This window comes from Ursus americanus, chromosome X, assembly GCF_024610735.1.
Source record: "Ursus americanus isolate L20-20 chromosome X, mUrsAme1.1.p, whole genome shotgun sequence".
NCBI classification, from domain to species: domain Eukaryota; kingdom Metazoa; phylum Chordata; class Mammalia; order Carnivora; family Ursidae; genus Ursus; species Ursus americanus.
In genome coordinates this window covers 82,204,076-82,265,023 of record NC_142164.1, presented here as the reverse complement: position 1 = coordinate 82,265,023, position 60,948 = coordinate 82,204,076, and the positions used below count along the sequence as shown (strand labels likewise).

Here is a 60,948-nt window from a genome sequence, read left to right as displayed (position 1 = left end):
TTAGACCCTGTTTTCCTTAGTTCCTCAGGTCACGGTGGGGTCCAGCTTGACCTGGGCTTCCTTTTCTCTTCCAACTCACGCTAAACATGCAGTATGTGCCCAATAAATGCCCCCTTTGTAATAATAAACCCTTCATCAGCCTAGGGACAGAGTGGAGTGTCCAGACGCTGCAGAGTAAGGGAGGTAGACACCAGGTGCTGCATAAATCCTCAGTGTTGGTGCAGATGGAACCCAAAAGAAATCATTGTTGGGGGCACGGTACGTGCTTTTTAAACATGCTCCCGGATCGGATCGATGCTCTGTACTAGCCTCCTAGTTCACAGGGAACACTCCCTAGCTGCTGGGGTCACCCTCGGGGCAGGAGTGAGTCCAGTAGGGAGTTATGCAGGCCTATCCGTTCTCAACGACAACCCAAGTGCTCACGAGGAATCCCCAGGGGAAGCAGAGGCGCCTAATTCGTGCTCCTAGGTGACACAGTAATTATGCTTCTGGCCCGTCTCTGGGGGTGGGTAGGGCTGGAGATTCCTTTAGTTCCCTCACCGGATGGGGAAGAAGAGATCTCGATTTATTTTCCCATCTGTGAAACGGGGGGCGGGGGGGGGGGGGGACAAAAGTGGCCAGAAGACTTGCGCGGGTGGGCAGTCTGGCCCTGTCGCGGGAGCGGGCTTTCCTTCTCCCTCCCCCGTCTCTCCCGTCTCAGCTTCTTCAAGGAGTAGGAATTTGACGATTGCCAAGTTTGTTCCCGGGCCGCCAGAAGACCTCCCGACGCGAATCCTCAAGGGGCTGGAACAGCCCCAAGAAGCCGGATAGGTGCGGGCGCGAACGTTCCGCGCGCCGACGTCCTCCCGCGCCCCGCTCCTCTCAACCTCCCGCTCCTCCTTCCCTCGCTCCTCCGGCTCCCCCTCCTCCTCCGTCCCCGCCCCTCTCCTGCCCTCCCATTGGCCGAGCTGCCCGGCCGGGCCTCCCCGGGATTTAAAGGGCCCGCTCTCCGCGCCGCCCAGGGAGCCGCAGCTGGTCCCGGCCTTGCGGCCTGCGGGGGAGGCTGCCCGGAGGAGGCGGCGACGGTGGCGGCGGCGGTGCGTCCCCGGCCCCCAGGACCGCGGCTTCCTTCCTGCCAGGTAAGTCGGCAGCGGTGCGCGTGCGGCTGCCCGGCTCCCATCCTGAGCCGGCCTCCCCGCGCGGGGCTGCAGCGCGTGTCCTGGGGCCCCCTCTCCATCACCTTTCCCTCTGCTCCAATTGCTACATCCCCTACTGCCAACTTCACCTCCCTGCAGCTCCCGAGCCTGGACAGAGCTTTGTTGGCGGCTGCAAGAGGCCAGGTGGGGGTGAGATGGGGCGCGCGGGGGATACAGGACACCCCCCACATCCGTAGAAGAAGAGATGCACACGGCCCCCAAGTGTCACAGGATCTCCCTCTTTGCCCTCCACACAGAGTGACTCTACCTTGGAAACCAGGGGGGCCCCCCCATTTGATATGTGGGCCTAGAATATGCACTGTTCAATTACATCGGACCCGGACTGTTCACAGCATACAAGAGACACGGGTCCTTCATTCTCCACAGGTCATGGGCTGTGTGTGTACACCCAGGACGCCCATTCACACACACAGTTGGTGGCTCAGTCTGATGTACCTGACATTCACACCCTTCCCCAGCCCCTCAGGACCGTGTCTCCACACGGACAGCCCCAAACTGAAATCTGAGTGTTCGAGTCTATCCCTTGAGCACGGTCTGCCCCGTGGACATCCTGGCTCCCTCTCTCCTTACTTTGACAGGTCTCTCCATCTGTCCTTCCATCCGTGGGGGTCCGCAATGGCCACCTTCAGCCGCCAGGAATTTTTCCAGCAACTGCTGCAGGGCTGTCTCCTGCCTACTGCCCAGCAGGGCCTTGACCAGATCTGGCTGCTCCTTGCCATCTGCCTCGCCTGCCGCCTCCTCTGGAGGCTTGGTAAGTGTTTGCCCCGCCAGGTGCCACCCCTCGAGGCCATACCACACATACCGTATTCACCCATCCCGAGCCGCATTTTATCCTGCTACATCTTGCCATGCCAAGCCAGACGCCAATGTGTCTAGCCCACCACATCTCACCAGCCCAGGGACCATTCCATTACACCACGTCCCGCTGTGCCCAGCCACCCCATGCCACACCACACCAAGCCACGTCCTGCCATGGCAAGCCATGTCTTTCAGTATGCCTGAGTTCTGGGATTCTAGAAAGCTGAGTTTCTTGGACCTTCGGATCCTGAAATGTCTCCATCCCAAGGTTACAAGATTCTGGAATGCTGATGTCAGCTATGGAATCCCAAAGTACCGCGTTACAGGATTTGGGCATTCTGACAAATTGAAATTCTCACATTTTAGCCTTCCAAAATGCTGGCATTCTGGATTTCGAGAATCAGAGCATGATGAGATTTCTGGATTGTAGGATTCTGGAATGTTTCCACAGTCGTGGCCAGCCTATATCCAAATGATAAGATTAAAAGTTCCCAAATTTCCTATAGGATGCTGAGAATTTTGGAAATCTGAGATTCAAAGGTTCTATGCTTTCTTTTTCTCTTCTTTTCTTTTTTTTTAAGTTTACTTAAGTATTTTTTTTAGTAATCTCTACACCCAACGTGGGGCTCGCACTCACGACCCAAGATCAAGAGTTGCACTCTCCACGAACTGAGCCAGCCAGGCGCTCCCCCTTTTTTTCTTTTATTTTAAATGGATGTTTTTTCCCCAGGTTCATCATTTTGAGATATTTCGAAGTTACCGAAAAGTTAAGCTGAAAGAATAATGTTATGAGCACCTGTATATGCATTACCAGATTCTCCAACTGTCAACATCTTGACACGTTAGCTCTATCTATCTGTCTACCTACCCACCTATCATCTTCCTGAATCCTGTGAAGAACGTGCTGACACTTCACCCCAAACCCTTCAGTGTGAGCCCTCCCTCCCAAGAACAAGGACATCTTTCCCCAACAAGCACGCCCTCCAACCTCACCCCTCAAGAAATTTAATCTGGGGGCAGTAATAATTATCCAACATAAGTTGATATTCGCACTTCCCCCAGGGTTCCCAAAAATGTCTTTTATAGTTGTTTCTTTTCTTTAAACCCAGGCCCTGCCACCTTTCCGGCTCCCCAACACCCGCTTCGGGACCCCCCCAGCCCCCCCTCCGCTGCAGTCTCACCACATTCCAACCTCTGTTCTGCCCTCTGCCCAGTTGCCCTCCCTTCCTCCCAGCCCAGCCAACTTCCCTTTCTTGTCCTCTCTCTCTCTGTCTGTCTCCCCTCAGGGTTGCCATCCTACCTGAAGCATGCGAGCACCGTGGCAGGTGGGTTCTTCAGCCTCTACCACTTCTTCCAGCTGCACATGGTTTGGGTCGTGCTGCTCAGCCTCCTGTGCTACCTCGTGCTCTTCCTCTGCCGACACTCCTCCCATCGCGGCGTCTTCCTCTCGGTCACCATCCTCATCTACCTACTCATGGGGTATGGGTGTGAGTCCTCTTCCCCGCACCACCCAGGCCACTCCTCGGGAGGCTGTCCGGGAACAAGGAGGGCAGACGGGATTCCCGGAGGAGGGGGATCATCGGGGACACTGGTGCTTTCTGAAGGCTGTACGGGGACAGGCTGGCCTTGGGCTCCCCCTGGAGGAGGGAGTCCTGGAGAATGATTCCTCCGGGAGATGGTGCAGGACAGGGGTGTGGGGGGGGGTATAACCTTCACCTTACCTTGGTTTCCCCCACTTGGTGGTCTCTGAGACCGTGGGAGTCATGGAGCCAAGACCACCTTTTTTCCGTAGTGAAATGCACATGGTGGACACGGTGACGTGGCACAAGATGCGAGGTAGGCAGCCCCGGCCCTGTCGCCCGCCCCGGCCATCCTGCCCCGCTCCACAGCTCCTAATTCCCCCAACCCTGGCTGTCCTTCCCCGCTTTTCTCCCTCATCCGCCCGCCCCAGCGGACACGCGGGCCTCAGACTCCCCTTACATCTGTGTCTCTCTCTCCCATGCCTCCCCCCCCCACCCCGCCCCATCCATCTGTCTGTCCTAGCTCATGTACGCACGCGCCTGACACTTGAGTCAGGGCGTCTGCTGGTCCTGGGCCCGCCTGCTCACCTGCCTGTCTGACACTGTGCCCACCTGTCCACACTTGACCTCCTCTTTTCCTACCACCTCTCACCCGGTGCTCCCCATTCCCCCATGCGGACCTGCTCTTTGCCTGTCCACTTGACCATGGGCACCACACATAGGGGCCCAGATGATCGTGGCCATGAAGGCGGTGTCTCTGGGCTTCGACCTGGACCGGGGCGAGGTGGGTGCAGTGCCCTCGCCCATGGAGTTCATGGGCTACCTCTACTTCGTGGGCACCATCGTCTTTGGGCCCTGGATATCCTTCCACAGCTACCTCCAGGCTGTCCAAGGCCGCCCGCTGGTGAGGTCCTGGGTGGACAGGTGGGCAGGGACTGTGGGAGCCACCGTGGGGCAGTGTTCATGGAGCCTTGATCCCCACAGAGCCGCCGATGGCTGCAGAAGGTAGCCCGGAGCCTGGCGCTGGCCCTGCTGTGCCTTGTGCTCTCCACCTGTGTGGGCCCCTACCTCTTCCCATACTTCATCCCCCTTGATGGTGACCGCCTCCTTCGCAAGTGAGCACAGCCTTCGAGGCCTCTGCCCAACAGTGAGGGGGTTGGGTAGGGACCTGGGGTCTCCCCAGCTCTGAGCCTGTCTCTTAATTCCTCTATCTGTCTTCTGTTACTACAGCAAGAAACGCAAAGCCAGGTAAATGACGGCAGGTGCTAAGGGCGAGTGGGGCTGACTGGGGGTTGGGGGGGCGCAGTCTGTAGCCGGTTTGTTCTGTAAGTCCGAGGCTGTCTGACCATCTGTCCCATGACTAGACAGAGACTGAGTGTCTATGGCTGTTGTCTGACCACGATTGGCTCTGTGACTCCGTACGACTGACACTGTGCCTGGCTATCCATCTGGTCCTCTGTTAGGAACAAGTTACGTGACGACAATGAGGAGTGACAAGTGTGTACTGGTGGGTGATGCTGACCTGCCTGTGACGCTGCCTAGGGGTGTATGTGGGTCGTTTGCCTGTCAGCCACTCACCGTCCTTGTGGGACTGGTGTTCTGGCTGTCTCGCTGTGCCGTTGTCAAGGATGGGATGTGTGCCTGTCGCTGGATAAGATAAAGCTGGGTCGTCTGTGACTCTGGCTGGGAATGGGTCTGACCATACGTAGCCTGTTGTGTGCCTGTCTGTGATGGATTCCACCTGTGAGCCTGCCTTCTCTAGCTGCCTGGTGTTGTCTGGCTGAGGGCTCATGCCCGACCATGTGTCTGTGCCTGTCTGTGGGACCGACCAGCCACCTCTTGGTGTGACTGTAGGATTTCATCCAGCTGTTCATATGACCCAGTACCCCACTCACTGGCCGCTGATGGTGTCTGATGCTGAGTGAGGCTCCCCAAAGGGTGGAGTGACTTGCCCAGTGTCACCCAGCTAAGCAGCAGGGCAGTATGCGCAGGCCTGATTCCAGAACCTACACATTTTCCTGGACGTGGTCTGTTTTCCACCATGTCTGATTGTACAGCTGACAGGATGACTGGGTTGGGTGTAGTATTGTGTACGTGTGCAAAGCAGGGTGCTTGGTGGTGTCCGTGCCTAAGTAAAGGACCCTGGCGTATCTCACAGTCACTGGATCAGACTGGAGAGCTGTGGGGCTGGGAGTCTGATAGTGTTTGTGTCTGGCCACATGTCTGTGTCAGTGTGTGGCATGGTGAGGTCGGGCCTCTGACAGTGGCTGCATCTGGATGTCTGGCCACGTGAGGCTCTAGGACTGTGTCATACTGTAGGGCAGCTCACACTTCTGTTTGAGGTGCGTGAAATTAACTGACGGTGTACGTATGCGTGTGACTCTTTTGCCGCCATGTTTCTGTCTTGTCTTGTCTACAAACAACTCCGGCCAGCCTCCAGGTCCTCTCTGACTCTCTTTCCTTTCTTCTCTGCTGCCCTCCTGACCCCTGGGGGCCCTAGGGGCACCATGGTAAGGTGAGTCTGCAGAGTGGGGCTGGGGATGCGACACATGGCGGGGTGTCATGCCGGGGCCTAGGAGTGATCCCTCTCTCCCCCGCTGCTTTCTCCCCAGGTGGCTGCGAGCCTACGAGAGTGCTGTCTCCTTCCACTTCAGCAACTATTTTGTGGGCTTTCTGTCCGAGGCCACGGCCACGTTGGCAGGGGCCGGCTTCACCGAGGAGAAGGATCACCTGGAATGGTGGGGAGGGCTGGGGGGCCCCCCCTCCCACGGGGTGCTGCCTAGAGGAGCTGCAGGGAGGGGGGAGGGAGTCCCAGGGGAGGGAACAGCCAAGACAAAAGTATGGAGGTTAGATGGATGGGTTGAGACCCCAAATGAATTTGCAGGTCTCTTTTGCCTACAGGGACCTGACGGTATCCAAGCCACTGAACGTGGAGTTGCCCCGGTCCATGGTGGAAGTTGTCACGAGCTGGAACCTACCCATGTCTTATTGGCTAAATAACTGTGAGTCACCAAGTGACCACTTCAAGAGAGTTGGGAGTCCTCAACCCAGGCCCTTTCCCATTCACATAACAAACATTTACTGAGAACCTATTGTGTACTAGGCACTGAAGATACTGCAGGGACCAGAAAAACAAAACAAAACAACAACAACAAAAAACAAAGTCCCTGGCCCCCGTAGAGCTGGCATTTTTGCGGGGAGAGCAGACAGTAAGAGGAAGAAAATACATAATAGTTCAAGTGCTATGGTTAAAAAATGAAGCAGGTAAAGATGATCTGGAAGTGTTCGCAGGAGTGGGGGGAGGAGTGTTGCAATTTTAAATAAATTAGCCAGAGCAAGTCCCACTGAAGAGATGGCATTTGAGCAAAGACCTGAGCAAGGTGAAAGAACAAGCAATGCCAATGTGGGGGGGAGTGTAACAGATGGCAGGAACAGCCGGTGCAAAGGCCCTGAGGCAGCATACTGGGCACGGCTGAGGAACAGGGAGGAGACTGGTGCAGTGGGAGCAGATTGAGCAAGGGGACCAGTGGCAGGAGGTGAGGGCAGAGAGGTGACAGGGGCCTGGAAGGCTTCACTGGCCACAGGGAGGACTTGGGCTTTTTCTCTGAGAAATGGAGCCACAGCACGGGAGTGAGCAGAGGAGGGCTGAGGGCCGACTTGGGTTGTAACAGGGCCCTCTGGCTGCTGTGAGAGCAGACAGGGTGGAGAAGGTGAAGAGGTCACTGCACTAGTCCAAGCGAGCTATGGCGGTAGTGGCAGTGGACATGGACAAAAGAGGTCAGATTCTAGATAAATTCTGAAAGTGGAATTGACAGGATTTGCTGAGAGTTTGGTTGTGGGAATGGGGGGGGGGGCGAGCAAGGGTGAGTCTAGGTTTTTGCCCTGAGGAACTGGAACAGTAGACTTGACATTGGCTGAACTTGGGGACACTATGGGAGGCGCAGTTTGGGAGGGAAGATTGGGAGCTAAGTTCTGGACATGGGACGTTTGGGGCCATTATAAAGAACTTATCCTAGGGGCTGCGACAGGCTGTGGGTTCCTCGCCTTGCCCTCTGGCCTGCCGGGAAGGGCAGAGGGGATCCCAGGAGACTTTTGACCCGCATCTTCCCCTTTCAGATGTTTTCAAGAATGCTCTCCACCTGGGGACCTTCTCAGCCGTGCTGGTCACCTATGCAGCCAGTGCCCTCCTGCACGTGAGCAGGGCAGAGCGGGATGTGGGGTGGGGAGAGCTGGGCAGCAGGGCCTCCTCCTTACTCACCTCATTGCCCCCTGGGCCCTCCAGGGCTTCAGCTTCCATTTGGCTGCGGTGCTGCTGTCCCTGGCGTTTATCACTTACGTGGAACACGGTGAGTGCCAAGCCCAACCCAGCAGGTGGGATGGAAGGTGGGGGCAGGGCTAGAACACTGTCCCCTGAGGCTAACCTGACCCCCTTACCTCCTGGCATCCACCCCAGTCCTCCGGAAGCGCCTGGCTCGGATCCTCAGTGCCTGCGTCTTGTCGAAACGGTGCCCACCAAACTGTTCGCACCAGCATCGCTTGGTGAGGGTTCAACCCGGGCAGCCTCATGCCCAGCACTCCCCCTCAAAAACGTTACTTCTGTCTCCATCCTATATCTGTCTCAGGGTGCCCAGCTTCCTCTTCTGGTGCCTGAGCCATCCCCAGAACCTCACTTCTATTCACTGGCATCCATTTCTCTCACAAACATTTATCAAGCACCTGCTGTATACACACCTGGCATCCGTCCCCCACCCCCAGTGAACATTTATTGAGCACCTGCTGGCATCAGGCACTGTTCTAGGCACTGGAGACACAGCGATGAACAAAACAGACTCAAGTCCCAGCCCTATGGGACAAGCATTTTAAGGGAGGGGGCGGTTAGTGGTTTCAATTTTAAATAAGAAAGTGACTTTTGAGTTCTTTAACTGACGGAGATGAGGAAGAGAAGCATTCCAGGCGAAGAGAGAACAACGGGTGTAAAAGCTCTGAGATGGGAGAGAGCCTGGAATATTTGAGGAACAAGGAGACCAGTGTGGCTTGAGCAGAGCGAGCGAGGGGGGAGACTGGTGGGTCTTGTAGGTCATGGTGGGGATTTGTTTCTGTTTGTTTTTGCATTGTTTGTGATAAGAAATCTGGACCACCTCAGATTCTGATAAACTCGCATCTCCCTCTGGATGCCCTCAGGCTAAAAGTACCCTCATCCTTGGCTACCTCTTGAGTTCCTGTAGGAAGATCCAAACCATCTTATTCCTACCCTGGGGGGTGCCTTGTGCCCTGGACATCCTCATTCCTGGGACCCACTGGGCCTTGTGCATCTCCCTGGGCTCCCCTGCCCAGGTGGGGCTGGGGACAGTGAGTAGATACAGCTGCCAAGCATATCCATCTGTCCCCCACAGGGCCTGGGGGTGCGAGCCTTAAACCTGCTCTTTGGGGCCCTGGCCATCTTCCATCTGGCCTACCTGGGCTCCCTGTTTGATGTCGATGTGGATGACACCACAGAGGAGCAGGTGAGGTGGGGCCCTGGGCTGGAGGTTACTTAGGGATGTGCTCCCTGCTCATGGGAACCATGATAACAAAGGTGAAGAGGCCGAGGCACTGAGGACCTTGTGTCCTGTGTCTATCTAGCTTACGAAGCTAGGGCTCCTCGCTCCTTCTTTCCCGGAGTCCTGGTTGATTCGTCCTGTTGGGGCTCTTATTAGGGTGAAGCATGCAAACTGTGTTTATTTTACTTATAAAATTTATTTCATAGAGAAGGAGTGCAAAATCCAGGTTTTAAAAGATTTTATTTTCTTATTTGAGAGAGAGAGAGAGAGAGAACAGGAGTGGGGAGAGGGGCAGAGGGGGAGGGAGAAACAGTCTCCCTGCCGAGCAAGGAGCCCAATGTGGGGGCTCAATCCCAGGACCCCGGGATCATGACCTGAGCTGAAGGCAGCCTCTTAAACCGACTGAGCCACCCAGGCGCCCCCAGGTTTTACTTTTCAAAAAATTAATTACTTCACCATATTTTTGTTTAGGTAGAATTCGCAAGGTTTCTTTCTTACTTAATTAAAGAAGTATTTTTACTCAGGTTGAATGTGCAAACTCTGGATTCTGTTTTAAAAATGTACATTAAAATGTATGTACTATTTTTATTCATGTGGCGTATGCACATTCCAGATTTTACTCCTTTTTAAATGAAAGACAGTTTTAAAAATACTGTTTCTTCATATGGCTCTTGCAGGATCCAGGTTTTGCTTCTCTTTTAGTTGAATTTTTTTTTTATTTTTAATTGAAAATAAAACTTTTATTTTCTATTTTGTCATTAAAAACAATTTTTAATCTTCATTCAGGTTGAGTGTGCAAAATCTGGGTTTTGTTTTATTTTTAGTAAAACGTTTAAAAATAGTTAATGCATGTATCACAAGGTTCAAAAACAAAACAGTATGCAAGATGTTCAGGGAAAAGTCTTGCTCCTACTGTCTACTTCCTCCCCTCTTGCAGGTAATTACTTTTATTCATTTTATTAAAATGAATTAAAAGAATCCTTCTAAAATATAAGCACAATAGTATATTTTAATTCCCTCCCCCACTCTAGGTTTTACCCTAAAATAACTCATGAATGATACTGTTCTGCATGTAGCTGTTTTCACATAATAGTTCTTGAAAATCTTCCGCATAAGTACATGGAATGTCCTCATTCGTTTTCCGATGCAAGGATACAACAGTATGACAGTGTCGTTTGTCCCTTATCAGTGAACACCCAGGCGATTTCCAGCTCTTTCTTACTGCAAATCGTGCTGCAGCAAGTAATAATACCCTCGTAGCCGTGCGGATTCACACAGGTGTGGACAAAACTATAGGATCTAGCCTTGATAGTTACAATGAAGTTACTTTTTTGCCTTCCCCCAGCAGTGTGTGACCATATCTGCCGCCCTACCAACAGAGTACCTCTCAGACTTCCTGGATAGGTTTGCCGTTTTGAGAGGAGGAAGATTATGAGTGAAGCTGAGTATCTTTTCATAAAGAGCCACTGGGATTTTTCCTTCGTGAGAATGGCATACTCCCCTCCTTTGCCAGTTTTTTTCTTTTCAAAAAATCGATTTCTAGCAGTTCCTTCTATATTAGGGAGAGTACGGATCAGAGAATGGAATGGCCCTGTTTTGTTTTTAAAAATAGTTTTTAAAGGAGAAAACATGAAAGAGAAAAAAAAACTACCTAAATCTGCTTGCCTTTTATATGTACCCAGTCTCTGGGGCCTCACCTGGGGTTACCATGGAGTCACAGAAATGTCCTTGAACAAAGGATGGGCTTTCCTGAGACCTTTTTTTGTTCTTGCCTAGTGGGACTGTCACCTCTTTCTCTCCCACAGGGCTACGGCATGGCATACACTGTCCACAAGTGGTCAGAGCTCAGCTGGGCCAGTCACTGGGTCACTTTTGGATGTTGGATCTTCTATCGTCTCATAGGCTGAGGCACATCTGTGGACCCTCATAGCTCCCTCAAGACCCCTCCTCAGGGTGCCAGCTCTGATGGGGGATGAGGGAAGGCCCTATCTCTAATTCTGACCCCTCTCCATTCTTGACCCCCCCCAACACTCCTACACACACACACACACACACACACACACACACACACACACACACAAACGCGATTTCCATGCCTGTCGATCCCCACTCCACCACAAGGCGGGAAGAGGGTGGTCCCTGACTGGGGCCTAGGGGTGGAGGATGCTTGGGGAAGCAGAGAGGGGGAGATCCAGGGCCTCCCCGCCTTCCTTCTCCCTTTTTATATACAGTTTGTTATTGTCAAATAAAAGTAGGAAAGATACAAAAGGCTCTTTCTTCACTGCCCAGTGGGGAATAGAATTGAGTGAGGAATGGGCACAGCACAGAGAAAGGTTTGGAAGCTGGAAATCATGAAGAGGGAGCAGGTTGTGATCGGTTCATGGTTAATTTATTATTGTTCAGGGTTGGCTGAAGAGCTGGAGGGCTGTACAGCTTGATTTGAGTGGAGCCAGGATAGACTGGATAGTTGGATGTGGAGGGGGGGACCTGATACTAGCTGGCTGCAAAACTGACTGGTTTTCTGATTGGTTATTCTGACTAGGACAGAGAGGGGGAAAGCAAGACAGATGAAGAGTTCGTGCTTATTGGTCCTTAGGACTGAAGCTTGTGGGTTCTAATTGGATAGGAAGGTCTGGGATAAGTCTGGGTTCTGACTGACTGCGCGGCCTGGGGCGCCTGCTGGCTTAGAGTTACGGAATTCGGGTTGGCTCTTTAGAGTTGGCACAGGGAGACTAAGGGTCTTGGTGCCAATTGGCCAGCAAGGCGGAAGAGCCTGGGTTTTGACTAGTTCTTCTGACTTTAAGTCGGGAGAGGTGGAGATGACCGCTGAGGAGTTCTGGGCGCCGAGGGAGAGGGCAGACGCACAGTGTGCAAGATGTGATCTGCCTGTCGTATTTAGTTTCCTTGCGGGTTCGGGCATTAGGATTGAAGACTGGTCCGGGAACTCACTAATTGCCTAAAAAACGAGAGCAAAGGTGAGCGAACACAGAGCAATGCCAACTGGACAGCAGATAAGGAAGATAAACAGCCGGTTTCCAATACGACTGACTGACAATGGGACAGGGAAATTGAAGCCAGCAATCGCTGCGTACGGGGTGCAGCCCCAAACCGCCCACCAACCTTGGCGGGTCCCTGCCTTCCCGCAGCTCCTGACTGGGTCTCAACCAACAGCGAAAATGGCACCACGCATGGGGGCGGGGCCGGCGGCACACAGAGAGCTGCTATTGGTTAGGAGCAGCACTGTGGCCGCCTTCCCAGCCCCCCCATTGGCCCGCTCCATAAGGTGAGGAACCTGAGGGGTAAGTCGCAACGAAGGTTTTTCCTCAGCCCGCGAGCTAGCCTAGGGAGATCCCGGAGTCTGTGAGCGACGCCGCCGCGATCACGCCGCTGGTAAGTGTCCTCCACCCAGCCTGCCACTCCATCCCCTAGCTCTCAACTGCTAAACAGCTGGCCCTCGACGCCGGCGCTAGATCCTTCCTCCCCCCGCCCCACGCGCGCGCGCGCGCACACACACACACACACACACACACACACACACACACACACACACACACACACACACACATACATACCCCCACCCACGCCCACCGCTCACCCTGCGCGCCTGCGCGAGACCCCCTGCTACCGTGCGGTTGTCCGGACGACAGAAGATCTGCCTTCTCATTGGGCAGCTGGCCCAGAGGCCTCTAATTCTAATTGGTGGTCTCTGTATTTGACCCTCGTTTTCCTGTTTAGAACTGCGTGCAAGAGCACTGCCTTCCGCTTTCTTCTTTTTCTCGCAGGTTGGTGGCCTTATGCGATTTCAGGAAGGGTCTGGCTTTCCACACGCTGAACCTGAGGGCTGTAGTTCTGATTAGTTTTCTGTCTTTTGTCCTGCAGTTTCCAGGACTACGAGGGAGGGAATAGCTTTCTGTTGAAAAATGCTAGACCCTGACCCCTGCAGTGGAACCCAGCCTGGTCGCTGTGTCTCCCCCAGCCGACTTTGGCCCCTGAGGGCGGGGACCACGCCTGGCCTCTGTATGTCCCCTACCAGGGCATGACCAATGAGAGCTGGGACCTAGTCTGGTTCTTGTGTCTGCCCACCAGACTGTGACCAATAAGGGCTAGAACCTGGCCTGGTTCCTGTGTCTTCCATATCATAGGACTCTTGGAGGACTGGAACAGACTTACAGTCATTATTTTAAAACAGTGTATAATTAGATTATTTTTAATCCAGTCTATTAACTGATAATTTTAGTCCATTTACATTTCTTGTGATAATTATTTGGATTTGATTTTATGATCTCATTCTGTGTTTTCTATTTGCTCACGTTTTTCTCTTTTTTTTCCTTTCTCCTTATCCACACACAGCCATCAGCCTACAAAGACATGACCACCAACGCCAGCCCCTTGCACCCGTACTGGCCTCGGCACCTGAGGCTGGACAACTTTGTGCCTAATGACTTCCCCACTTGGCATCTCCTGGCCGGCCTCTTCTCTGTGTCTGGGGTCTTGGTTGTGACCACATGGCTGTTGTCAAGTCGTGCTGCGGTCGTCCCCCTGGGGACTTGGCGGCGACTGTCCCTGTGCTGGTTTGCAGTGTGTGGGTTCATTCACATGGTGATTGAGGGCTGGTTCAGCCTCTACCACGAAGACCTACTTGGAGACCAAGCTTTCTTGTCCCAACTCTGTGAGTCCTGAGTTCTTTGATTTGCTGTGGGAGGGAATTTTCTGGGCAGGGATTGGCTTAGATGTTTGTCCACCCACCAACTCTAACATTAATTTATTTTAAAAATTTATTCAACTTTTTTATTGGATATATATTCATATGGGTCAAAAAAACCATTTAAAGAGGTGTGCAGTGAAAATCTACCTTCTGTCCACCGAGTTTCTCTGGTTATTAACCAATGTTAATAATTTTATATGTTTTTTTCCAGGGTTTATTTACATAAAATTACACAGATAAGCCTCAGTTTGCTATTTGTAAAAGAGGGATAATGGTAATACCCAAATATATGTAAGTCACTTAGAGCAGTGTTGGCAGTGGCGCCTGGGTGGCACAGACGGTTAAGCGTCTGACTCTTGGTTTTGGCTCAGGTCATGATCTTGGGGTCATGAGATCGAGCCCTGTATCACGTTCTGAGCCCAGCATGGAGTCCACTTGAGATTCCCTCTGCTCCTCCCCCTCATGCTCTCTCTCTCTATCTCAAATAAATAAATAAATCTTTAAAAAGACTTTAAGAACAGTGTTGGCAGACAGTAGATGCCATAACTGTTTATCATTATCATCATCATCATCATCATCATCATTGTTTTTTTTCCCCTTCTGTGCAAACAAATGATAATATGGTATATATACCAATGAACTTTGCTTTTTTCCAACGTGGTCACTCCTCATCGGTTCATAAAAAGCTTTCAAAGCATAGATGTTATAGAATTATTTGACTTGTCCAGTATTTTTGGGTATTTCCCTCCGATCCTTTTTTTTTAAGATTTTATTATTTATTTGAGAGAGAAAGAGAGAGAGAACAAGCATAGGGAGAGGGAGAAGCAGACTCCCCGCTGAGCAGGGAGCCTGACACAGGGCTTGATCCCGGGACTCTGGGATCATGACCTGAGCCGAAGGCAGACGCTCAGCCAACTGAGCCACCTAGGCACCCCCAATCTTTTGCTATTATAAATAATATTCCTTTTGGCCTCATGAATAAATTCTTTTTCTGCTATTCTTTTTTTCCCAAAGATTTTATTTATTTATTTGAGAGAGAGCGCACGAGTGCATGAGAAGGGTGGAGGGGCAGGGGGAGAGGGAGAAAGAAGCAGACTGTCCACTGAGCGGGGAGCCAGACGCAGGACTCGATCCCAGGACTCCGGGATCATGACCCGAGCCGAAGGCAAATGCTTAACCAACCAAGCCACCCAGGCGCCCATAAAACTGCTATTCTTATATAACACTTTGATCTGACACAAGTCTGTGTGGAAATCTGCTTTCATTTCTCTTGGGTAAATATGGAGGAGAAGAATGGTAGATGTGTGTTTAACTTTATAAAAAACTGCCAAACTGTTTTTTAAAATGGCTGCACCATTTTATTTTCCCACCAGCAGTATATGGGAGTTCTAGTTCCTCCACATCCTCGCCAACACTTGGTATGGTCAGGTGTTTCTTCAATTTTAGTCGTAGTGGATGCAAGTGCTATCTCATTATGGTTTTAATTTGCTTTTTCTTAATACCTCATGAAAGTTTGAGCATGTTTCATATGTTTATTGACCATTTTGGAATCCTCTTTCGTGAAGAACCTCTTCTTGTCTCCTCCCTATTTTTATATTGAGTGGTCTCTCTTTCTTATTAATTCTCTGCTCATCCTTTCATTCACTCATCTGTTCATCTTTGTGCTTGCTTGCTCGCTGGCTTGTGCGCTCTCTCTCTCTCTCTCTCACACACACTCAGTCACTCACTGGCTACTTCACTCACCCCATCACCTACACTTAACCTTCTTTTATTCCACAATTATTGAATATCAGACAATCACAGCATTACTTACTGTTCTGTGTCAGGTCTGCACACATTATCTTGTATACATATGTTCACTCTAGAATCCAGACAGCTACCCCATTTCTCAGATGAGGAAACTGAGGCATGGAGAGGTTATGAAGCCATCTTACATGGGCCCTCGGCTCTCACACATCTGAGTTCCTTTTCTTGCCTTTATTCTTTATGTATGTCTCTTACCTTCTTCAGGGAAAGAGTATGCCAAGGGAGACAGCCGATACATCCTGTAAGTGTTTGCCTCCATCAGGGGAGACCTACATTGATTTCGGGGTGGTGGTGAGTTGGGGAGCACTAATGGTGTGCCCTGTGGGTAGATCACAGTAATGCCACTGTTCCCTAATCCTTTCTCCCCCTCCCACAGGAGTGACAACTTCACAATATGCATGGAGACCATCACAGCTTGCCTTTGGGGACCACTCAGCCTATGGGTGGTGATCGCCTTTCTCCGCCAGCAGCCCCTCCGCTTTGTCTTACAGCTCGTGGTCTCTGTAGGTGAGGAGAGGGCCCACGCTGGGTGCTGGAGGGGTTGATGGGGTATCCACAGGCACAGGGGTATCCCTGCAGGGAGCCTGTCTCAATTGTGCCAATCGAGGGCTGATTCAGGCTGAATGGCATCCTCCTGAGTTTCTGGAATAGCCATGACCCTCTCAGTCTGTGTTCTCAAGTGGGAAAGGTTCATTTCCCCTTCTTCTCCTTCATCACAGCGTCTCCTGTGAAGGTTACATGAGGTGGCGGGAAGCCCCTGGATCCTCCAGGATTAGGATTCTGAGCTCCCTTCATCTGACATTCAGTCCTCTTGTGTTCTTACATTGCTGGCTTTCTTTCGTTCTGGAATCCTGAGCGGTCTTGAATTAAAGGATTTTGAGCTTCCTTAAATTCTGGAGATAAGAACTCTCCTGAGTTGAGAATTCTTACTTTTCTAATGCCTTAAATTTTCCGCTCTATGATTTCAGAATTCTTAGCTCTCTAAATTTGGGAATCCTGAACTCTGAGACCTTGAATGATGACTTAGAAAATGCCTTGGAATAGCTTTTCCTTCTCACTGGGTTTCCCCTTCCCTTTCTGCCTCCCACAGGTCAGATCTATGGGGATGTGCTCTATTTCCTAACAGAGCACCGGGACGGATTCCAGCATGGGGAGCTGGGCCACCCACTCTACTTCTGGTTTTACTTTGTCTTCATGAACGGCCTGTGGCTGGTGCTGCCTGGAATCCTTGTGCTTGATTCTGTAAAGCAGCTCACTCATGCCCAGAGCATGCTGGACACCAAAACCACAAAAGCCAAGAGCAAGCTGAACTAAGAAGTAGTAGGCTGGGCTTGAACACTGGCCAATGAGGAACCCTCCACCAGGAAGAAGAGGCCAGTCCCACAGTTTGGAGTGACAAAGCAAATTGATCTGTCAAACTCAGGTTGATGGGTAAGCACCAGAAGGGCCAGAGGCAGGGTCAAGAAAGAAGCTGTGTGGAGCTACGGCCGGGAGCCACTGGGACAAAGGTATAGAAGAAACTAGAAGGGCCATGATGGTGGTAGTTTTCAAAATCAGGAAATAAAAGATCTTGACCCTAACACTGAGAGATCTTTAATTACTAACTCCAGAGTTGCCCTATGACTGACCCCACAAACCCTCCCTCACTCACTCATTTCACAGAGCACCGTTCTCTCAGCCATAGGCCCCCCATTATCATCACTTAGACCTCTAATCTATAAGCTCACAAACCCCCTATCACTGACCCCACAGAGTCCCATGATGACTAATTAGATCCATGAGACACCTATTATCTCTCTTAAGAAGTGATCATCCACTCACACTTTTGGTGTTCTCTCCAGAACACACTTTTGTCATTTTTTGTAATATGGACAGGCTGAGAACTTTCCAAATCTGTAAGTTCTTCAGTTTACTCAACCTCTTGTCTCCTGATCAGGTGCTCCACAGACACCCCATCAAAAACTCCACAGATCTTTCCTCACCTCAGACTCCCCCATTACTCCAAAGACGTCCACCATCACTCACCCCATAGACATCCATCACTACCCTAAAGATCCCCATCACTCATCCCAGACACCCCACAAAACTCACACAAGACCCATCACTCACTTCACATATCCTATAACTTACCCCATCAGACCTCCAGTCATATACCCTACAACCCCATGACTCACCCCATAGCCCCCCCCCCATCATGTATAGCACAGACCCTCTCAGTCTCCCCACAAATCCCCTATCATTTACCCCATAGGCTATCATTACTTACCCTACAAACCCCCATAACTCACCTTGCAGAATTTGTCACCTCATACCCCACAGGTCCCCAATTACCCCACAGATCTTTCATCACTCACCCAACATCCTATCATCCTGCAGACCACCTATCATGTATCCACAGATTCCCATCATTTACCGCACAGATACCCTCACTCTGTAGACCCACCCCCATCACTCCTCCCATAGTCTCTGTGTCATTAACCTCATAGACCTTGAGTCATAAAACAAATGGGTACTTGAGGAATTTTGAGGAGATGACAAAGAATGAAAAAACTCAGATACCTGTGGACTGGCTCCTGGTGACCTGTGCAGAGCAGGACTTCAGTTCAAATCCTGGTTCTAATCAAGCCTACAGTATAGCTTTTGAGAAATGCCTCATTGTTAAAGCCAAAGCCAGGCACAGCCACCTTCTGTCCATTGCACTTAATTTCTGTGCCACTTACTATCCCTTTGACCTCGAGCCTGTTTCTCCCTGACCTTCAGTGCTCTCATGTAAAATTCTAATAAAAGTACCTACCTCATTGGATTTTTATGCAGATTAAATGAATTAATATATGTAGACCACCTGGCATACACTTTGTATTTGTTGAATGGAAGAATTTAAAAAAATGATAGAGAAAGTTCTCCCCAGAACTATGACAAGGACCTCCTTTTTTATCTCCTTGCTTCCAGTAAGTCTCTCCATCCAAGGCCCTCTCCACAACCAAGACGGGCATCCGACCCCATTATACCCCCATTTAAAACCTGTGCTCCAGTGCCATCAGGATTGAACTCCAGAATCCAGGCTAGTGTTTCGCTCATCCCACCCTATGCTGATTGTAATGAGAGGCAGACTCTCAAATTCCTAATTTCATTCAGAAAATCCAGCAGACTCATAAGAAGTGTTGTTTACTCAAGCACATGGGTCAGAAGAAATGTGCCAAAAACCCTGCTCTGGCTTTCAAAAAAAAATTCTCCATTGTTTATACCTTCTAGAAAATTGACATCTAATATTAATACCAAGGAAACAAATTATTTAAAAAGATACCAAAACGGGTGCCTGGGTGGCTCAGGTGGTTAAGTGTCTGCTGGGATTGTGATCCTGGGGTTCTGGGGTCAAATCCCAAGTTGGGCTTCCTGCTCAGCAGGGAGTCTGCTTCTCCCTCTCCCTCTGCCCCTCCACCCCACTTGTGCTTTCTCTATTGCTCGCTCACTCTCCCTCTCTCAAATAAATAAAATCTTTTTAAAAAAGATACGAAAATAGAATTGCAGACTTCTCTAAAAAGTTAATGTTAAGTGTAGCATTCATACAACACTGCAACAATAACTGAACTCCAGGCATCTTACAGGATTCCTTTGTTAGAAATTACACTTGTAAGGGCAGTCTGTATTTTGTCCCAAACTAGATGGATGTGCAATGAAGTGAGAAGAATGCCTTCATGCATTTTGTCATTTGTGGAGTCTAAAATATGTTCTGCCATTCAGCTGGTATTTAGTGGACATACACTATTTAATAACATGACTGACCTCAACCTGTTGCAAGGATTAAATAAAATGAAGGCAAACTTAAGCTGGGAACGCCAGAGATCATAAAAATAGCTTTTTTGGTAAGTTATTTATTGAAATATATCATGCAGGGGCGCCTGGGTGGCTCAGTCAGTTAAGCACCTGCCTTCAGCTCAGGTCATGATCCCGGGGTCCTAGGATCAAGCCCCGTGTAGGGCTTCCTGCTCCACCGGGAGTCCACTTCTCCCTCTTCCTCTGCCCCTTCCTCTGGCTTGTGCTCTCTCTCTCTCTTGCAAATAAATAAAATCTTTTTTAAAAAAAGAAATATGCAGACAGAAACAGCAAAAGTCATAAATGTACAGCTCCATGAATTTTCACAAAGTGGAAACTTTTTAAAAGATTCTGGAAAAAGGATTATTTTTCCATTCAGCAGACTCATTTGAAGCGAGGGCCACAGGCTTTTGAAATAGATGACATCATCTGTTAAGCCGAGGCACGGGGCAAGTCGGGGCGGGATGTGGGGCTTGACGTCATCGCACAGCAGGTTCCTTTCCCCGCCCACTTCTCTCGCCTGAGTATGTCGTCACTGTAAACGAAGGTGAATCCGGAAGTAAGCTGCCCAGGCAACCAAACCGCAGGCGGGGGGAGGTGGGACCTCATTAGGCGCCTGCGCACTGTTGGAAGTGAGGCACAAAGCACCTCTTTTGGGGGCGGGACACCTGGCAACAGCATCTTAGGCGCGTGCGCAGAGGCCATCTCCACCCTGTGCCTGGTGGGAGGGGCAGTGGGGGGGGCAGGGTCGCACAGCGCCCTCTGCGCCTGCGCTGGGGCGCAAGGTGGGGCCGCGGGCACTCGCACTCTAGAGTGCGCATAGAGGTGGGGGGCAACGGTCAACCGTCGCCCTGAGGCGGGTGGCGGCGGGATGGCGTCGGCCTCTGGATCCTCGGATTTGGCCGGCTCTGGAGCGCCCCCACCTGGTGGGGGAGCCCAGGCGGCGGCGGCTGAGGAGGAGGAGCGAGAGGTGGTACGGGTCCGAGTCAAGGTGAGGCTGACAACTGGTCGGCCTGCCCTCCTGGGGTGCCCAGGGGAGGGGAGGGCGGTGATTCTCCCAGGTTGGAGGGCGGGACCCGAGATTTGGGGTGTTAACCTGAGGGGCGAGGCTTGAGGGCAGAGTGATAGTGATGGGGACTGGGCGGGGGTGGGGGGAGGCTGGACCTGGAAATGCTGGGCAGGGCCTGAGGACGTAAGGACTGAAAATGGAGGGGGTAGGGGCCTAAGGAATGGATAGGTGGAGATTATGGGTAAAGAGGAGGGGCCGTAGGGCTGGAGGAGGGGCCTTAAATAGTTGAGGAGTGAGGGGGGCTGCTGGTGTCTGAAAAGGAGGTGCTGAAGTCAATTAACATGTATGTTGAGACTGCACTTGTGTGCAGATTTACAATCTCACCCGGGATGAGCTGACGTGCTTGTCGGGAAGACAGCTAAATAAATGAGATGCTTTGGACACTGGTGAATGTTGTGAAGAGATAACGAGAAAGCTTCTGAACTGGGGAGTTACTTTAGCCAAGGTTGTAGCGGGGAGGTCCCTAGAGAGGTATTGAAGGAGCAGAGACCCAAATAAAAAAGGAATCAGCCATGTGCATGTCGGAGGCAGAGTGGAAGCAGAGAGAACACCAAGGGCAAAGGCTGGGAGGTGGGGATGAGCTTGGCATGTTCCCTTAGGTTCCCATATTGCTGGAGGGAGAGAGCAAGGGCAGGAGTGGGTAGGGGGTAAAAGAATGAGGTAAAAGAGGGGCACATTGTGAAGGGCCTTTGGCATGTATTCTGAGTAAGAAAGCTGTTGCCATGGCTCCAGCAAGTGCTGATGGTGGCTCGGGCTAGGGTGGTGGCACTGGTCTTGGTGAGAAGAAGGTAGATTCCGGAAAGAAGTAAACAGATCACCTCAGGAAGCTCTAAGGTAGAGGTTTAGGAATTCAGAAAAGAGATGATGCCTGAGCTGTGGGTGAGCCAGTTGGAAGAAAGTGGGTAGGACTTTCCAGACATGGGGATCAGCACAAGCAAAGTCCTGGAGCCAGGATGTGTTCAAATTAACTTCCAGCAGTTTGGTGGTACCAGAGTGTAAAGTTCAAAAAAGCTGACTGAAAAGAGGCTGGCCAGCAGCCTGTAGGCCCACCTTCTGAGGACCCTGGGGTTGCCTTCGAAGAGAGTAAAGCAGGGTAGTATTGTAGATAGAGGTGCTAAATTGGTGCAGCATTGAGTATTGATTTAATGCGGGCCAGACTGGACATGGCGATGCTGACAACCGTGGGGGACAAAGAAGAAGGATTGGGTGCTTGGACTATTGCAGTAGCTTCCTCCTCACTGAACTGCTGCTTTCTCCCTTGCCCCCCCCCCCAGTCTGTTCTTCTAAGAGCAGCTAGAAGGATCCTGTTAAATCCTACATCAGTTCACATCCCTCCTCTGCACAGAACCCTCCAAGTCTTACCCCTCACTCAGAGTAAAAACCAAAGCCCTCACCATGACCCAGAACACCCGTCTCCACATGCCCCTGCCCACCACTCGTCTGACCTTGCCTCCTATCCCTCTGTCTGCTTCAGTGTGGTGATGTGGCCCCTGATGGCCCACCCTGTTTCTTCTCTCCCCAGAAGTGTGAGAGCTTTTTGTCACCTGAGTTCCGCTCTTTCGCCGTCGACCCCCAGATCACCTCGCTTGATGTATTACAACACATCCTTATCCGAGCCTTTGATTTGAATGGGTGAGTTATGGGATGCTGGGGAACGAACTGTGGGGCCACCCACCTCAACAGTGGTTGTTTGGCTTTTTTGTTGTTCTTTGGTAGGGGTTTTGTTTGTTCGTTTCATTATTACAAATAATCCCACAGTGAACTGCCACATTTGCATATCCTGGAATATTTGGGGAAATCTAGCCATAGGATAAATTCCTAGCAGTGGTATTGCTGGGTTAAAGGGTGTGTGCTTTTAAAAATTTCTGTGGATGTTTCCGAAATGCTCTCCAGACAGGTTTTTGCCAATTTACAGTCTCCCCAGCAGCATATAAAATGCCTGTTTCCCTCAGAAACACTGGTTACTAGAAAACATTGGAAAATTTGCTGACCTGATAGAAGAAAAGTGGTGTCTCTTGGGGGCAGGTGTAATGGTTATTTTGTTGTGGTTGTTATTTTGGAGAAATACATGCACATGGTAACAAATTCAGAGTACAAAAGTGATGTCTACTTAGGATGTTTCCATGGTTACAACAGTTATCACACAACATACTTCATTCCATAGTTGTTCAAGTATATCTGAAGAACAAATTCTTGGTTGTTATTTGACTTCTTTGCATAAACATTTTTTGTTGTGAAAGATAACAAACACCCAGCTTGCTTTATTTTTTATGCAGTAGGAAGGCTGCTTTCTTCCCACTTCTATCCCTTAACTACCCTGTCACCCTCCCTAGAGGGGACCAACATTTTACGTTTTCAGTGTGCCCTCTAGATATAAGCAGGTGTGTGTGTTTCTGTGTTTGTGTAACAAAGTAGAGGTAAACTCTCTGACTTCAGGCAGCCCGAAACCCTTAGCACAGTACCCCACACAGTGTAGAGAGTTGTTCAGCATCATCTCTGCCTTCCCTGGCTTTTTGTGGAAACTGTCCCTGAGGCCTCCAGGGCACTGGGGGCACCTGAGAGCTGCCACACCTCCTCTGTCCAGGAAGAAGAACTTTGGCATCAGCTACCTGGGCCGGGATCGGCTGGGGCAGGAAACTTACCTCTCACTCCTGTCTGACTGGGACCTCAGCACAGCCTTCGCCACCGCCTCCAAACCTTACCTGCAGCTGCGGGTAGACATTCGGCCCACCGAGGACAGTGAGTACCTGGCACCCTCGGGGCACTGCTCTGGAACCCATCCTTTCCCCATGGGATGACTCCACCCCTTACAATACACTCCCTCACAGTGGGCTTGAGAGGAAGAAGGTATCCTAGGTCCACATCCTGGCTTGGCCACTGGGCCTCAATTTCTCTACCTGTAAAGTAGATATAATGGTATCGTAGGGCCATCATGAAGATTAAACAGGGAAATTCATGTAAAATGCCTGGAACAGTGCATGGCTGCATAGTGAATGCTCAAAAAATATTAGCTCTAGGGGCGCCTGGGTAACTCAGTCGATTGAGCATCCAACTCTTGGTTTCGGCCCAGGTCACGATCTCGGGGTCATGAGATCGAGCCCCGTGTCCGGGTCTGCACTCACTGCAGAGTCTGCTTGAGATTCTCTCTCTCTCCCCCTCTCTCCCTCGTCCTCACTTCCTCTTTCTAAAATAAAATAAAAATATTTTTAAAATATTAGCTTTAAGCTTAGTGCAGTGGCAGTATCATAGCCAATGAGGTTTATCCGAGGCATGATTATTGCTAATTAAAATATTAGCTTTAACAATAATTTATCATATATTTACTATTATATAATCTAGTAATATAGTTTGTAATTATATAATGCAGCATAACAATAAAAATGTAATATCATGGGGTGCCTGGGTGGCTCAGTCATTAAGCGTCTGCCTTCGGCTCAGGGCGTGATCCCGGCGTTCTGGGATCGAGCCCCGCATCAGGCTCCTCCACTGGGAGCCTGCTTCTTCCTCTCCCACTCCCCCTGCCTGTGTTCCCTCTCTCACTGGCTGTCTCTCTCTCTGTCAAATAAATAAATAAAAATCTTAAAAAAAAAACTTAAAAAAAGTAATATCGTATGTTTCCATTATAATAACATACAACTATAACAATGCTGTATATAATAATGATGGTTGTATTCATTCATTCATTCATCCTGCACTCATATTCATTTGTTTACACTCTTATTCATTATTCCCTTGTCTTCTCAGCCACTTCCTCTCTTCTCATATTTGTTCCCTGACTCTTATCCTGTATTGGTCCCTCAGAGCACACAGATAAATTAAGACATGGGCCAAAAAATTTGATTATAAACCATACATTAGATGATATTGTATCAATGTTAAATGTTCTGGGTATGGTAATGGTATCATGGTTATTGAAGGAAGATGTCCTTGTTCTCAGGAGAAACACAGTTAAGAACTAAGGGGTAAAGTGTCATGATGTCTGCAAATAATTCAGCAAAAAATAATATATATTGGGGTGCTTGGATGGCTCAGTCAGTTAAGCGGTCAGCTCTTGATTTCATCTCAGGTCATGATCTCAGGGTCCTGGGATCAAGCCTCACATCAGGCTCCACGCTCTGTGGGGAGTCTGCTCAAGCATTTTCTCTTCCTCTGCTCCTCCCCCCAACTGTGCACACTCTTTCTTGCTCTCTCTCTGAAATAAGTAGGTAAATCTTTTTTAAAAAACAATATGTATCTATACAGAGAGAGCAAGATGAAGCAAGTGTGGCAAAAAATATGAATGGGGAACTAGATGAAGGATGTATGGATACGCAATGAATTCATCTTTTTAACTTTATTATGGATTTGAAATTTATTTATTTATTTGAGAGAGAGAGACTGAGAGCATACAAGCAGGGGGAACGGCAGGCAGAGGGAGAGGGAGAAGCAGGCTCCCTGCTGAGCAGAGAGCCCCATGTGATGGCTCCATCCCAGGGCCCTGGGATCATGACCTGAGCTAAAGGCAGATGCTTAATCAACTGAGCCACCCAGGTGCCCCTGAAATTTTTTTAAATAAAAAAAGTTGGGGGCTCAGCATCGGACTCCGTGCTCAGCAGGAAGTCTGCTGGAAGATTCTCTCCCTCTGCCCCTCCCTCCACTCTGTCTCTGTTTCTCTCTCTCTCTCTCTCTCTAAAATGAATAAGTAAATCTTCAAAAAAATAATAAATAAGATCTTAAAAAGTAATAAAATAAAAAGTTGTGGGGTGGAAGACATGGTTCCCAGCCTCAGGGAATTCACACGCCCAGTTGGGATGACTGAGGTCTTTTATGACATCATAGTAACATTATAGATAGCTAACATGTGTTGAACACTTAGGACCATTCTACACGTGTAATGTTTATTCACTGGATTGTCAAAGCAATCCCAGAGGGTAGGCATGATGGTCGTCCCTATGTTACAGTTGAGGAAACCAAGGCTCAGAGAGGGCAACAGGACTTGTGTGTGTCACACAGACAGTGAGTGGAAGAGCAGGATTTGAACCCAGATGGTGGCTGAACTAGCTCCAGATTCCTTGCTTTTAACCATTTGATTCTGTGAAATTGTGGGCTTGTTAAGATTGGCAGCCTTGAGAAAAAGAGCAAGAGGTGGAGAGAGGGAGAGGAAAACGAGTCAAGGCAAAAGCGACAGAGATGGGAGAGAGACAAGTGGCAAAGACAGGTAGCCAGAGACAGGAACTTCTGCCAGAGTAGGCCTGTGTGCTTAGCTCAGTCACTTAACTAATTCCCCACGCCTTGGTTCCCTCACCTGCAGAACAGACACAGTAGCACTGTTTCAGTAAAGAAATCAAATCTGCGCAGCTAATAAACAGGAAGAAAACCCCAACTCCGTAAGAACTCAGAGGAATACAGGGGTGCCAGGGTGGCTCAGTCAGTTAAGCGTCTGCCTTCGGCTCAGGTCATGATCCGGGGGTCCTGGGATCAAGCCCCACATCAGGCTCCTTGCTCAGTGGGGAGCCTGCTTCTCCCTCTCCCTGCTGCTCCCCCTGCTTGTGCTCCCCCCGCCCGTCAAATAAACAAATAAAATCTTTTTAAAAATTAAATAAATAAAAAGAACTAAGAGGAATGCCAATAAAGCAGAGACACAGACCCCTCTCGACTTGGCAAAAGCTATTTAAACACTATCTTTTTAGAGAATCATCTTCCCAGTTATTGATGAGTCCGTTCTTTTCCTACTGTTGTGTCATTTACCATATTCCTGCATTTGGTAAACAAACCTGTTTCTGAATTCCTGGTCCTGTTAGGTGCATCTCTTTGCTAAATCCAAACCAGTTCCAGGTGGTTTTAATCACATTTCTTTATGATAGGTTTTAATGTTTTCCTTTTTAAATTTTTTTCTTAAATATTCTTGTGCGCTTACTGTTCATTTCATTTAATAGAATTAGCTTATCGGTCCATTAAAATCCTAATGGGAATTTGATTGAAGTTGCATTTTTTTAAAGAAATTAATTTTTTAATTACCTAGTAATACATTTTCTTTATGAAAAATGAAAACATTTCAAATAATGCTGAAGTCCCCTGGAACCACTAAATCACTGAAGTTAGTGCCTAACTTTTTTTTTAAGATTTTATTTATTTATTTGAGAGGGGGAGAGAGGGAGAGAGTGCAGTAGCCTGGGGAGAGGGGCAGAGGGAGAGGGAGAGTCAAACTCCCTGCTGAGCAGGGAGCCCAATGTGGGGCTCAGTCCCAAGACCCCAGGATCATGACCTGAGCCGAAGGGAGATGCTTAACAGACTGAGCCACCCAGGCGTCCCGCACTGCGCCTAATCTCGATTCCCTACCCTTTTGCCCTTCAGGAACCACATTATTAGCTTGATGTGTAATTTTGCAGTTCCTTTACTTACTCATACACACACATTTATCCACATATAAACATAAGTATATTCATGTTTGTATATATACACAAATGGTATGTGTTTAATATAAATGGTCTCAAGCTGTATGTTTGTAAGTATCCAATAGATGGGGCTATAATATATATATATATATATATATATATATATATATATATATATATATATATATATATATATATATATATATAATAAATATTATCCCTGACGTTCTTGTGATCATGTTCATGACTGTGAAAGCAACAGGCATGTTGTGACAACTTGGATTGGCCAGTCCCTCTTTTCTGGGAAGAAGTCCATTTCTGCCACCTCTACAAATGGAAGATTACCAAGCCTAGACCTTCAACCAATTTGTACAGTTGCGATATGAATCCTCTTTCTGTCATATGTACTGCAGATATTTTTTTCCCAGCTTATCTTTTGTTTTACGGCTTTGCTTACAGTCTTTTTTTTTTTTGTCCTACTGAAAACTAAATTTTTTTGAAGATTTTATTTATTTATTTGGCAGAGAGACAGTCAGCGAGAGAGGGAACACAAGCAGGGGGAGTGGGAGAAGAAGAAGCCGGCTCCCAGCAGAGGAGCCCAATGTGGGGCTCGATCCCAGGACCCTGGGATCACGCCCTGGGCCGAAGGCAGACGCTTAACGACTGAGCCACCCAGGCGCCCCCCTGAAAACTAAAATTTGTATGCCGTCTATACATAATACCTATCTCTTTCTTTATGATTTCTGAGTATCTCCCCTTACTTTGGAACATCTTCCCCATCCACAAGCTTATACAAATATTCTCCTACGGTTTCTTCTAATGTGCTTATTTTCTTTTTTTACATGTAAATCTCTACTCTGTGAACATTGTGATAAGTACACCTGGTTCTTTTAAAAAATGCCGGATAAACAGTCAGTTATGCCAGCATCATTTATTAAAGAACCACCATGTTTACGCTGATTTGAAATGACACTTTTATCATACACTGAGTTCCCGCGTGTACTTGGGATTTATTTCTGGGCTTTTTACCGCATTCCACCGGTTGGCTCCATTTGTCTATTGCTGTGCTAACGCCATATTTTTATCACAGTGGTTTTGTGGTTAATTTTAATAAGGCAAGGCAAGCATTGCCATCCTCCCACTCTTCTTTTTCTTGGCTCTTCTTTTCCTTAACTATTCTTAAATGTGAATTTTTCCATATGATCCTTAAATAATGTTTATCCCGTTCCAGGAAAAACCCCATTAGATTTCTGATTGGCATTGCACAGAATTTATATACTAATTTAGGGTTTGGGAAGTTTGACAATATTATAGGAAAATGTAGTACTCATAGCGCCTAATTATGTAATACCACAGGCAGGGCCTGGGACAGCACCCCATAATGAAAAATTTGGATGCTTCTCCGGGGAAATGTGTACGCATTCACACTTAGTAGGTTATAGAAAGACTGTGTATAGTCTTATGGCAGTTCAGATCAGGCTTTGCCACTGGATGAGTTTGTGCTCATAGAAATCCTTTGCCCATTCTATTAATGGGTTCTTTCTTTTTTAAAATCAATATAGAATGTCATTCTTTTCCTGTAATACTTTTGGCCTCGAGTGGTGCTTTTTCTGACATTCACATGGTTGGTGTTTGCCAGGAGTGCCTTTAGGTGTCTTCAACTTCCAGCCTTTGTCACTTAGTTTTAGGTATGTCTCTCACCAAAACCCTGTACCAGGATTTATATTTATTTTATGCAATTGACAGTGAAATCTTTTTCCCTCCAGTCTCTCCCACCCTCCCACGCCCTTGAAATGGAAGCTTTGGAACACTTTTAATTCTTATTTTTACTCTGATCCCTAACCTTTAATTTCTGGGTTTTGGTTAGATAGTAATTTCTTTAGATAGATAGATAGATAGATAGATAGATAGATAGATAGATAGATAGATAGGTTAGATAGTAATTTCTTTAGATAGATAGATAGATAGATAGATAGATAGATAGATAGATAGATGATAGATAGATAGATAATAATTTCTTTTTAAATTCCAGGCTATCATATTTTCTTTATAGTAGGACACTTATGTTTCAGGGATCCTAAGTAACACTTAATATTACAAAGTCCCAATCACAGTACCTTTGTCATTTCACGTTTGACTACACATATTAAAAACTCGTGGCCTGTCACCATTTACCATCCCTGTTGCCTTACCCCACTTGGAGCCCTGGTAGTCATTCAGTAGTCATTTGCTTAGAGAACTTATTGTTCTCCAACAAGGTGCATGCCTTGAATGTACTCCAATGACCAAAAATGTCTTTCTTTGGCCATGATAGATGTGTACTGTCTCGGCTGGGTGGGGGGCCCTTGCATCTCAAGGCTTTCTTCTCAGTACTCTGTGGGCATGGCAAGCCACTGTCTTCTTGCTTGAGGAACAGAACTACTTTCATCTTAGGTCTCCTGGACTTGTCCTCCAGGTCTCTTTACATTTTCACTCAAATTGTCAAGCTCTAGCTCTCCATCTTGAAGGGGTTCTTCTGTTTGGTCTTTCAGACCATTAGTTTGACCTTCTTCATTTTGCCTGTTAAGTGTTTTCATACTTTGTTTGCAAAGTATGTACTTTGTTTCCAAAGTACCACTCTGGAAGCTGTTGGGAGAGAGTGGAGAGGAGCAAAGAGGCAGTTTCAAGGGAGAGACGTGGTGGCTCAGACAGGCGACAAGGCAGAGATGAGAAAAGAGGTGGAATTGAAGTATGTTTTGCATGCAGAAACCACAGGGCTTAGTGACAGTTTGGCCCTGGGAGTTGAGAGAGTGGGAGGCGGCAAAGATGACTCTCAGGTTTCTGGATCAAGCAAATGAACAGATAGGGGAGCAGAGGAAGAAGTCCTGTCCAGAGTGGATCTTGGGCTCTTCTTTTGGACTCCGTACGTTCTCAGTGCTCTATGAGACATCCAGGGAGAGGCAGTGACATCCAAATATGACCTAGGGTTTGCTCCTCCCTCAGCTCTGTGGGAGAAGGTAAAGTGGACTCCATGGACAGGCCGCTTAGGGACAGCATTGGCCTGCAAATGACGATGGCTTAAACAAATTAAAGTTGATTTGTTCATATAGTAGAGTTTGAAATCCACTGGACATCGCTGTTGTCAGCTTAGCTGCTCTGTGGCGCCAGGGCTGATATCTCTTAAGTCTCTTGAACTTCCTTCACGTGGCCACTGCCACTTCAGCCATCACATCACATTTCGGGTGGGAAGAAAGGATGTGAGGGCAAGTAAGGAAGAGAGGGAAGGGCTAGACCTCTGATGTTCCAAGGGCCAGAACTGGGTAGAGTCAGCATAGTACTATTTCCTCTGTGTAATATACACGAAATCGATGTTCCACAAATACCTCTCCTAAAAATCTGTCTGGGCTTTGGAGTAAGGTAAACAAGGTTCAGATCTGGCCAGCCCTAACGTTTCCTGGCTGTAGAATCTTGGCTGATTGTTAATCGGTCCAACCTTTTTTGTCATCATCTACAAAATGAGAATGATCATGGTAATCTGTACCAATTGTGGGATGGAGATTAGCACGAATATAAGATTAAGAGTTTGGGCTCTTGGGGCGCCTGGGTGGCTCAGTCGTTAGGTGTCTGCCTTCGGCTCAGGTCATGATCCCAGTGTTCTGGGATCAAGCCCCACATTGGGCTCCCTGCTCAGCGGGAAGGCTGCTTCTCCCTCCCCCACTCCCCCTACTTGTGTTCCCTCTCTCACTGGCTGTCTCTCTGTCAAATAAATAAATAAAATCTTAAAAAAAAAAAAGATTTTGGGCTCTTGAGCTTCGGGCCTGGGCTTCAAATTTAGTTCTTTCACTTACTAGCTGTGAGGCCTTAGGCTACTCTCTTATATTGACTGTGCCTATTTCCTCATAGAAAGAATGGTGTTAATAATAGTACCCAACTGGGGGCACCTGGCTGGCTCAGTCAGTGGAGCATGCGACTCTTGATATTTGGGTTGTGAGTTCAAGCCCCATGTCGGGTGTGGCAGTTACCTAAGAGATAAAAATCTTTATAGTAGTAATGGTGGTGGTGGTGGTGGTGGTGGTAGTGGTAGTGGTAGTAGTAGTAGTGCCAGGTGCCTGGGTGGCTCAGTTGGTTAAGTGTCTGTCTTCAGCTCAGGTCATGATCTCGGGGTCCTGAGATCGAGCCTGGCATTAGGCTCCCTGCTCAGTGGGGAGTCTGCTTCTCCCTCTCCCTCTCCCTCTCCCTCTCCCCCTGCTCTTGCTTGCACTCTCTCTCTCTGTCTCTCTCAAATAAATAAAATCTTTAAAAAAATAATAGTGCCCAACTTATAGGAAGGTTGTGAATATTAAATGAGTCAATATTTGCAAAGGGCTCAGAACACTTCCTGGCTAAAGTGAAGCCCTTGTCACAGTACTTGGCACATAGTAAGTGCTCAATAACTATTACTTAGAGTTTGCTGAGCCGTTTTGTGGGACAGTTACCACAAAAGAATTATTCACGGTTTTATGTTTTGCTTGATTTAGATGACATGGGAAGAGAGGGTGGGAGTCATTCATTGCCCCGTAGGTGGCCTGGCTTTGGTGGGAGACGAACCCAGCCCTGAGGTGTGGGGCTCTCACGCCTGTTCTCATATCCTGTCATTCTGTGTGCCTAGGCCCTCTGCTGGAAGACTGGGACATAATCAGCCCCAAGGATGTCATTGGTTCCGACGTGCTACTGGCTGAGAAAAGGTCATCGCTGACGACGGCTGCCCTGCCCTTCACGCAGTCTATCCTCTCTCAGGTGGTTTCAGCGACCTGGTGGCCGGCTGCAGGGGGAGGGCAGGCTGACCTGGCACCCCCGATTCTGAGCATGCTGGTTGGCACCTGCCCTTAGCCTGCCCAGCTGACTGGTGGCCTTTCTCCCTCCTTCCTTCACAGGTGGGCCGCACCTTGTCTAAGGTCCAGCAGGTGCTGAGCTGGTCATATGGGGAAGATGTCAAGCCCTTCAAGCCTCCCCTGAGCGATGCTGAGTTTCACACATACCTGAACCACGAGGGCCAGCTCTCCCGCCCCGAGGAGCTGCGCCTGCGGATCTATCACGGTGGTGTCGAGCCCTCCTTGCGAAAGGTGAGCCGCCTCGGTCACTCATCGGATCCGTCCCTCCTGCAGTGGTGACTGGCTCATGAGACACACGCAGTGGAGCACACTGTCATGGGATGGCGTGGAGCCGTTCCAGGGCAGCCAGCTCTCCAGGAGGGGCTGGGAGGCGGAAGCGGAAGGCTGACTTTTCTGAAGGAAGACAAAGGCCCCGAGGCAGCAGGGTGGGTGGCAACAGATCCCCACTGGCATGTGGTGGCTCTTTTGTAGAACCTCAGCCTTATCCCTTCTGTCCCTGGCCAGGTGGTGTGGCGGTACCTGTTGAACGTGTACCCGGATGGGCTGACAGGCCGCGAGCGGATGGACTACATGAAACGCAAGAGTCGCGAGTATGAGCAGCTCAAGAGTGAGTGGGCACAACGAGCGAGCCCTGAGGACTTGGAATTCATCCGCAGCACGGTCCTTAAGGATGTGCTGCGGACGGACCGGGCCCACCCCTACTACGCGGGGCCCGAGGACGGCCCGCACCTGCGGGCGCTGCACGATTTGCTCACCACCTACGCCGTTACCCACCCGCAGGTGTCCTACTGCCAGGGCATGAGCGACCTTGCCTCACCCATCCTCGCCGTCATGGACCACGAAGGCCATGCCTTCGTCTGCTTTTGTGGCATCATGAAGCGCCTGGCCGCAAACTTCCATCCTGATGGCCGCGCCATGGCCACCAAGTTTGCCCACCTCAAGCTGCTGCTACGACATGCCGACCCTGACTTCTACCAGTACCTACAAGAAGCTGGTGCCGATGACCTGTTCTTCTGTTACCGCTGGTTGCTGCTTGAACTCAAGCGCGAGTTCGCCTTTGATGATGCCCTCCGCATGCTCGAGGTCACCTGGAGTTCGCTGCCCCCCGATCCTCCTGAACATGAGGTAGAGCTCGTTGGACCCCCCAGCCAAGTGGCAGACACTGGCTTCAGTGGCCACAGGGGGCGGCCCGTGCGACAGAGGCACATGCTGAGGCCTGCTGGGGGAGGAGGCAGTGCTTTCGAAGATGCTGTCGACCACTTGGTCACGACCAGCCAGGGGCCTGGTGGCGGGGGGCGTCTCCTGAGACAAGCCAGTCTGGATGACCTCCAGCAACTCAGGGATAACACGGGCTCCAGGAGGGACCCTCTGGTCCAGCTGCCCCACCCAGCTGCCCTCATCAGTTCCAAGTCCCTCTCTGAGCCCTTGTTGAACTCCTCAGACCCACTCTCCTCCTCTTCCCACCCCGATTCCCCATCTTCCTCATCTCCGCCATCCACCCAAGAGGCCTCTCCTGCCGGTGATGTGGCTGCAGGATCCCCCTTGATGCCAGAGTTGGGCTCCCCACAAGAACCTGGGAAGTCCCTGCCACCCCCACCCCCACTGGGCCTGCCCCCGCCCCAGGAATTTGGCCGGGGGAACCCATTTATGCTCTTTCTCTGCCTTGCCATCCTGCTGGAACACCGCGACCACATCATGCGCAACGGGTTAGATTACAATGAGCTGGCCATGCACTTTGACCGCCTAGTGCGAAAACACCACCTGGGGCGCGTCCTTCGCCGGGCCAAGGCTCTCTTTGCTGATTACCTGCAGTCAGAGGTGTGGGACTCGGAGGAAGGGGCTGAGGCCACAGCCCCATCTTGATCAGGCTCCTTCCAGCCCACCATCAGCCCCACCAGATCTCTGTTCTTTACCACGAGGGCCTATACATGAGACCCCAACTCCCTCCTGCCAGCCCTAGACCTGTTGGAGTGCAGGGCCCCTTCTCCCCAGGTCTGAGAGTATGGGGCTCTGCCTTGGCACTGCCCCATGGAGGCCACGGCCTCCTTCCTCGGTTTATGTTGTATTGTTTTTAACAACTGTACTTTGCACACATGAAGGTCACTGTGGTCTGTGTATTTCTCTGCCCTCTCTCTGGTTTTTGTTATAGATGGAGTCCCCAGGGCCTCCTGACCTCACTTGGTGGGGGGTGGCCCTGGCTTCCCCAGTGGCAGGAGAGTGGGTGCTGAGAATTGGTTCTAGAAGGTGAGCTGAGCCCAGCTCGAGGACTGCTTGGGGGAGGCCTGAGGCTATTTTGTGGCACATCTGTCTGCCGGTAAGGGTCTGGATTATGGCTGTGAATGTACGTTTTCAGGACAGGCACCCGAATGAGGCATGAGACAGGGAGTTCCTGACTCCAAAAAGGCAAGTCTCATTACACAAACTGGACAGTACAGGCTACTTAGAAATGTTGGGCCAGCCACTTCTGCCATTCCACATGTCACCACTTCTAGGATCCAGACCCTCCCCTGTGAGTCTTAGGCACTAATGCTGGCAGTCCTGGGCAGGGTCTGAGGCACCTATTCTTATCACTTGCTTTGGGACCAGCTCGAGGGAACGTGGCCTTGCCATGTCTCGGGCTCTAAGCCGTAAATTGGGTTTGCAGCTCATGAGGGCCTGTCTTAACCATGTTAGCAACTGAAACTATTCCTTAGCCTTCTCGGTCCCACTTACGTTGGCACACAAATCAAACACTGATAAAACTCAGGCCCTAAAAGAAATCACCTACTTATGGGGAAGATAATGATCAAAAGAAGACCCTTTTTTCCCCACTTACCTTCTCAGATGGTGGATTCTTTCGTGGGCCAGATGCTGTCCTCCACAAAGGACACGCCGGTGATGGGTTAGGTAACTGGGTTCCTTCAGATTATGGCCTGGATATGCCAGGTTCTGGCCAGAAGTCGCTGCTGCACTGGGCACAGAGATGAGAGGCTTTGGGGCAGCCATCCTCTCATCTGTCTCCCCCAAGAATGCCATATGAAGCTGGAGAGAACCCTTAAAAGGTTCTCATCATGCCCCCATATTGGAGGGGAATCTGACCATTCCTCTGATGAGGGCTCGCTTCACTGGAAGAGCAGGACAAGACCATCCTGTGTCCAGGGTACTCCAAGAGTATGGGTCTAACAAGTACGGATAAGGTGCTCAGACACACATATCCCATCCAAGGGCCATCCAAAGATGAGGGTATCCGGCCCTCCGAAGACCTGAAATGTTCCCTTTGTCAGGCACCAGCTGATACCCCCTGGGTACATTCTGTGATTAATGAGCTCAGATATTTGAGGGGCCAGACATATCAATTCTGTGTATGGCAGCTTGGGACCTCTGAGGGTCAGAGGAGTCCTTTCCGTGAATAGGAAGCTCAGATACGCTAAAGGGCAGAAACCTCAGTCCCTGAGGATACTTGGGGCTTGTAGTTCCTGCCACGGTGGCAAACAGCACAAGCCACCAACTCCCTTGCCCAAAAGCAACCCTGGAGAAACTACAGAGAGAAATGTGATTCCAGAAACTGCAGCACAGCTATGGAGACGTATGGGGAAATGGAAGGCTGTCTCTAAATGGCCTACGTTTTGAGTGGCAATGGCTGAAGGCAGCAAATACAGGATAGGTTTAAATTCTGGCTCTTCACCTCTCCCCCATGCTGCTGTGTTGGGAAGGTCCTTGTCTGCGCCTAAATGCAGACATCATCCAAAGCACTTACAGTTGTTGGGGGGGGACTACTATCAGGGCAGCAAGAACCCCATTGAGTGGAGGAAATGAGCAGCCAGAGGCAATCATTCCTCCACCCGTCCCCCTCCAGACACCAGGGCTGGTGGTGACACTTAGGGAGATGGCCTCCTCTTGGGGTTTAAAGATGAAACTCCTATCAGAGGAGTTGTCAAACAGTGTGCTAACAGAAGAGAATGGTAGCTCTTCTTCTGTGGTCCCTGGGGCTGCCCACCCTCTGGCTCATCTCCCCACATGTCTCTTTACCCTTAGAGCTCCAGGGGATTGAGCAGAGTCCAGTCTGGCCTTCAGCCTTCCCTCGATACACTGTACGGGCCACAACCACTGCCCAGGGGAACATGAGCTCAGTACCAAAACACCTAGACACCGGGCAGCATAACTGCCTCCAGAGAGGCAGCAGCCAGATGTACGAGTTATCTACCGCTGCATCACAAATGACCCCCAAACTCAGCAGCTTAACACAACAAACATTTATTTTCTCAGTTTCTGGAGTGTCAGGAATCTGGGAGCCACTCAGCTGGGTGGCTTTGACTCAGTCACATCTGAGGTTTCAGGCAAGTTGTCAGGACTGAAGACAGGACCGTTTGGCTGAAGGACCCACTTCCAACACGGCCCACTCAGGAGGCTGTTGGAGGAGGCTTCAGTTCACCACCTGAGCCTCTCCCTGGAGCTCCTCACAACACACGGTCCCAACAAGCAGGCAGGAGACCAGGAACAAGACGGAACTGTAGTGTCTATCGTCACTTAACCTCAGAAATGGCATACCATCACTTCTGCTGTATTTTCTTGGTCACACAAACCAACACAGGAGGGAACTACACAGGATGTGAATACCAGCAGGCAGGGATCATTGGGGGCTACATCGCAGGCTGGCTACCATACTGAGTGACATCTAATATCCAAAGCAGAAGTATTGGGACAGAGATGAAGAATTTTAAGTAAATACAATAAATAAGAGATAAAAGAATATAAAACCAGAACAAGTGATATAAAAGGGACCTAAAGAAAATATTAGGTGTGAGAGTATGATAGGAAAAAAAGGAACAGAAAGGTACTGTAAATGGAAAATATGAAACGGGATGTCAGGAGTTTTACTGTAATAGCAATCACAAAAATATTTAGAACACAGTGACCCTCACTGGATTAAAAAAAAAAAAAGGTCCAACAACACCCACGCAAAGACTGGGAAATGTTGAAAATGAAAGGATGAAGAGAGGATATAGCACATTAATAAAAGCCCAAAGAAAGCTGGAATAGCCATTCCAATAGTTAATAAAATTTAAGATCACAAAAGACAAAGGACATACACTCATTGACAGGAAGATATGTCTACCATAAACACACATACACCTAAGGAACACTGAACAATACATTTTCTAAAAGATTTTATTTATTAGAGAGAGTGCAAGGGTGGGGCAGAGGGAGAGGGAGAAGAGGGAGAAGCAGGAAGCAGACTCCCCACCGAGCACAGAGCCTGATACAGGCTTGATTCCAGGACCCCAGGATCATGACCAAAGGCAGACACTTAACTGACTGAGCCACCCAGGTGCCCCTGAACAATACATTTTTAAGCTTGATATATATATATATATATATGTTTTATATATTAATATATATAAAAACATTCCTGTATATATATATGATTTATATGTATTAACATATATATGAGAACACATTCCTGTATAACCCACACTTAACAAACGGAGAAGACTACTTTTATGCTTACACTTAACAATTACAAAAATAGACCATGTTAGGGCACTAACACCTCGATGATTTCCAGAGTATCAATATTAAGCATTATCTCTGACCATAATACAATAAAATTAGCAACACCAAAAACCTAAAAAGAACAACAAAAACAACCCATCTTTGGAAACTAACATTACTAAATAACCCTTAGATGAAAGAAGAAATCATAAAGGAACTTTAGAAATATTTACAACTAGGGGGCACCTGGGTGGCTCAGTCGTTTGGGCAACTGACTCTTGGTTTCGGCTTGGGTCATGATCTCAGGGTTGTGGAATCAAGTCTTGTGTCCAGCTCTGAGCTGAGCATCGAGTTTGCTTGAGATTCTCTCCCTCTCCCTCTGCCCCTCCCTGCCACTCTCCCTCTCTCTCTCTCTCTAAAATAAATAGGGGTGTCTGAGTGGCTCAATCAGTTGAGCATCTGCCTTAAGCTCAGGTCATGACCTCAGGGTCCTGGGATCAAGTCCTGAATTGGGGTCCCTGCTCTGCAGGGATTCTGCTTCTCCCTCTCCCTCTGTCTCTCCCCCGTGCTCATGCACGCACTCTCTCTCTTGCTCTCACTCTCTCTGAAATAAATCTTTAAAAAATAAAATATTTTTTTAAAAAAGGAAAGAAAAGAAAGGGGCCCCTGGGTGGTGCAGCCAGTTAAGCATCTGACTCTTGCTTTCAGCTCAGGCCATGATCTCAGGGTCTTGAGATCAAGCCCCAAGTCCCGCGCCGAGCTCAGCAAGAAGTCTGCTAAAGTTATTCTCTCCCTCTCCCTCTGCCCCTCCCTGTGTTCACCTCTTTCACTCTCTCTCAGATAAATCTTTTTTAAAAGATTTTTATTTATTTGTCAGAGGGAGAGCACAAGCAGGGAGAGCGGCAGACAGAGGGAGAAGCAGGCTCCCCGCTGAGCAGGGAGCCCGATGCAGGACTGGATCCCAGGACCCTGGTATCATGACCGGAGTTGAAGGCAGACGCTGAACTGACTGAGCCACCCAGGCGTCCCTCAAATGAAGAAAGAAAGAAAGAAAGAAAGAAAGAAAGAAAGAAAGAAAGAGAGAGAGAGAGAGAGAGAGAGAGAGAGAGAGAGAGAAAGAAAGAAAGAAAGAAAGAAAGAAAGAAAGAAAGAAAGAAAGAAAGAAAGAAAGAAAGGGAGAGAGAGAGAGAGAGGGAGGGAGGGAGGGAGGGAGGGAGGAAGGAAGAAAAGAAGGAAGGAAGGAAGGAAGGAAGGAAGGAAGGAAGGAAGAAAGAAAGAAAGAAAGAAAGAAAGAAAGAAAGAAAGAAAGAAAGAAAGAAAAAGAAAGAAAGAAAGAAAAGAAAAGAAAGAAAAGACTTACAACTAGGGGCACCTGACTGGCTCAGTCGGTAGAGCATGGGACTCTTAATCTTGGGGTTGAGAGTTCAAGCCCCACGTTGGGCATAGAGCTTACTTAAAAAAATATAAATAAATAGGGGTGCCTGGGTGGCTCACTCGGTTAAGCATCCGACTCTTGATTTCATGACTCAGGTCATGATCTCAGGGTCCAGGGATTGAGCCCCACATTAGGCTCCATGCTCGGCAGGGACTCTCCTTGGGATTCTCTCTCTCCTTCTTCCTCCGCCACTCCCCATCCCGCTCCCTGCCCCACCACACTCTCTCTCTCAAATAAGTAGATAAATAAGAATATATAAAAAATAAAATGTTAAAGAAGAAATGTTTACAACTAAATAATATAAAAACACTACATGCAAAATTTGTAGGACACAGCAAAATCAGTTAAGACAAGAAACCCATAGCTTTAAATACGTTTATCAGGAAAGAAAGGTTAAAAAAGATACACTTTAAACCCAATAAAATGGTTAACTGTGGAAGGAAGAGAACAGCAGTTGGGTGCAGGATTAAAAGAGAATAAATAAAATGAGGAGCTTTTCATGGAACAACAATGAGGATGTGTCATGAACTGTAGAATATGATCAGAGCTCGGGCACTTTGTGAGGCAAACAAGTACTTCTTTTTTGCATGGGGGCTCAGATTCTCTGAGGGTTACCTAAGACCATTATGTATATGCACAATGTGAAATCTATTCATGTCCATCCTGGGCATAGGAGGCCTGGATATGGCAAAAGCCAGACAAGTCCATTTTGTGGATGCATACCATTCTGTACTCTGAAAGTTAACAAATCTAGTCTGTATTTAGAGGGCTGACCCTTAGAAGGCTGGACAAGTCCATTCTACGGATAAGAAATGTAGAGTTTCCAAGAGCCAACTAACCCAGTCTTGCTTGACCGGGAGCTCAGACACCTTGAAAGCTGGACAAGACCAAATCGTGGACAGTGAGCTCAGCCCCTCCTTGCTTTGGATAAGTTCACTGTGTACTGTGAAAGTCTTTTCTGTGGATCAAGGGCTCAGGAACCCTGAGTGACACAAAATTGTTCTGTGGATTGGAATTTACTCCCTCTTAAGATTGGAGCATCCTGTTTTGTAGAAAGAATCTGGGGCAGTCTACTGGCAGGCAAATCAAGAGACTGGCTTAAGGAGGCTGTCAGATAAGGAGGGCTGAAGTCAGAAATGAGAAGGAATGACGCCAGGAAAAAAAATCCCATGACAGGCGGCTAGATGTTGGGCAGAGAAGAAAACTTAGGGATCAGCATCAGACACCGAAAAAACGCAGGATCTGACGTTAACGGGTGTGGAGGGTTAGGATGACAGGGAAAGTGGGGAATAAAACATTGGGGCCTTCGAGGGATATTGAGAGGGCTGGGAGGTGAAGGAGGTTACAGTAATTACATCTTGGGGAAGTACAGGAAGACGACTGAGATGGTGAGGAAGACGCCAGAACCCATGGGAGGGGGGTATGACGTCAAGGATGGCCAGGGTGATGTCACGGACGGAAAGAGGTGTGAGGACAAACAGGTTCATGCGCATAGCGATAAAGATGGCTGGGCCAGCGAACGGATACGGACCTCAGGGCGCACCAATCACACAAGGATCGTCTCCATTCCCGGAAGTATGCTGAGCTTATTGGCCCGTTTGCTCCGCCGTCCCTTCCTCCCACCCCCTTGCTGGCTTCAGCCAATGAGCATAAACGCTGGTGCGCGCGGGGGACGTTTCGTGACGTGTACGCTACGTACGCTTTATCAAGCGTCTTCCCGCGCGGCAATCTTCCCAGTCTCTCCGTTCCTGGACGGTAGCTGTTCTTCTGGTCCTTTTGCTTAATTTGCAGGTAAGCAGCACATGTGTTGTGGGCCGGCTGCTCCTCACCTCCCTGATGTGCGCCGCGCCGGCCAGGAGCTGGGTGCGCGAGTGGGGAGAGCAGCGGCTTCTGACACGTAGGCTCGGGTTTCTCCCGAGTGGGCGGGTCCCGTGCTGAGAGGTGAAACTTTTCTGTTGGTGGGAGGCTGGCGCTTTATATCTGAGTGCGAGGAATGCTGGGAGGGACTGGCGACGTCGGTGGCGGGAGTGACCGCGCGACAGCCGAGATTTGCGCGCGCCCTTCCCCCCACTACCACGTGACCGCCGCCATCTTGTTCTGCGGGTGCAGGGGGAACGCGACGGTGTTGTGGACCTGCGCAGCGGCACAAAATGACGGGCGTAGTAGTGATGATATGGGCATGCGCGAAGGCGGCCCTCAAATGGCTGCCTCGCTGATACAGCACCGCCGATTCCCGCCTTTTCGGCTTTCTTTTTGGTCTGTCTGTAGTTGCTTCTTCGTTTCCTCTTTTCTTTGGTCTCCCCCTTTCTTTCCTTCATCTTTCTTTGCTCCTACTTTTTTTTCTTTATCTCTCATCTCTATGGTTTCTCCCACCCCATTTCGTACTTTCTCCGCAGTACTCGAATTCACTGCCATGTCTTCTGAAGAAGGGAAGCTTTTCGTGGGAGGGCTCAACTTCAACACCGATGAGCAGGCTCTGGAAGACCACTTCAGCAGCTTCGGTCCTATTTCCGAGGGTGAGACATGGGCCACATGTATGATGAGCTGGGTGTTTGTGAAAGTCTGGGGCCCTTGCGTTTCAAGAAATGGAAAGAGAAAAATCGGGACCCTGGGTTTTCACATAATTCCTTCTTCTGTTCTTAGGCCTAAGGTGTAGTCTTACAAGAATCCTGTAACTTTCAATTAAGGATTGGTGGGAAGGGTCCATCCTCCACCTGACACCGTTTCTTGCTTATGTTTCTCCTTACCCACATTTTCTCTCTTTTCCCCAGTGGTCGTTGTTAAGGACCGGGAGACTCAGCGATCCCGGGGTTTTGGTTTCATCACCTTCACCAATCCAGAGCATGCGTCAGATGCCATGAGAGCCATGAATGGAGAGGTGAGGTCTTCTACCTGCATAGGGGCCTTGCCCCCATCTGCCACTTCCACCATTCTTTCTGTTTTTCCCTCTGTGTCTGCTAGGGGCAGCGCGGCCACCAAACCCCGCAGTGCCCACTCACAGGAGCGTGACTGCCTTCTGTTCTAGGGGGTGGAGGGCAGCGGCAGACAGAGCCGGGCTGCCTGGGAGGCGACGACTGGTCCTGCATGAGGCCGAGAAGCCACCTGTGGATGGTTGACCTGCCCTGGGCTTAGGTAGTAGAGTCTGCAGACCTGCGGGCCTGGCCCGGAGAGGACCTCGTGAGTCTTCTGGGATGGACTCTGAAGTCTCAAACCAAGAGAGGTGTCTGTCTATCTAGCCCTAATAGTGGGGCAGCTTATAGGAGTGGGGAGGAGAACTCAGCCTGAGTTCAGTCAAGATGTAAGTAGTAGCAGGGGGAACACGGTGGATTCAGGTCATTTTGTGGGATTCTATAGCTCCTGATAAAGCCATTCTGGTCAAAGGAGCTTGTTCTGGAACATGGCACCCAGAACCTGGTGCCCAGCAGAAGTTTCTGGGCTCTTTTGCCCACTTGCCCTACCCATTCTTCCCTCACCACTGTCTTGTTTGACCACCAACCCATCCTCCTTGTGTCTCCCCACACGTAGTCTCTGGATGGTCGCCAGATCCGTGTGGATCACGCGGGCAAGTCGGCCAGGGGAACTAGAGGGGGTGCCTTTGGGGCCCATGGGCGTGGTCGCAGCTACTCTAGAGGTAAGTGCAGTGGTGAGTTTGGATATGGGGAAGAGTGGCTTATTAGTGACTTACGTCTGGACAGCTGCCTTTCAACTTTTTTCTTAATCTGCTATAGGTGGTGGGGACCAGGGCTATGGGAGTGGCAGATATGACAGTCGACCTGGAGGATATGGGTATGGATATGGAAGGTCCAGAGACTATGGTGGCAGGTGGGTAGCCAAGGGATTGGGGTACTCTGGTGGTGCTGCCTTCTTCTTAAGAGCTCAGCTGCCTGAGAGTTCCTTCATAGCTCATCTTGGTGTTAACTAGTGTGTTCGTTTTTACAAATTGTAATGAAACTTTAAGTATGACACTTAGTATGTTTTGAGTTCAGTATAATGCACTGGTAAATTATAAGATAATGAAGTTGTGATATGGTAAATGGTAATAACACATGTTTATTGTTTCGTGTTGGTTATATTGTGTTAGTGTTTAATATTCCATATGCAACTTACATGCCACGTAATTATGTGATTTCTGTACAGTGTACGTTTGATACATCTGTTTTATATGTTAAAGTGCGTATAATAACACACAGAACATGATAGGATGTGTAAATATGTGTGGTTTTTAATACCCAGGTGTCTGGGTTACATTCTTGCTAACTGCCATGTATGTTTTCTCCCAGAAGCCAGGGTGGTTATGATCGCTACTCAGGAGGAAATTACAGAGACAATTACGACAACTGAGATGAGGCATGTGCACCTAATGTAGGTGAGGCTTATATGTTGCCACTGAGCGGACCTCTGTCCACCAGTCCTGTCCACTCAGCCTTTCCTCCTGCCTGCACTCACTTCACCTGGCCCACCTGACACAATTCCTAGGCTTCCTTTGCTCTCAGGTGCCTGTCAGAGCTAGTCTGCTGTTGGGAGGGGATGTCTAAAAACCTGTCTCCCCTGTAATCCTTGCTGGGCTTGGAGGAGATGGAGCGGCATGGCTCAGCAGTCCTTATCAACCCTGGGAGGTGAGCGTGTGTGCCTCTGCCTTCCCAACATTACAATTCTCCCCCTTCTTACTGTTCTCAGATACACAAGGAATAAAACTTCTGATCCAGGATCATCCTTCCAAATGGCTGTATTTATAAAGATTTTTGGAGCTGCACTGACACATCTGTTTTAGTACATCAACTTCTATTTTTGAAATGAGCTCCCAAGGTAGCTGTCAGAAAGACCTTTTAGAAAGCTCCCATGTGTTTTCTAAAATTTCTCCCTTTTAAATACTAATCTTGGGACATTTGTAGAGTCTGGGTATTTTTCCCTTTTACCAGTTTTTCAGTTTGGGCTCTCAGGATTACTGATCATGGCAAAAAATGTTTGTTCAGACTGCTTTTTTTAAAAAAAAAGAAAAAAGATAATGTGCATTTAGGGGCATTTAAAAGCCTGTATACAATGTTAATCATGAGTAGGAAACAATTTTCAAATGCAAGTGGAAGAAATCAACACACTTAGAGGTGGGTTTTTTATTCAAGGTCACCACCCTGAGTATAGAGAAGTTTCTTAAAATATTTGTGAATGTCCTTTTTTTTAGTACTGGAAGAAAACATATTCTGTTGTGTCTCATTTAGCATTTTAGGTTGTCTTTCACGGAGCTTAATAAAAAGTTGAAACATGAAAACGAACTGATACTGATAATGTGGTTTTTCTTTGCTCAACCCAGTTTTCAAACTAAAAATGGAAGATCAAGAAGGCAGGCTTTTAGGAAAGAATTCAGTTGTGGGTTAAGCAGCAGTTGCCATAAGAGTAGACACCTCCAGCTGAAAGTTCGGTTCCCTTTGGGTATACGTGAAGTGTGGGGGTGATGGGGGTTAAAGAGGAAATAAATACTGTTGCTGGAATTGGGTTTCCTGAGATGGCCTCTTGGTCCTATTGTTTTGCCACTATTGTTTTGATCATTGTCAGCTTGGGAATCAGACTGCTTGGCTTTGAGTCTCCCAAGCCTCTCAGAGCATCAGTGGGTGCCCTCCTTGCAGGATTGTTCTGAGAATTTGAGCACCTGGTCGAGTTAAACCCTGTCATAAAGAGCATTTCCAGTTTCTTCTGACTAAAATGTTGGGAGGTGGAGGAAGTGTACTAAACTCCCATTTGAGGAACATTTGGAAGAATCCTGGTTTGAAAACAAGGTTCTAAGAGTTCAGACTCTGGATTCAGATTCCAGGATTCAGATGAAGTCTCTGTTGCTCTCCAGCTATTTGACCTTGGGTAGGACACTTAACCTGTGTGCCTCAGCTTCATGGGCATTTTACATTTCTTCTTGAAGGTTAAGTGCATTTAATAGGCATGTACAGTCATTGAGAAGAGTTAGCGAAACTCTTATTCACAGGGATTCAGTCTTGGGGGGGTGTGAGGGTCTTTGATGGTAAGGCAGCGGCAGTGGTTGGGCCTGCTTTTGTACCTGTAGCTGGTCTTAGTTCCTCACTCCTGATACTCCCTTTGGTCCTGTTTCTGAAGGCTGCATTGGAGTCCTATTGGCGTTATCCCTCCTTTTGGAGTTCCTCATCAGTTGTGTCCGCAGCTTCCACCTGGTTGATACAAAAGTCAAGTACCACCAAATCTTAATGGGGTGTGTGTTAATGAAGTCAATGGGTTTCCCTCAAAAAGCCTGTATGGAAACCCCAGTGTGATGGTGTTAGGAGGTGAGGTCCTTGAGGAGGGGTGGAGCGATGAGGATTAGATAAGGTCATGAAGGGTGGTGCCCTCATGAGTTACAAGAAAGCTTCCCCCTTCTGTTCTCAGCCACTTCTTGTAAGAAGTTGGTAGTCTGGGAAAGCACTCACCAGAGCTCAACCATGCTGGCACCCTATAGATTCGGCCTCCAGAACTGAGAAATTGGTAAGTCACCCAGTCTGGTGTTTTACAGCTCCCATAACTGACTGAAACTGTAGGTTCCTGTATTGGGAGAGTCCCGGTATTGGAAGCGTCCCAGTATTGGGAGCCCACCTCCCTGACCTCAGCTGGTTGGGACAGGCTCCAAGGGACTCTTCCACCCAAGCAGTCATGAATCTGCTTTGGCAAGTGGGTGGAGACTAGGGAACTTCTCACACCTCCTGACTGTCCCACTGAGCCAGGAAAGGGGCATTGCGGCTACCACTGCTGGTTAGTATTGGGTAATTGGTCTGAGGAGGCGTTCTTTGCTGGGTCTTGGGAGAGCCGAGGCAGTGGGGACTGGCAGGAGGAGCACCATTACCAGGGGGAAGGGGGGCACCTGCTCCTTGCCTGTTGGGTAGTGAAATGTCTTTGCCCTTGGTGTGGCTTGAGGCAAGATCCGTAATCGACCACAGAGCTCCTGCAACAAAGTGATCCCCTAAGTGACATCAATAAAGGCCACGGCCTCCTACACCTGCTCTGCTCTCCTGATGTTAGAAGGTGCCTTGTAGGGGCTCCTAGCTGGCTCAGCTGGTAGAGCATGTGATCCTTGATTTTCAGGGTTGTGAGTTCAAGCCCCACGTTGGGCATAAAGCTTACTTAAATAGAAGATGCCTCGTAGGGGCGCCTGGGTGGCGCAGTCGTTAAGCGTCTGCCTTCGGCTCAGGGCGTGATCCTGGCGTTCCGGGATCGAGCCCCACATCAGGCTCCTCTGCTATGAGCCTGCTTCTTCCTCTCCCACTCCCCCTGCTTGTGTTCCCTCTCTCACTGGCTGTCTCTATCTCTGTCAAATAAATAAATAAAATCTAAAAAAAAGAAGAAGAAGATGCCTTGTAATCCGGCCCAGTCTTGTGGATTTGCTCTAAAGAAAAAGGTTTAGAGGACTCTTGGTTTTCTTCACTGCAATTGCTGATCAATAAAATTTCCAGATATGGGGCTCCAGGCCCCTGTAAAATGCTTATTAGTCCTCTGCTTCAGTTTGACCGGAGTTTCACTAGTGCATATGCTCCTCAGGAACCCACGGAGACTGGAAGCTCCCATACAGAGGTTCCTTGAGGACCTCTGTCCCAAGGCTTGGGAAAACCAAATCCCTGGTCTGCAGAGCCTTGTATTTACAAGCCCTGGATCTTGCCTAGACCAAAAACCTTGACCCAACCCTTCTTTTAGATACCCCACCCCCTGCCTGCCCATGTCAAGAATAAATCCAAGGCCCTAACCCTTCCCACCCCATGTGGGCTGGAAACACCTTGCACATCCTGCTTAACAGCTTCATTTCTTTGCCTCAGATTCAACATGTGTAAGATGGGAATAATAGTGCCCACCAGATGGGCGTTTTAGGACATGGCAAATTACTGAGAGTACACCCGCACCCTTGGCCCTCACACTCCTGGACTTGGGGGTGTAGGAAATGTTGAAAAGCCTTTTCAAAATAAGCTGCTGTGACTAGTTATGTATGTAAGAAGGCATATCGGATAATGATCAGTAGCCAGTGTTCCACGACTGCTGCTCAGGACAAAACCTGTCCCTGCCCAGCTGCCTTCTTCCACTACCCCCCCCACCCCTCCCCAGGCTAACATAAAGGCTATGATCCTTTATCATTCAGAGTGCTTAAAGATCTGAGAAACTAGAAGCGGTTTTTTTCAAATTGGGTACAAGACCTGACTTGGAGCGCTTCATAATCTTTTTATTTTTTTAAGTAATCTCTACACGCATCCTGGGGCTCAAACTCACAACCCCAAAACAGTCTCATGCCCTTCCGACTGAGCCAGCCAAACACCCCAGAGCTTTTCATAACCTATTTTTTCCTTTTAGTGTGCAAATGCACGCAATATACTGCAAAAAAAGTGGTTATGGAGCGCTGCCCCAGATCCTAATGGGTGGTCTTAACATACAGAGAATGCACAAAGTTAAAGCTCCTAAATTGTCGAAAACAGTCCATGGCGTTCTGTATAAACATTCCTAGTACAATGTTGAGTCAAATTTTTTAACTTAATTTTAAGCTTCCTTTAAGTAAAACTCATCTTTGGAATTTTCCTTTGCTTTTTCTAGTTCTTAATAGTTGTCTGAACACAAGATTTGCAGTCTCTATTTTAACCCTTATGATTGTAATCCATAGTAACAGGTATATTTTTCTCCCTGGAGTCCAGTCCACCCATTTGTTGATGTAAGTGGAAGAAAGGCTTAATGAAGTGGGGAAAGTACCCTGGTGTTTACCACTTCATTGTATCTTTTTTTTCCTTTTTTCTTTCTTTTTTTTCTTTTTTTTTTTTTTTTTTTAGATTTTATTTACTAGGGGCACCTGGGTGGCTCAGATTGTTAAGCTTCTGCCTTCGGCTCAGGGCATGATCTCCAGGTCGTAGGATCGAGCCCCCTATCCCCCTATGGGGCTCCCAGCTCAGCAGGGAGTCTGCTTCTCCCTCTCCCTCTGCCTCTCCCCCTGCTTGTGCTTGCTCTCTTTCTCTCAAATGAATAAAATCTTTTTAAAAAAGATTTTATTTACTTGACAGAGAGCACAGCAGGGGGAGAGGCAGAGGGGGAAGGAGAAGGAGGCTCCCTGCTGAGCAGGGAGCCCGATGTGGGACTCAATCCCAGAACCCTGGGATCATGACCTGAGATGAAGGCAGATGCTTAACCACCTGAGCCACCCAGGCGCCCCCACTTCATTGCATCTTAACAAAACAGCTGGCCCGAACCCCTCAAATGCTTGTGGAGCCTGCATTTTGAAAAAATGCTGTGTGTTTATAATTGTTGAATCTCTGTGATAGGTACATGAAAGTTCATTTTATCAACACCATTGTAAGTTCGAGATTTTCTGTAACACAAAACTGTGAGGGGGTGGTTGGTTAGACCTCAGCATCGGCATGGGAGGTGGGTAGCCGTGAGCTATTTTCTGCTGTCTTGCCCTGTCCTCCAAAGGCCTCTCCATAGTCACAGGCATTTCTACTCCAAAGGCCTCAAGAAACCCCATTGTATAAATACTAGTAGCTTCTCTTTCTTGGCATCTGACATTGTTATTTTCCAGATACTGGCCCTAGAACCCCATCCTGCTTCCCCGCCCCAATCACAGATCTCACGACCCCTCTGGCTTTTCCAGGCAGAAGGACTATCCCTTTGCCCGGCACTGGAGGTCCTGCCTTCCAACCTCCATACCCAGGACCTCTTAAAACCTCTCTCCTGGCCTGTAAAAGGGGGGATTATAAAGGTAGCCCATTAAATGAGTTAAGATATGGGAAGCACCTAAAACAGTGGTAGTTACATGTGGTCAAATGTTAGCCTTTGGGGTTTTTTTTGTGTGTGTTCTTTTTAAGATTTTATTTATTTGAGAGCACGGGCAGGGGTGGGGGTAAAGGGCAGAGGGAGAAGGACAAGCACACTGCCCGCTGAGCGTGGAGCCATCTTCAGGGCTCTGTCCCGGGACCCTGAGACCATGACGCTCAACCAACTGACCATGACCTGAGCCGAAGTCAGACACTCAACTGACTGAGCCATCCAGGCGTCCCAAATGTTAGCATTTGTTATGTGTGACAGATAATTGTAGGAACAGCAATGGATACATTTCTTTCCCTTAGGAATCACGTCATGGTGGGGTCTAAAGACAGTAAAGTAATAAATCCATGTCTAACATAATGTTAGGGAGTGGCAAGAATTAAAGCCAAGGGCGTGGGGAGTGATGGGATGTGCTCTTTTATGCAAGCTGGCCAGGGAAGGCTACTCAGGAGGTAGCCTTTCAACAGAAACTTGAAGATAGTGATAGCGGGGGAGAGCAAGCCAGGAGGCTCTCTGGTGCGGAGGAATGGTTCCGCCATGGCACTCGGGCTGCCTTGCACGTCTCCACATAGGCCACGTAGGCAGGCTGATCTAAGTATTGGCAGAACGCCCTGTGATCCTCAGAACACAAAGCACAAGAGGCTTGTGAGGAACCGCTGTGAGGCCATTTCTCACTCCTTGTCTACCAAAGAGGCTGTCATGAGGCGGTTTTACATCACCCACGGATCTGGTCAGGTATGAGGCTTTCCATCCCTTTCCTCCCGACTTACGGCTGTAGAACTGCCTAGCATGGCATGAGCTCCTTAGCAACAGGGTGTCCTACCATCCGTGCTGCAGTCATCTGGCCCCTTTCGTTTTGGTGTTACCTAGAATGTGGGACACGGGCTGGCATCTGTGGCCAGCCCTGCTTTTGCTGTCTGTAAGTAATCTCTCAGTCAAACGAGGGCTCGTTTCCTTACTGACCAAATCTGTCCGCCTAGACTTGCCTTGACATCTGGGAGAGGAGAATTAGAGGCAGAAGGAAATGCAAGCAAGTGGAAAGTCCCCGAGGTGGGAGCTCATTTGGTGTGCGTGAGGAACAGCAAGAAGGTCAGGGTGGCAGGAGCAGGGGGAGCGAGGGCGCCAGTGGCAGGAGGTGAGGTTGGAGAAGTGACGGGGCCTGGTCCTTTTAGGCCTCACTGGCCGCAGGGAGGACTTGGGGCTTTTCTCTGAGAGATGGAGGCAGGACAAGGGTGTGAGCAGAGGAGGGCTGCGGGCTGGCTTGGGTTATAGCGGGACCCTCTGGCTGCTGTGAGAGCAGACAGGGAGGGCTGGGGGCAGAAGTAGTTGAGGCCAGCAATGGTGGTGGTGGCCGTGGACATGAAGAGGCGAGGTTGCGTTCTGTACATTCTGAAGGTGGAACTGACGGGATTTGCTGATGGGTCAAATGAGGGGAGGTGGGTGAGAGAAAGTACTTGTTACGAATACACACTAGAGGAGCTTACACAGAGCAGTTGGGGAGCTGGTGTTAGCGTAGTGGTTAAGAGCAAGGATTCCCAGAGCCAGGTGGTCCGGGTTCAAATCCAGCCCTAGCACTTAGTGACCGGCTCGGGGCAGGTCACTTCAGCTCTTTCCCTCCACTTCCCCATCTCTGACACGGCGTAATAGTACCAATTTCATAGGGTTGCTCTGAGGATTAAATGTTTTTCTGCGTCCGTAAAGTGCTTAGGACAGTGCCTGGCACAGAGCACTTGTTATTAGTAACATCACCGTAGGATGAGTGGAAGTGTTCACTAAGAGCCCAGGAGAGAGCGTTCCAGAGCCCAAGAACAGTTTGTGCAGTGTTCAAAGGATGTGCGAGAAAGCCAGCGTGGCTGGAACCTAACCTGATTGAGTAAGAGCAGCAAGGGGGAGAAGGTGGAGAGGAGGCCCGAGAGCGGCTCCTCACGGCAGCTGGCAGCCTTTGTGGATTTTGGGGTGGACCCTGCCAGTGCAGGAGGTCAAAAGGGACCCGAGGGGAGATCGAGCTGAGCCTTGGTGCCGGGGGTGTATAGAGAGGAGAGGGATAGAGCACTCATTGTCAGCACGGCTGGCTGGCTACCAGGGTTTGGTGGTTTCCGGTGTCCAGGATAAGAAAATGAGTCTAGTCCAACTTCTTGCCTGAGTCCAGATGCTAGTTCTAGTATCTTCTGCGTCTGTGACCATGGGTGGTAAACCCCTCCAGGGCTCACCTTCCTCATCTTCACAGCAGAGCTAAATGTCACACCTGCCTCACTAGGGTAGTCTGTGACAGTTATAGAAGATGAATGTAGTAAGAGCCTGGTAAATTCTGGCTGTCACCGAGACCGGGCAAGGCTGATCTCAGGAAAGCAAGGGCACCTTAATATTCGAAGAGCGATGCGATGCAGTTCAGTGTATTAGCAGAAAAAAGTGTGAAGAATCGAGGGCCGTGCCCATTTACCTATATTGCTGGGCAATGAGGTACCAAACCCAGGGCCCAGTCTTTCCCAGGCCCACAGTCTGGCCCCGAATCCTTCACTGAGTAAATGGAATTGAGATCTTAAGAGCAGAGTGACCCCAGTTCCAGCCCTGTGAAGTGATTCCCCCCACCTCTGAGTCAGTCACTGACCAGCTTCATTGGCCTTATCCACACATTCGGCGTCCAGAGCTGTGTGTATCTGGCTCCTTTTCGTTCAGGTTCCAGCTTCAATTCCTTTCTCATCCCCCTCCCTTCTCCCACAGCTCAGCAACACTAACCAAACTTCATGACTCAGGCCATGGAGAGTTATTACCATTAAGACTTTGGAGATTAGGAGAACTTTGGCTTCAGAGGCAAATGTTTTCCCGTCAGGAAATGGTAACATTTAAGTTACGAGCTTATGTCGCAACCCCCACTTGTCCCGTTTAGGAAGAAACTTCAGGGGTAGGGTAAGTGAAAAAGGACTCAGTACTCCACTTCCACCACGGCTCCACGGTTCCCATTTTGCTCTTTGGTCTTGATTCTCAGCATACCCTTGTCACCCCAAACCAGCCAGGCTTTCCCTCAAATTGCACTGCTTTTTGTTCCTGATGATGGGGCCCGACTTCCGGTTTGCTGTCAGCCTGTCTTAGTAATGAGAAGTGGACACAGCCAGTGTGGCCCAGTGCTTACCTTTGCATTTCTAAACTAGGGGGTACCGAATGGGGAGCAGGCACATGAAGGAAAGAAGAGCCCAGGAAAGACATAGTCCCTGCCTGTTTCCGCCATTGCTCGAGTCGCTATTGTGATGTGGTGTTATCTCCAAACAGCTCGGGCTTACCGTCTTTTCTGTCCAAATCTGTTTGTTCATCTGGCTAGGGCCCTTAACCATCAATCTAACAGTAAAATAGCCCCAAGTCCTGTTAGAGTGAGTGGGACTTGTCCCCCATGGGCTTCAGCTTTTTTCTCTAGATGTCATGATTGCAACCAAGGTCACCGCCAGCCTCCACGAGCTGCCTCTGATGATTTGATATCCCCAGCCCTGAGACCCTTCTTTCCCCGCCCACTGACCTGCCTGCCATTCTTGCAGATAAATTCTGCAACTTTCTCGCCAAGCTCCCAGCAAACTGAAAGTAACTTCTGTCACCAATTTGTTCAAAACCCCCTTTAATTTTATTAAAGATTTTTATTTATTTATCTGACAGAGAGCACAAGCAGGGGGAGCAGCAGAGGGAGAGGGAGAAGCAGGCTCCCCACCAAGCAAGGAGCCCGATGCGGGGCTCGATCCCAGGACTCTGGGATCATGTCCTGAGGCGAAGGCAGATGCTTAACCTACTGAGCCACCCAGGTGCCCCTCAAAACCCCTTTTAAATCCAGTGAGAGTGTGTAAATATTTTAGAAAAAAATGCAAAACACAACAAATGCACGAAGTGGCTGTGGTTGTTAATTCACATTGTTTCTGCACCAGAACTACCTCTGGCACATGGATCTGTTACTGGGAAAAGTTCTTAAAACAACCGACAGTAGTCGACCTTTAGTGGGTATTTTCTCTTCTCCAGATGCTCGTCTAAGCTTTACAAGTATTAACTCATTTAGTCCTCCCTATAGCCCTGTGACGCAGTTTTTTTCAGATGAGGAGACTGAGTCACAGAGGATTTAAGTGATTTGCCCAAGATCGGAGCTCCTATTTGGCAGAGCCTACAGCAGTAGCCAAGTTATACTGCCTTCTGAAAAGTACTGTAGTACTTCTCAGAACAACAGCAAACAGTCATGCAACAGGTGTTGTGAACACGTTCCATGCATTAGCTCATTCCTACTTACAACAACCCTGTCATTAGGTTTTATCTAGTATCTTATAGCATTATAGGGGGTGAAATTTTAAAAATAATTTTTGAAATTTTTACAGAATATTGTAAAAACAACAACAAAAAAATCAGTTCCAGCAGTTAAAAGGGTTAGTCTTGCTGGCATCCCTGACTTTCCTGTACTTTTTCCCCCCACCATGTTTCTTTGGAAGCTGAGTGGTGGTATGAAGGGGTGGGGCCCCTTCCAGGGAAGGTCAAAGTGTGAATGGAAAAGGCATTGGTCATAGCATCCTTTATAGCAAGAAAAAAACTTGGAAATAACCCCAATGCCGGTCACAAATAGGAGACCAGTTCAATAAAATGTCACCCTTGAACTCCCTGGGCTTCAGCTTTCCTCATCTGTAAGTGGGGGTAGTAAGGAGACCCACAACATTCAGTTACTAGGATTAAATGGATTAATACATGTAAATCACCAGTGTCCAGCATATTAGCCAATAAATGTTAGTGGTTACATGTTTGTGCAGTGAAAGTTTTTTAGCAATCATCAAATAGAAGGTATTTAAAAAGACATCCATAGGGGCGCCTGTGTGGCTCAGTCTGTTAAACATCTGCCTTTAGCCCGAGTCATGATCCCAGGATCCTGGGATCAAGCCCATCAGGCTCTCTGCTCAGCGGGGAGCCTCCTTCTCCATCTCCCTCTGCTTGCCACTGCCCCTGCTTGTGCTCTATCTCTCTCTCTAATTAATAAATAAAATCTTTTTAAACAATTTTAAAAAGACACCCACAGCTTAGTTACATGGACAAGGGAGGTGTTCTGTTGATACAAAACAGAGTAGACTATTTTTGTTAGCACACACAAAGTGCAATACCTGTTTTGGATGTGTCTTCTCATTTCAAGTGGCTTTAAAACTTAAGATGATTGTATATTACAAAAAATAGTGTGAAAAATAAAAGTTTTGAGTGTTGTGGCAGTTAATGGATGTTAGGATCCAATAGGAAGCTACTAAACTTTGTATTTCAATTTTCTGTTAATCCTGACCACATTGAGTAGTTAGAGGAGCACCTGGCTGGCTCATTTGGTAGAGCATGCAACTCTTGATCTCAGGGAAATAAATTTGAGCCCCACATTTGATGTAGACTACTTTTTTAAAAGATGAATAATTAAGAGTTGCAACTTCCTGTTAGAGTTGAAATAAGGATGGTTCAAATAGCCTCTTGGGATCCAAAGCCTGTTGTGCCTACTTACTGTCTTTTGCCTTTGGAGACTCAGGCCCAGACCAAGCTTCCTGGAACCATCCAACCCCACCCCCCACAGACACCCCCACCACAGAACAGACTCTTCTCATCTCAGGGTTGTCTGAAGGCCCGTCAATCACTTTAAGAACTGGAGAACAGCCTAGGAGCCTCTGCATGTGTGATTATTTTTGATGGTATGGCAAGTGATCAGCGGTGGTGATGGGGGGGGGGGTCCCTCCTATGCTTCAAATCTTGCTTGGCCAAGATTGTGCTCCTAAGAATCAGCATATCCTACGGTTTCAAAAGAAAGTCGTATTTCTAATTTTTAGTGAGTGATTCATATATTCCCCCCTGTCTATCTGGCCCTTGGACATTATTCTTTTGTATACAAAAATAGCCATTAGGGACTGGGGGTGGGTAGAACTTAAGGGGTGGAGCCTCCATCCTGCGCCGGAAGCTACTGTTCCATAGTGCGCTTGCGTAGTTCTCCCACGCCCTGGGAAGGATTCCTATCCATTCGCTCTGTGCTTGGCAGCTCTTCCTGGCAGTAGGCGGCCATCTTGCCTGGAGCCTGAGAGAGGGAGCCGAGAGACAGAAGGAAAGGGCGACACTGGTCTCAGGGCCGCCCCGGGGGCCTCAAGAGCCGGAGGCAGCCCCGGAGGTGGTCTGTGATCCCGGGCCCTGCTCTTGAACCTGAGAAGGGAAGGCGGAGGGCGGGGGGAACAAGATGGATGGGGAATGCCAGGAAGGATTGCTAGACGGGAGGAGGGGCGTCGCTATGGTGACCGGGGAGGGGCGGGATCAGATCTGAATCGCTGTTGTGTCTTCCGGGAACTGCCCGGGAAGGGCAGGGCTGGGGTAATGACCATGCTAGCTGCCGGGTGGTATTTCGCGACGTCCCGGCGTCGAGGGACTCGGTGTCTACGGCAACGATCGTCTGGCAGAAGGGGCGGAATTAAATCCCTTCTCTTGAAACGCTGACATTCCAGTCCCTTGTCCTGCAGGCTCCCGCGGGCGGACACGCCAGAAGAGGAGGCCGGGGAATGGCCGCGGTGTGGCAGCAGGTCTTAGCAGTAGACGCGAGGTGAGGCGTGGGGTCGAAGCCCATGGGAGCGGAAGTTACTGTGGTGCATGCGCAATGGCGATAAGTGAGGCTGGGCGGAGAACTTGTCTTATGCGGCTGCGTGGGCAGGCCGGAGGTGAGCATGCGCAGTAGCAGGGTGTGGGGGCTTGCAGAGAGAAGGGCTGGCAAGAGGGTCGTAAAGAGCATGCTGGGAAAATGCTGTCAGATTTGCGCATGCGAAAGGAGTCTGTGCTGTCAGAGCCTTTGGGAAGGGGTCATGGAGCTCAGGCTGGTGACATCCTATTCCCCACCATTGCCCCCCTCCGCAGACTTCTCTTACCATCATCACTTCCCCAATCTGACCCCATCACCATCCCATACTGACTTCCACCATTGCCCCACTTTAACCCCCATCACCATGTCACCCTGACCCCTACTGTTGTCTACACTGACTCAGTCACCCCATACCAACTCCAACAAAGCTGCAGATGGCCTCCATTGTCCCCACAATGACCTCATCACCATGCCCTTTATTACTGTAGACCCACCTTCATCACAGCACTGCAGAGACCCCCATCACCACTGCTGATCACTTATCATCCTGACCCCTCACTGCCACACACCTCCCTCTCTTTCCCTATCCCCTGAGCTGATTGATTCCCTCTATCCTGTGCCTGCCGCCCGCCCTGCCTCCTGCCATCATAGGTACAACGCGTACCGCACACCAACGTTTCCACAGTTTCGGACACAGTACATTCGGCGTCGCAGCCAGCTGCTGCGGGAGAATGCCAAGGCTGGGCATCCCCCAGCACTGCGTCGGCAGTACCTGAGGCTGCGTGGGCAGCTGTTGGGCCAGCGATACGGGCCCCTCTCTGAGCCAGGCAGTGCCCGCGCCTACAGCAACAGCATCGTTCGCAGCAGCCGAACTACCCTAGACCGCATGGAGGTGAGCTCCTACCCACACTGCCTGCCACGCACACCACCTGCGTCCATATACAGTCAGCAGACCTGTCATGCACCTGCTCTGCAAGGCACTGTGCCAAGCTCTTAGGATAAGCAGAGGGCAGAAAGAGATAATATACGATAAGTCAATAAACAGACAACGGACAAGATGAACAGATTGATAAATAGGCAATAAACAAGATAAATAGGTTAATAGACATGTGAAACCAGATAAACAAATCAATAATTAACACGGTTTATAGTGAGGAGTGCTAAGATGGAAAAGTAAAGCAGGCTTGGGGGATAAAATGAGACCCATGTGGGGGACAGAGGGAAACTGTTTCTGATGGGGACGATCAGGAAAGGCCTCTCTGAGGAGGTGATGGTTGAGCTGACAGGAATGAAGCAAGAGACGGCACTGAGTGGTTTTCGGGGAGAAAGTGTCCATTCTTTCTTCACAGAGCCTTTATCGATTACCCGCTGAGTGGGGAGCTAGTGCGGAGGCCAGCGCAGTCGTCCAGGCCATGGTGGTGGCGGTGGGTAGGCTGAGAAAGGATCTGGTTCTGGGTATATTTTGAAGACTCCAGACCTCACAGGTCCTTGAGGACTGTTTTCAAGATGTGCCCACCCTGACCCTCTGTCTGCAGGACTTTGAGGATGATCCACGGGCCCTGGGGGCCCGTGGGCACCGCCGTTCCGTCAGCCGAGGCTCCTACCAGTTACAGGCGCAGATGAACCGTGCTGTCTATGAGGACAGGTATGCACAGGGGCGGCTGTGAGCCAGGGGTTTGTAAGGGGGAGGGGGCCATAGGGCCCGAACGCTAGCACCTACCTTATATTACCCCCCACTCCTGTCGGGGTCCAGGCCCCCTGGCAGCGTGGTACCCACATCAGCGGCAGAAGCAAGTCGAGCCATGGCTGGGGACACATCGCTGAGTGAGAACTATGCCTTTGCGGGCATGTACCATGTTTTCGACCAGCACGTGGATGAGGCAGGTAAGCCAGCAGGTAGCGGGTCCCCTCACCACTCATTTGCCTGAACTGTGACAACCACTCAGTGCGTCCTTTTCTGGAACGCAGAATCTCTGACCCACCTCTGAAGGAGGAGTTGCCATCCCTAAACCTTTCCCCAAGGCCACAAGCCGTCTGCAAAGTCAAGTGCTCTGCAAGATCTCAAGTACTTGGGCTATCGTAAAAGGGCTCGGCAGCTCAAAAGAGGACTTTGCAGAAGGCTTCTGGGGTCCTGAGTTGCTTAGAAGAGTTCAGGGCCTTTGCTACAGAGAAATCCCCCTACAACGGGCAATGCAGGTTTTGCAAACCACCCAGACATTGGTAATTGTAAAGCGCGGGCTAATTTAGGGAGCTTTTGGCAGAGGGCCTTCTAGGGTTCCCACTTCTGTTCTCAGCCGAGGAAAGCCCTTTGTGGAGGCCCCTGTGCTTGGCACCGTGGGTCCCAGCCCCCAGCCCACACGGCAGAGCCTTTTATAAATGAAAGCACCTGGTGAGTGTGCCGAGTCCCACCAGTGGCTTCTTGGCATTGCAGTCCCAAGGGTGCGCTTCGCCAACGACGACCGCCACCGCCTGGCCTGCTGCTCCCTCGACGGCAGCATCTCACTGTGCCAGCTGGTGCCCGCCCCACCGACTGTGCTCCGTGTGCTGCGGGGCCATACCCGCGGTGTCTCCGACTTCGCCTGGTCCCTCTCCAACGACATCCTTGTGTCCACCTCGCTCGATGCCACCATGCGCATCTGGGCCTCTGAGGACGGCCGCTGCATCCGGGAGATTCCTGACCCCGATGGCGCCGAACTGCTCTGCTGCACCTTCCAGCCAGTCAACAACAACCTCACTGTGGTCAGGCTCCAGGGTCCCCGCTCGCTGAGGCCGGGGCTGCCGGGCCAGCAGAGCTGTCCCAGGGAGTCAGTGTGGGAGAGGGAGGGGCCCCTTCTAGTCCCTCTCCTCGGTCCTCTTGCTGTCAGACTCAGAGGGACATGGGTCAGAACAGAGACACCGTGCTCGGTGTGGGGTGGCCTTGCTGTGATAGACTCCAAGGGGGGACTGGTCAGGAGGCAGACCAGCTATCATTACCAGCCGAGGACGGCCCTGTGGTTTGCCTGTCACGGGGGCTGCTGGCTAAGGGGCAGCTGGCTTTTCTGGTTAGATGGCAAGAGGGGCTGGCTCTGAATGAAGGATCGCAGGCCTTGGTCACCTCCCGGTCTACCCGCCACAGCCCAGCTGGGATTAGACTCCAGTACGAACCAGCTAGTTCCATTGACAGCAGCTCCATTATGGTCAGACCCAAGGAGGGACTGGCTGGGAGCAGGATGATGGTGTGCCGGTCTCACCCACAGGTGGGGAATGCCAAGCACAACGTGCATGTCATGAACATCTCCACGGGCAAGAAAGTGAAGGGTGGCTCCAGCAAGCTGACGGGCCGGGTCCTCGCTCTGTCCTTCGATGCCCCTGGCCGGCTGCTCTGGGCAGGCGATGACCGTGGCAGTGTTTTCTCCTTCCTCTTCGACATGGCCACAGGTAAGCAAGCCCCAGGCCTGCATCCAGGTGTTCGTGCTCCCGCCGTCCCAGCGCACAGCACCCCCCCACCCCGCCCTGACTCTTGCTCCCTCTCCCTCCGTCTTTCCAGGGAAACTGACCAAAGCCAAGCGTCTGGTGGTGCATGAGGGGAGCCCTGTGACCAGCATCTCCGCCCGCTCCTGGGTCAGCCGTGAGGCCCGGGACCCCTCGCTGCTCATCAATGCTTGCCTCAGCAAGCTGCTGCTCTACAGGTGGGCCTTCCCTGTCCGCCCCGCCTGGGGAGACGGGCCCTGTCGCCCCCATCAGACTGGGGTGGGAGCCCTGGCTCCTGTCGGGGAAACGGTAGCGCCCGAGAGCCTGTCTCCTCCATCAGCTCCATTTGAGTGAGCACAGAAGTCGGGTCTCATGATGGCAGCAATGCTGCCCCCGGGCCCCGTGGAGGCACCGCATACAGAGCACTCCACTTAACCCCCAGAGCAGCGCCGTGCGGCGGGGCTGTTAGCATGCCCATTTTACAGATGAGCAACCTGAGGCCTCAAATCGACTGGGGCCCTCTCAGAGCAGTGGTCTGTTCCCCTTCCTTCCTTCCTTTTTTTTTTTTCTTCCTTGGTATTTTTGAGCGGAGGAATTTGCTATCCCCGCTCACCTATGACACGTTACCCAGATGCAGTTCTCGGCCTGGGCTGCCTGCTGGAATGACCTAAGGGCTTCACAAAGTCATGGCCAGGCCCCACTGCAAGCCAGTGATTTCAGAAGCCCTGCGGCGGGACCGGGCGCATGGGTATATTGAGAAGTTCCCCAAGCGATGTCCAGCCAGGCCCGAAGACCACTGCCCGACAGGATGCTTTCTATTCGACTTTTTTGTTTTTCTACTCTTTAAAAAAAATTCACACACGCACATTCACGTACGTGTGATTCTTAATCTAGGCCTACTCTCAAGCGCGGGGCTCTTTCCCCCTCCTCTCCTGCCTCTCCTCCCTCCTCGTGCCCCTTCGGCCAGGCCCCTGCTGCAGTAAAGCCTCTTCCCAGTGCTGCGTGCACCTTCCCGTATTTCCTTCTGTCCCCTGTAATCCGAGGCATGCACGCCCCCCGTTTCGGAGGGAGGGCCGTTGTTCCACAGGAGCGGGCTCCTTCTCTGTCCTTCTCCACGGCTGCTTTCCTCCCGGGCCACCGCCTGTGGAACTGCTCCCGGATGCCCTGCGGCGCCTTCGCTCGTCCGGCCTTTCCAAGAGCCTCGTGTTTCCCGCAGCGCAGGCGCAGCCAGTTCGGTGGGCCCTGTGCCCTCCTTGTGCCCGTCTTGACACCAAGCTCTCTCAGAGACCCCTAGAAAGAGATACTAGTGAATCTCACGGCAGAGGCTCCCCATTTCCATCGACAGGTACTTTGCAAACTGTCACGGGCGCAAGCGCCAGCCAGGCTCGATGGGTACCTGCCGTCGTCTCAAGACCAGACTTCGTGAACCTTGGAAAGAGCTCGGGCGCCGGGGTGGGGACACAGCCCCCCCGCTCCCCCCCCCCCGGTTCATTGCGGCCGGGAGCTGAGGCGACACCCTGAGCCGCCCTCCTCTTCTCCTCAGGGTGGTGGACAACGAGGGGACGCTGCAGCTGAAGAGAAGCTTCCCCATTGAGCAGAGCTCACACCCCGTGCGCAGCATCTTCTGCCCCCTCATGTCCTTCCGCCAGGGGGCCTGTGTGGGTGAGTCCCACAGAGTCGGGGTGTCTGGGTGGCCTGGGGCTGGGCCGGGAGCAGGGCTGGTGCTGATCTGGCTCGGACGCCACAGCCCCCCTGATGCCCAGACTTCATGGGCCTCGAGAACTCTCACATCCCAACAGCCTCCCACTTTGAACAGAGACCCCCAAGAGTCCAGAAACCTCACCGCGTGAGACACAGCCTCCCCCCACTTCCCTCCCCTCACACAGACAGAGACCTTACCCTCGGGACCCGGGACGAAAACAGCTAGGTGACCTGGGTCCAGGGACCGTCCCTCCCAGACCTCCCCCCACCGTGCCGGGACGTCACCCCCGGGCCACCTTGCTGCCTCCCGCAGCACCTCCCGAGGGCCCCTGTCTCTCTCCCCCCGGGCAGTGACCGGCAGTGAGGACATGTGCGTGCACTTCTTCGACGTGGAGCGGGCAGCCAAGGCCGCCGTCAACAAGCTGCAGGGCCACAGCGCGCCTGTGCTGGACGTCAGCTTCAACTGCGACGAGAGCCTGCTGGCTTCCAGCGACGCCAGCGGCATGGTCATCGTCTGGCGGCGGGAGCAGAAGTAGGTCCTGCCGTGTCCACCCTCCCACCCGCCTCCCGCTGCAGCCTCGTGTTTGTAAATAAAGTTCCTGTGGTTGTGCCCGTGGCTGGCTCCCAGGTCTGCTGGGGGTGGGCTCGGGGCGGGGGCAGCTCTAGCCCCCAGGTTGGAACGGGGTTCGTGTCCTCATTCATGCATTCAGGCATCGATTTCTTCACTCGGCAACCATTCGTTGAGTGCCTCCCACGTCGTGGGTGCCCCCGTATGTGTTTTGCTCAGTCATGCTTCGGATGAACATAACTGAGCACCCACTGTGCGCCAGGAACTGTTCGAGGC

At 50.0% G+C, this 60,948-nt stretch overlaps 5 protein-coding genes and 1 pseudogene across 14 annotated transcripts; all 6 read left to right on the top strand.

The window, feature by feature from the left end:
- The first annotated feature begins 989 nt into the window (after nucleotides 1–989).
- Nucleotides 990–10,994, top strand: PORCN (porcupine O-acyltransferase). Of its 3 annotated transcripts, XM_087860271.1 has the most exons (15): nucleotides 990–1,118; nucleotides 1,775–1,947; nucleotides 3,281–3,473; nucleotides 3,787–3,830; nucleotides 4,237–4,418; nucleotides 4,499–4,629; nucleotides 4,745–4,762; nucleotides 6,015–6,029; nucleotides 6,127–6,252; nucleotides 6,416–6,516; nucleotides 7,631–7,707; nucleotides 7,797–7,860; nucleotides 7,968–8,053; nucleotides 8,908–9,018; nucleotides 10,860–10,994. In XM_087860271.1, the coding sequence occupies exons 2-15, from the start codon at nucleotides 1,812–1,814 to the stop codon at nucleotides 10,959–10,961; spliced, it is 1,386 nt and encodes a 461-aa protein (XP_087716397.1). In that variant the 5' UTR covers nucleotides 990–1,118; nucleotides 1,775–1,811; the 3' UTR covers nucleotides 10,962–10,994. The 3 variants fall into 3 exon arrangements, with proteins under 3 accessions (XP_087716397.1, XP_087716398.1, XP_087716399.1); XM_087860272.1 differs by lacking the exons at nucleotides 4,745–4,762; nucleotides 6,015–6,029; XM_087860273.1 differs by lacking the exons at nucleotides 6,015–6,029; nucleotides 6,127–6,252.
- A 1,328-nt stretch (nucleotides 10,995–12,322) lies between these two features.
- EBP (EBP cholestenol delta-isomerase) lies at nucleotides 12,323–18,368 on the top strand. 2 transcript variants are annotated; one of them, XM_045790392.2, is made up of 5 exons: nucleotides 12,323–12,444; nucleotides 13,405–13,723; nucleotides 15,770–15,806; nucleotides 15,942–16,072; nucleotides 16,656–18,368. In XM_045790392.2, exons 2-5 carry the CDS (start codon nucleotides 13,423–13,425, stop codon nucleotides 16,877–16,879), a joined length of 693 nt encoding a protein of 230 aa, XP_045646348.1. In that variant the 5' UTR covers nucleotides 12,323–12,444; nucleotides 13,405–13,422; the 3' UTR covers nucleotides 16,880–18,368. The 2 variants fall into 2 exon arrangements, with proteins under 2 accessions (XP_045646348.1, XP_087716400.1); XM_087860274.1 differs by lacking the exon at nucleotides 12,323–12,444 and adding an exon at nucleotides 12,699–12,836.
- Nucleotides 18,369–20,148: 1,780 nt separating this feature from the next.
- Nucleotides 20,149–33,788, top strand: TBC1D25 (TBC1 domain family member 25). The gene is made up of 6 exons (XM_045790393.2): nucleotides 20,149–20,369; nucleotides 21,970–22,079; nucleotides 23,032–23,186; nucleotides 31,449–31,576; nucleotides 31,714–31,902; nucleotides 32,176–33,788. Exons 1-6 carry the CDS (start codon nucleotides 20,250–20,252, stop codon nucleotides 33,532–33,534), a joined length of 2,061 nt encoding a protein of 686 aa, XP_045646349.1. The 5' UTR covers nucleotides 20,149–20,249; the 3' UTR covers nucleotides 33,535–33,788.
- LOC123787602 (U4 spliceosomal RNA) lies at nucleotides 23,671–23,794 on the top strand (annotated as a pseudogene).
- Nucleotides 33,789–40,210: 6,422 nt separating the features above from the next.
- On the top strand, nucleotides 40,211–43,848 carry RBM3 (RNA binding motif protein 3). Of its 4 annotated transcripts, none has more exons than XM_045790405.2 (7): nucleotides 40,211–40,369; nucleotides 40,975–41,094; nucleotides 41,350–41,456; nucleotides 42,104–42,209; nucleotides 42,307–42,400; nucleotides 42,862–42,925; nucleotides 43,256–43,848. In XM_045790405.2, exons 2-6 carry the CDS (start codon nucleotides 40,992–40,994, stop codon nucleotides 42,917–42,919), a joined length of 468 nt encoding a protein of 155 aa, XP_045646361.1. In that variant the 5' UTR covers nucleotides 40,211–40,369; nucleotides 40,975–40,991; the 3' UTR covers nucleotides 42,920–42,925; nucleotides 43,256–43,848. The 4 variants fall into 4 exon arrangements, with proteins under 4 accessions (XP_045646361.1, XP_045646360.1, XP_045646359.1 ...); XM_045790404.2 differs by having other exon boundaries at nucleotides 42,862–42,944; XM_045790403.2 differs by having other exon boundaries at nucleotides 42,859–42,925.
- Nucleotides 43,849–44,961: 1,113 nt separating this feature from the next.
- Nucleotides 44,962–60,720, top strand: WDR13 (WD repeat domain 13). 4 transcript variants are annotated; one of them, XM_087859902.1, is made up of 10 exons: nucleotides 44,962–45,058; nucleotides 54,841–54,920; nucleotides 55,605–55,845; nucleotides 56,489–56,598; nucleotides 56,707–56,837; nucleotides 57,385–57,692; nucleotides 58,190–58,370; nucleotides 58,480–58,621; nucleotides 59,947–60,065; nucleotides 60,456–60,720. In XM_087859902.1, exons 2-10 carry the CDS (start codon nucleotides 54,880–54,882, stop codon nucleotides 60,638–60,640), a joined length of 1,458 nt encoding a protein of 485 aa, XP_087716028.1. In that variant the 5' UTR covers nucleotides 44,962–45,058; nucleotides 54,841–54,879; the 3' UTR covers nucleotides 60,641–60,720. The 4 variants fall into 4 exon arrangements, with proteins under 4 accessions (XP_087716028.1, XP_045646351.1, XP_045646352.1 ...); XM_045790395.2 differs by lacking the exon at nucleotides 44,962–45,058 and adding an exon at nucleotides 54,341–54,497; XM_045790396.2 differs by lacking the exon at nucleotides 44,962–45,058 and adding an exon at nucleotides 54,350–54,500.
- Nucleotides 60,721–60,948: the final 228 nt, after the last annotated feature.

Excerpts from the sequence above, each read along its gene's own strand:
- WDR13 (XM_087859902.1), top strand. The coding sequence starts at position 54,880 with ATGGCCGCGGTGTGGCAGCAGGTCTTAGCAGTAGACGCGAG. Across the intron at positions 56,838-57,384 it reads CCAGCACGTGGATGAGGCAG|TCCCAAGGGTGCGCTTCGCC; the intron begins GTAAGCCAGCAG and ends TTGGCATTGCAG. Across the intron at positions 58,622-59,946 it reads AGCAAGCTGCTGCTCTACAG|GGTGGTGGACAACGAGGGGA; the intron begins GTGGGCCTTCCC and ends TCTTCTCCTCAG.
- PORCN (XM_087860271.1), top strand. The coding sequence starts at position 1,812 with ATGGCCACCTTCAGCCGCCAGGAATTTTTCCAGCAACTGCTGCAGGGC. Across the intron at positions 6,517-7,630 it reads GTCTTATTGGCTAAATAACT|ATGTTTTCAAGAATGCTCTC; the intron begins GTGAGTCACCAA and ends TTCCCCTTTCAG. Across the intron at positions 7,861-7,967 it reads TATCACTTACGTGGAACACG|TCCTCCGGAAGCGCCTGGCT; the intron begins GTGAGTGCCAAG and ends CATCCACCCCAG.
- RBM3 (XM_045790403.2), top strand. The coding sequence starts at position 40,992 with ATGTCTTCTGAAGAAGGGAAGCTTTTCGTGGGAGGGCTCAACTTCAAC. Across the intron at positions 41,457-42,103 it reads TGAGAGCCATGAATGGAGAG|TCTCTGGATGGTCGCCAGAT; the intron begins GTGAGGTCTTCT and ends CCCCACACGTAG. Across the intron at positions 42,401-42,858 it reads TCCAGAGACTATGGTGGCAG|AAGCCAGGGTGGTTATGATC; the intron begins GTGGGTAGCCAA and ends GTTTTCTCCCAG.
- TBC1D25 (XM_045790393.2), top strand. The coding sequence starts at position 20,250 with ATGGCGTCGGCCTCTGGATCCTCGGATTTGGCCGGCTCTGGAGCGCCC. Across the intron at positions 20,370-21,969 it reads TGGTACGGGTCCGAGTCAAG|AAGTGTGAGAGCTTTTTGTC; the intron begins GTGAGGCTGACA and ends TTCTCTCCCCAG. Across the intron at positions 31,903-32,175 it reads TCGAGCCCTCCTTGCGAAAG|GTGGTGTGGCGGTACCTGTT; the intron begins GTGAGCCGCCTC and ends GTCCCTGGCCAG.
- EBP (XM_045790392.2), top strand. The coding sequence starts at position 13,423 with ATGACCACCAACGCCAGCCCCTTGCACCCGTACTGGCCTCGGCACCTG. Across the intron at positions 13,724-15,769 it reads AGCTTTCTTGTCCCAACTCT|GGAAAGAGTATGCCAAGGGA; the intron begins GTGAGTCCTGAG and ends TACCTTCTTCAG. Across the intron at positions 16,073-16,655 it reads ACAGCTCGTGGTCTCTGTAG|GTCAGATCTATGGGGATGTG; the intron begins GTGAGGAGAGGG and ends TGCCTCCCACAG.